The sequence below is a fragment of the Lolium perenne genome, chromosome 5, assembly GCF_019359855.2.
Source record: "Lolium perenne isolate Kyuss_39 chromosome 5, Kyuss_2.0, whole genome shotgun sequence".
Classification (NCBI taxonomy): domain Eukaryota; kingdom Viridiplantae; phylum Streptophyta; class Magnoliopsida; order Poales; family Poaceae; genus Lolium; species Lolium perenne.
Genome location: NC_067248.2, coordinates 94,872,814 through 94,944,902, shown reverse-complemented (window position 1 = coordinate 94,944,902; position 72,089 = coordinate 94,872,814).

Sequence of the window (72,089 nt, the reverse complement as noted above, 5' to 3'; positions counted from 1 at the left end):
CCAATTTGGTGACCGGCGAACAAGAGGCTCTCAATCAAATACGAAGCATCAAGTCGTTTCTCCAAAAGGCATTGGGCAAAAATGGTGATCAAAAGAGTGTCGATGTATCCAAAATGTGGTAGGACAAAAATTTGTGCAAGTAAAATTTTGCTTTGGAAGGTGTCAAAAATGTTGTGTATAGCATTGTCCCACACAAATGGAACAATCAAAAGGCAAGTATCGGCGGCAAAATTTGGGTCAAAATTGTTATGTGCAATGGCAAAGCTATGGAGACTTCTAGCTTGGGAAAGTATGGTTGGCGGAAGCCGAGTATGGGTATCCTCAAGTTTCAAAGAATCCATTGCAATTGCCATAGATGAAATTAGAAATCCAAAGGAGAGCAACTTTTTGTGTAACATGTGGCACAAGGTGCATAATGTGTCTCTCACATGTATGACATGATCCTTGAGATTCTCGGAGTGTATGATGATATCATCAATACATACAACAACCATTGTGCCAACAAGATGTGTCAAGAGATGTTGCATAAGAAACAAAAGAGGTGACGAGGAATTGGACCAAACCGGAAGCTCAACAAACCAAGTCGGAAACACATGAGGGTGAAGGCTTGTGGGAACATACCCTTTGGTGTGATTCCCGCGGGTTAGGTCCTTGATGGGGTAGCTCTCAATCGCGCGTTTTGTGAGCTCATGCTCCGTAGCGGTGGAAGTGGTCGGCCGTGTAGCTACCCATGGAATAAGCAAAACAAAAAGCGTGTGTGCATGGTAGATGAATACATCATCCATCATGATGTTCCATGTCTTGTGCACATCACCATTAGTGTCAAGCAATATAGTATGAAATGCATGGCGATGGTGCATATGGCAAGAAGGTGCATTCATGGCATGTGGTAACTCATGATCATCAAAAATAGAGAAGGCTATGGGGGCCATCTCATGGACAATGAAATAAGCATTCTTGCATACCAAGCATAAGAAAGAGCAATTGTCCACAATCTTGGATGCAAGGATCATGGAATGGTGTAAACATTTGGGACAAAGCATTTGGAAGCTAATGTCATCATTGTTGTCGACAACCCTATGGAAAGAGCAAGTGTTCATCAAGGGTGTCACAACACAAGCATGAGCATAATCATTATCATTGCAAGCAAGCGGAGCAAATATGAAACTCTCATAGCATGGCATGTTCATGTTATCACAATCAATCAATTCCACATGATCAACAAAGTTAGCAAGCAAAGCATCACATGGGAATATGAAGGAAGCATGTGACGTAGCAGATGTATCATCAAGATCATGCATGCACTCATAAGTCATCATGTCCACTAGTGGGATCATGGCATCATCAACACCTATGTTGTTACCTTTGAAGGCCGACTCATGTGATGTAGGTGTTGTGGAAGTAGGAGGATCCATGTGGTCGACATGTCCATGTTGGAGCAAGGATGGTGAGATATCATCGTCTTCATGCACCATGTACATCTTCTCCATGAGCGGGAACTCGTCCTCCGTGGAACCTAGTGCAACATAAGAAGACACAAACGAGGGAGAGGTTAATGTGTTAGCAAATGCGATGTCCTCCATGGACCTATCATCTACCTCTCTCGTCTCACTTTGTGTATCACTCATGTCCTCCAAATGGAAGCACTCAAACTCACATATGGGGTGGAAGTCACTCAACTCACTATCACTCTCGCTCAAGTGGGCTAAGTGGCTCTCATGCTCACATGGGATTGGTACCAACTCATCAATCAAGCATGTAGGAGTAGGTTCGACTTGCTCATCTCCATGCGCCTCCTTGGTTGAAGGGAACATCCCATGCTCAACCATCTCAACTCCATGCGCCTCCGTGGGTGAAGGGAGAATCCCATGCTCACCATGCTCAACTCCATCGCCTCCTAAGTCGTCCTCAAGTGGTTGCATCTTGGAGACTTGTGCATTGAGCTCGTCGAAGTAGAGCTTCTTGGCGCTTGGCGTTGTGCATTGCCATGCCACGTGACCCTTGGCCTTGCACACCTCACATAGGAGATTGGGACATTCCCGTGGAAGGTGGCCTTGTTGCTTGCACTTGTAGCATCGGAGTCCATAGGCATATGACGAGGTAGGGGCCATTGTGGTGGTGGCGCAAGAGGTAGAAGTCGCCTTATGAGGAAGGTCTTCATGTCGATGCTCTCGTCTTCTTGCCTCATCACCATGTCTTGAGTGGTGTCGTCGAAGATCATGTGTGGAAGAATGTCGATGTAGACCATGAGGTGGTGGTTGTCGACGACGATCATGAGATGGTGTGAGTCGATGACGGTCCTGATGCGGGGTGGCTTTCGGACACCTCCACCTCAAGACCGTCAAGTGCAGCCCCGCCTAACGACGACGCTACACCATGGCCACAGAATTCCCCAAGTGGACCGACAACCCGAACCTACGCGATACATGACAAGGTGAACCCAATCCTCTCTACCCTCGATCTCGAGACAATACATTGGATGGTATACTACCTCATGGATATGTGTTATGTGTCATTAGGTACGAGGGTCGACAAGGAAGGGAAGAGGAGCCACTCACTTGGCACAAGGAAGATGAAGAGGGAAGGAGAAGAGAAGAAGAAGAGGAGAAGAAAGAAGAAGAAAGAAGAGAAGAAAGGAAGAAGAAAGGAGAAGAGAAGAGAGGAAGAGAGAGGGAGGCCGGAGCCTCCACCCAAGGGGAGGCCGGAGCCTCTACCCAAGGGGGGCCGGAGCCTCCAGGCCAAAAGGAGGCCGGAGGCCAGCGCCAGGCTTGGCCGCGCGGGAGGAGGAGAGACCGGTAGTACCGGCCCCTCCTAGCCGGTACTACCGGCCAGTGCCCAGCGGCACCACTTTGGCTGCGCGGGAGAAGGCCAGGCCGGTACCTTGGGCGGTACCTCCACCCAGGCACGGGTGGAGCCTCCACCCGAGGTACCGCCCAAGGTACCGCTCGCATGCCCAACCATACTGGATGCCTCGACCATGTTTTGGTGTATTTCCGGTACCATGGCCGGTACCTCCGGTCGAGGTACCGCTCGCCCCAATTTCAGTCCAATCTGAACCGTTGAATGCTATCGTGCGGCTGTAACTTATTTACCTCTTTCCCCAAACTACCCTTGACTTGAATCGGGCTATATGTATCTCCCGTACTGCTCATTTGTTGGGTTAGACAAGATTTAGCTTAGAGTAGACTTTGAGCTTTGTCTCCCTAGGGTATCATCCCTCTGTAATCAAGGCCACCCTTGTTGTTGATTGGATTTGTGAGTGAGATTCTAGTGTGTGCACTCTCTCTCCCTCACCGATCTCCGTCTCCAACACCGGTCTCTCACCTCGGAATTCTACCGCGGTCTCTTCCGTGGGTGATTCTATTGGCGTGGTCCATCGAGCCACGGGGGTAAGTATCGATTGTATCGGGTTGGTGTGCGTGCGTGTGTCCTCGTGTTCTTCGCGTTCGTCGTGTTCATCGTGTTCTTCGTTTCCCCTCTTTTCCCCTTTTGATTTTGGGTCGAATTCGCAAGATTGGGCCACAATCTAGGTCTTAGACCTCATCATATGGTATCAGCAGCCTTTGGTTTCCGCGGATTTGACCCCCCACCCACCCAATTTCGTCCCTAAAAAATTTTCCCCAAAAATCCCCAAAAATAGCCCTAATTTGCCTTTTGATGGATCTGCGATTTTGTTGCGTTTTGAGTGGTTTTGGTCCATGGATTTGGTGTTGAGGTGCTTGATCTACTATTTCCCCCACTTTCTATCCACAAATTCCTTCGATTTTCGAGTTTGGGTCGATTTGGTTTGAAATTGGGGAAGAACAGGAGAGAGAAAGAGTGGCTCACGCGTGCTCCCAGGAAGAGGACATAGTGGCCGGTACCTCCAGTGGAGGCTCCAGGCAGCCACGAGCGGTACCTCTGGGTGGAGCCTCCACCCGTGCACGAGCGGTACCTCCAGTGGAGGCTCCACCCTCCACTACCGCCCTCCTCCTCCACAAGGCCGGCCACCACCACCAATTCCACCCCACCACCGCCGACCACCACCACTCCTCTCCGCAGCCGGCAAGCACCGCCACCCCCCTTCATCACCGGCAAGCACCGCCACCCCCCTAAATCACCGGCAAGAATCGCCACCCTCCCAAACCATCGGGAAACACCGCCGCGGCACCACCACCACCACCGCCGCCACCGCAAGCTCACCGATACCGCCATCGGCATACCACCGGCAAACACCACCGCTGCCCCACCACCACCACCGCCGCCGCTAGCTCACCGATATCACCGCCGGCATACCACCGCCACCGCCGCCAAGCTATTTTGACCCATCTTATCCGCTAACTTGTGTTTGCTTGTTCCGGTTTGAGTGCCTTGTTTGTGAAACTAACCCGCAGCTCCGAAGCAAGCGACGACATCCTCGGCACCCCGAACATGCAAACGTACTCTTGACACCACCGCCATCATCGCAAGTTGTGTGTTCCGACACCGCCTAACATTTTCATCTAGGTATAACTTGCTCCCCACCTTGTAACCCCTCTTCTCTTGCGATCTATCCTATCAAGCATTGCTTATTGAGTGTTGCGAGACATTGCACGTGGCCCCGATTGTGAGGTGTGTGTGTAGTGTGGAGTCAAGCTTCTAAGCAAAACTCGTGTGGCAAGATAGCAAAAGAGAGCTAACACTAACATAGTGCGAGAAAAAGACGCCAAAACACAAAAAGAGTGCAAGTGCACCATAGAGCAAAAGTGTGCGAGTGCCATCATACATACAAATACACAAAGGAGTGTAAGTGCCACCAAATACAAAAAGAGGAAAAAGCTTTTAAGCAAAAGAGAGAAAAGAGAAGAGAGGCCGCGTGTGAATCTTGTTGTCTCATCGTTTGCAACCAAAGCTTTGCCTCTCCTTGTGTTAGTGTGACACCGAGCAACCTTGCTTTCGGGCTTCATACACTTTTCCGCTCATTCCTTGGTCGCACTAACCCCGCTTATCCCGTGTGTGAGTTCCACATCTATTCCGTGTTTATAGTGATCATCGCTTTGACATTTGAGTTTTTGGATCTTACCCACCCTTAACAACAAACTTGATTTCGGATTTCGTCTTTTGGCTTTCCACCACACTCACCTACCACCATATTTGCTAGCTTTTGCGTGTGTCTTTGTGTGAGTGCCCGATACAATTGTTCTAACTCTCGGTTTGTTGGATCACCCCAATCTTGTCATACCACGGTAAGATTGCGAGGTAGTGTTCTTCCACTAACATACACCATATAGATATTGTCGTGCTAACATGGATAGCGAAGATGAAGATACGGAGGAGTACACGGAGCACTTCGAGGAGGATGCCTCTTCAAGCACCGCGGATGTGGAGGAACATGTGGAGCTCTACACCAACTATGGCTCCGCGAGCATCGCCAACATGACCGACATCGAGGAGCTCTACACCGACTATGGCTCCGAGAGCATCGCCAACATGGACGACATCGAGGAGCTCTACACCGACTATGGCTCCGCGAGCATCGCCAACATGGACGACTTGAAGAGCGCTACATCGACAATGGCTCACCAAGCATGGACGACATGGTGGAGCACCGCCACGAGGACGACATCGACCCCACCATGTACACCGCCGATGCTCCCACATACCCCTACTTGGCCAATGGAGCTAGATATGAAGATCGAGGACCTCCACGATGGCATCATCATGTGGATCATCAAGAGCGTCCCCAACATATTCGGCATCAACACACTTCTCCGAGCTCCACAAGGCGCCATCATGAGTGTGCTTATGCACAAGATCATCGACATCAAGGACATCATGTGGAGCATCAAGAGCGTCCCCAACATGATCGCCATCGACACGCTTCTCCAAGCTCCACAAGGCACAACAAGCAACATGCCAAGTCGCATGAGCCATCCTCTACGCATGGCAAGGACCGTCATCGACTCACACCATCTCATGATTGTCGTCAACCACCACCACCTCATGGTCTACATCGACATCCGTCCACACATGATCCTCGACGACACCACTCAAGACATGGTGATGAGGCAAGAAGACGAGAGCCTCGACATGAAGGCGACGAACACCATCATAGGGTGTCTACCACTCCAAGGGTGGAGAGAGCACATCAAGAGGACCTCCCTAGCAAGGCGACTTCTACCTCTTGTGCCACCACCACAATGGCCCCTACCTCGTCATATGCCTACGGACTCCGATGCTACAAGTGCAAGCAACAAGGCCACCTTCCACGGGAATGTCCCAATCTCCTATGTGAGGTGTGCAAGGCAAAGGGTCACGTGGCATGGCAATGCACAACGCCAAGCGCCAAGAAGCTCTACTTCGACGAGCTAAATGCACAAGTCTCCAAGATGCCACCACTTGAGGACGACATAGGAGGCGATGGAGTTGAGCATGGTGAGCATGGGATTCTCCCTTCACCTACGGAGGCGCATGGAGTTGAGATGGTTGAGCATGGGATTTTCCCTTCAACCAAGGAGGCGCATGGAGATGAGAAAGTCGAGCCTACTCCTATATGCTTGTTTGATGAGTTGGTACCAATCCCATGTGAGCATGAGAGCCACTTAGCCCACTTGAGTGCGAGTGATAGTGAGTTGAGTGACTTCCACCCCACATGTGAGTTTGAGTGCTTCCATTTGGAGGACATGAGTGATACACAAAGTGAGTTGAGAGAGGTAGATGATAGGTCCATGGAGGACATCCCATTTACTAACACATTAACCTCTCCCTCGTTTGTGTCTTCTTATGTTGCACTAGGTTCCACGGAGGACGAGTTTCCGCTTATGGAGAAGATGTACATGGTGCATGAAGATGATGATATCTCACCATGCTTGCTCCACGATGGACATGTCGACCACATGGATCCTCCTACTCCCACAACACCTACTTCACATGAGTCGGCCTACAAAGGTAACAATATAGGTGTTGTTGATGCCATGATCCCACTAGTGGACATGATGACTTACGAGTGCATGCATGATCTTGATGATACATTTGCTACGTCACATGCTTCTTTCATGTTCCCATGTGATGCTTTGCTTGCTAACATTGTTGACCATGTGGAATTCATTGATTGTGATAACATGAACATGCCATGCTATGAGAGTTTCATATTTGCTCCGCTTGCTTGCAATGATAATGCTTATGATCATATTTGTGTTGTGACACCCTTGATGAACACTTGCTCTTTCCATAGGGTTGTCGACAACAATGATAACATGTTGAACATGCTTTGCCCAAAATGTTTGCACTATTCCATGTTCCTTGCATCCAAGATTGTGAACAATTGCTCTTTCTTATGCTTGGTATGCAAAAATGCTTATTTCATTGTCCATGAGATGGCCCCCATAGCCTTCTCTATTGTTGATGATCATGAGTTACCACATGCCACGAATGCACCTTCATGCCATTTGCACTATAGCCATGCATTTCATACTATCTTGATTGACACTAATGGTGATGTGCACAAGACATGGAACATCATGATGGATGATGTATTCATCTACCATGCACACACGCTTTTTGCCTTGTTTCTTCCATGTGTAGGTACACGGACGACCACTTCCACCGCTACGGAGCATGAGCTCACGAAACGCGCAATTGAGAGCTACCCCAACAAGGACGAGATACATGATCCAACCCACGGGATTCAAACCAAAGGGTATGTTTCCCAACGCCTTCGCCCTCGTGTGTTCCCGACGATTCTTGTCGAGCTTCCGGTTTGGTCCAATTCCTCGTCACCTCTTTTGCTTCTTATGCAACATATCTTGAAACATCTTGTTGGCACAATGGTTGTTGTATGTATTGATGATATCATCATACACTCCGAGAATCTCAAGGATCATGTAATACATGTGAGAGACACCTTATGCACCTTGTGCCACATGTCACACCAAAAGTTGCTCTTCTTTGGATTTCTCATTTCATCTTTGGCAATTGAAATGGATGCTTTGACACTTGAGGATACCCATACTTGGCTCACGCCAACCATACTTTCCCAAGCTAGAAGTTTCCATCTCTTTGCCATTGCACATAACAATTTTGCCCAAAATTTTGCCGCCGATACTTGCCTTTTGATTGTTCCATTTGTGTGGGACAATGCTACACATCACATTTTTGACACTTTACAAACCAAACTTTTACATGCACAAACTTTTGCCCCAACAAATTTTGGATACATCGACACTCTTTTGGTTCCCATTTTTGCCAAATGCCTCTTGGATAAACGACTTGATGCTTCGTATTTGATTGAGAGCCTCTTGTTCGCCGATCACCAAATTGGCATCCACAAGCTTTCCGTTCGCAAGTTGTTTTTCCCCAAGTTCTTCTTCGACCGCTTCATCGACAAACAAACTCCCAAGTACTTGGTGAGCAAGACGTTTACCATCTCGGACCTCTCGCCACAACATGGAGATGAGGAGGAACAAGAGTCGAGGACGACTCTTCCCCAAGGGGGGGGGGGAAATGATGCGGGGTGGCTTTCGGACACCTCCACCTCAAGACCGTCAAGTGCAGCCCTGCCTAACGACGACGCTACACCATGGCCACGGAATTCCCCAAGTGGACCGACAACCCGAACCTACGCGATACATGACAAGGTGAACCCAATCCTCTCTACCCTCGATCTCGAGACAATACATTGGATGGTACACTACCTCATGGATATGTGTTATGTGTCATTAGGTACGAGGGTCGACAAGGAAGGGAAGAGGAGCCACTCACTTGGCACAAGGGGATGAAGAGGGAAGGAGAAGAGAAGAAGAAGAGGAGAAGAAAGAAGAAGAAAGAAGAGAAGAAAGGAAGAAGAAAGGAGAAGAGAAGAGAGGAAGAGAGAGGGAGGCCGGAGCCTCCACCCAAGGGGAGGCCGGAGCCTCTACCCAAGGGGGGCCGGAGCCTCCAGGCCAAAAGGAGGCCGGAGGCCAGCGCCAGGCTTGGCCGCGCGGGAGGAGGAGGTCTCTCACCTCGGAATTCTACCGCGGTCTCTTCCGTGGGTGATTCTATTGGCGTGGTCCATCGAGCCACGGGGGTAAGTATCGATTGTATCGGGTTGGTGTGCGTGCGTGTGTCCTCGTGTTCTTCGCGTTCGTCGTGTTCATCGTGTTCTTCGTTTCCCCTCTTTTCCCCTTTTGATTTTGGGTCGAATTCGCAAGATTGGGCCACAATCTAGGTCTTAGACCTCATCAGGTCCTTGCCTTGCCTAGGTGATGGCTCATGTTGGGGGCGCTCTTGATGCTCCATATGATGTCCGTGATGTCGATGATCTTGTGCATAGGCACTCTCATGGTGGCGCCTTGTGGAGCTCGGAGAAGTGTGTCGAGGCCGAACATGTTGGGGACGCTCTTGATGATCCGCATGATGATGCCATCGTGGAGGTCCTCTATCTTCATATGTAGCTCCATTGGCCAAGTAGGGGTATGTGGGAGCATCGGCGGTATGCATGGTGGGGTCGATGTCGTCCTCGTGATGGTGCTCCACCATGTCGTCCATGCTTGTTGAGCAAGTGTCGATGTAGAGCTCGTCGATGTCGTCCATGTTGGCGATTCTCTCGGAGCCATAGTCGGTGTAGAGCTCCTCGATGTCGGTCATGTTGGCGATGCTCGCGGAGCCATAGTCGGTGTAGAGCTCCACATGTTCCTCCACATCCGCGGTGCTTGAAGAGGTATCCTCCTCGAAGTGCTCCGTGTACTCCTCCGTATCTTCTTCTTCGCTATACATGTTAGCAAGCCAATATCTATATGGTGTATGTTAGTGGAAGAACACTACCTCGCAATCTTACCGTGGTATGACAAGATTGGGGTGATCCAACAAACCGAGAGTTAGAACAATTGTATCGGGCACTCACACAAAGACACACGCAAAAGCTAGCAAATATGGTGTTAGGTGAGTGTGGTGGAAAGCCAAAAGATGAAATCCGAAATCAAGTTTGTTGTTAAGGGTGGGTAAGATCCAAAAACTCAAATGTCAAAGCGATGATCACTATAAACACGGAAAAGATATGGAACTCACACACGGGATAAGCGGGGTTAGTGCGACCAAGGAATGAGCGGAAAAGTGTATGAAGCCCGAAAGCAAGGGTGGCTCGGTGTCACACTAACACAAGGAGAGGCAAAGCTTTGGTTGCAAACGAGGAGACAACAAGATTCACACGCGGCCTCTCTTCTCTTTTCTCTCTTTTGCTTAAAAGCTTTTTCCTCTTTTGTGTTTGGTGGCACTTACACTCTTTGTGTATTTGTATGTATGATGGCACTCGCACACTTTTGCTCTATGGTGCACTTGCACTCTTTTTGTGTTTTGGCGGCTTTTTCTCGCACTATGTTAGCGTTAGCGCGCTTTTGCTATCATGCCACACGAGTTTTGCTTAGAAGCTTGACTCCACACTACACACACACCTCACAATCGGGGCCACGTGCAATGTCTCGCAACACTAGATAAGCAATGCTCGATAGGATAGATCGCAAAAGAAGAGGGCTACAAGGGTTACTGCAAGTTATACCTGCGATGGTGGAGATGATGGTGGTGGTGGTGGTCGGCGGTGGTGTTAGTCGATGTCGAAGACGTGTGCCCGGTCGGTGGTCCGGTCGGACCGGGTCTGGCGCCGGCTGCTCCGGTCTGGTGTCCGGTTGACCGGCTTCTGGGCCGGCTGGTCCGGTTGGCGGCCGGTTGACCGGGTTCTGCGCCGGACGGTCCGGTCTGGGGGCCGGTTGACCGGTTTCGCAACCGGATTTCTCGATTTGGAGCTTTCTCTCTCCTGTTCTTCCCCAAACCAAAACCAAATCGACGAAATCGAAGGAAAACGATGGAATTGGGGGCTAGAAAGTGGGGGAAATAGTAGATCAAGCACCTCAACACCAAATCCATGGACCAAAACCACTCAAAACGCAACCAAATCGCAGATCCATCCAAAGGCAAATTAGGGCTATTTTTTGGGGATTTTTGGGGAAAATTTTTAGAGACGAAATTGGGTGGGTGGGGGGTCGAATTCGCGGAAACCAAAGGCTGCTGATACCATATGTTAAGGTCTAAGACCCCGTGTGTGGCCCGATCTTGCGAATGACCCAAGAATCAAAGGGGGAAAGAGAGGGAGAGGCGGAAGAACACGAAGAACGCGAAGAACACAACGCACACCAACCCGATACAATCGATACTTACCCTCGTGGCTCGATGGACCACGCCAATAGAATCACCACGGGAGAGACTCGAGGTAGAATCCCGGAGTGAGAGATCGGTGTTGAGGATGGAGGTAGGTGAGGGAGAGAGAGTGGGCTACACTAGAATCTCACTCACATAGATCCAATCATCCAACATGGGGTGCCTTGATACAAAGGGGATGAAACCCTAGGGAGACAAAGCTCAAAGTCATGTTTAAGCCTAAATCTTGTCTAACCAGCTATGGGGGCGAGCTGGGGTCTTATATAGGCATACAAGGCGACCTGGGTCGAAAAGGTACAAGGGGTTGGGTCAAACCCGACGGATCCGGTTTGGGGCCGGTCAGACCGGGCTGTGGACCGGGTGGTCCGGTCACGGGTCCGGTCGACCGGTCGCAAACCGGAAACCTCGCAGATTTCCATCCGGTTGGTCTCCGGTACGATGCCTGGGTGCGCCCGGTCTGTGGCCCGGTCGGACCGGACCCTGCGCCGGCCTGTCCGGTCTGTGGCCCGGTCTGACCGGGTCCTGGACCGGCTGGTCCTCCTCCTCCCGCCTCTTCTTCCTTTCTTCTTCTTCCTTCTTCCTTGCACCATGGGGGTTCCTTCTCTCTTGGTCCTTGTCGACGTCGGTACCTATAGATATCATGATGATAGGCATGAGGTAGCATTCCATTCACATGGGTGTTGAGATCGACCATAGAGAGGAAGGAGTTCACCTTGACATATATGGAGGGGTTTTGTGTTGTTGGTCCACTTGGGGGACTCCTTGGCAATGGTGTAGCGTCGACGATAGGCGGGGATGCACTTGTCGGTCTTGAAGCGGAGGTGTCCAAAAGCCACCCCGCATCAGGGATGCTCGTCGTAGTGCAGGCGTCTTTGTTGTAGTCCATAATAGGTCTCCCATGTAGTGGTGGAGGGACAAAGTCTTGGTCGAAGAAGAACATGGGGAAAAACAACTTGCGAAAGGGAAGCTTGTGTATGCCAATTTGGTGACCGGCGAACAAGAGGCTCTCCATAAAATACGAAGCATCAAGTCGTTTCTCCAAGAGGCATTTGGCAAAAATGATAATCAAAAGAGTATCGATGTATCCAAAATTTGGTGGGGCAAAAGTTTGTGCATATAAAAGTTTGGTTTGTAAAGTGTCAAAAATATGATGTGCCGTATTGTCCCACACAAATGGAACAATCAAAAGGCAAGTATTGGCGGCAAAATTTGGGGCAAAATTGTTATGTGCAATGGCAAAGCTATGGAGACTTCTAGCTTGGGAAAGTATGGTTGGCGTGAGCCGAGTATGGGTATCCTCAAGTGTCAAAGAATCCATTGCAATTGCCAAAGATGAAATGAGAAATCCAAATGAGAGCAACTTTTGGTGTGACATGTGGCACAAGGTGCATAATGTGTCTCTCACATGTATGACATGATCCTTGAGATTCTCGTAGTGTATGATGACATCATCAATACATTCAACAACCATTGTGCCAACAAGATGTTTCAAGATATGTTGCATAAGAAGCAAAAGAGGTGACGAGGAATTGGACCAAACCGGAATCTTGACAAGAAATGTCGGAAACATACGATGGCGAAGGCGTTGGGAAACATACTGATGAGATCTAAGATCCCGGATGTGGCCCGATCTCGCGATTCAACCCAAGAACCAAGGGGAAAAGGTGGGAGGACGTGAGGAACACGAAGAACACGAGGAACACGGTACTCACGCACGCACACCAACCCGATACACTCGATACTTACCCCCGTGACTCGGTAGATCACGCCAATAGAATCTCCAAGGAAGAGGCACGCGGCAGAATTCCCGGAGAGAGATTGGTGTTGGAGAGAAGGGGATTGGTAAGGGAGAGAGAGTGCCTTGCACTAGAATCTCACTTAGCAATTCACAAATCAACAACAAGAGTGCCTTGATTACAGAGGGATGATACCCAAGGGAGACTAAGCTCAAAGGTAGGTTTGAGTTCTAAACAAGTCTAATCTCAGATCTGAGCCAACTAGGCTATTTATAGTCGGGTAGGCGAATGGGTAAGTTACACGCTGAAAAGTAGTGCTGTGCTGAAGTTCGCGGTGGCGGAAGTTCCGGCCGACTTGGGCGGAAGTTCCGGTCAGGGGCGGAAGTTCCGGTCCTGGAAGGCGGAAGTTCCGGCCCGGCCGGAAGTTCCGGCCAAGTTCCGGTCAAGTTCCGAAATTAGCCCATTTCCTTGCAGTAACAACCAGGGGCGTTTTGACGGACTTTCGGAGCTTGGGCGGAACTTGGGCGGAAGTTTCGGGTGGGCGGAAGTTCCGGTCCCTGGGGGCGGAAGTTCCGGCTGGTTCCACTTCTCTGGGCGCTGGACGGCATCTTGGCAGCATCTGGGAGGAATCCGCCTAAGTTCCGGTCCTGGAGGGCGGAAGTTCCGGCCTGTGTGCTGGAGCTCCATCTTCATCATTTCCAGCTCTCTCTCCATTGGCTTGGACTCCATGGCTTGTGTCTTGACCGATGTACCTGATTGAACATAGTGTATTTGCATGAAGTAGCAAGCCATCCAAAGGGGTGTCAAAGGTAGAGGTAGAGAGGAGCGAATTCACCTTATCATGTAGAGCTTTAACTCGAGCCCTTGTCATTGGTCCACTTGGGGGACTTGTCGGTCTTGGTGAGGAGGTGTCCGAAGGCCACCCTGCATCATCTCCCCCCCCCCTTGGGAGAGAGTCGTCCTCGACTCTTGTTCCTCCTCATCTCCATGATAGGGTGAGAGATCCGAGATGTTGAAAGTGTTGCTCACCAAGTATTTTGATGTTGGTATGTCGATGACGTAGGCGTTGTTGTTGATGCGCTTGAGGACCTTGAAAGGTCCATCTCCTCTTGGCTTGAGCTTGGAATTGCGTTCTTGCGGGAACCTTTCTTTCCGTAGGTGGATCCAAACGAGGTCTCCTTCTTCAAACACGCGTTCCTTTTTCTTGGCGTTGAGGCAGTTAGCTTGGCGAAGTACATGCTCTTGTATGGTTGCTCTTGTCTCTTCATGTAGTTTCTTCATGGCGGTGGTGCGCTCATCGAAGTCCATGTTCGTCCTTTGATGAAGAGGTAGTGGGAGGATGTCGAGTGCCGTTGGAGGTTCGAATCCCTAGACGATCATGAAGGGACTTCTTGAGGTTGTGGAGTTCTTGGCTCGATTGTAGGCGAACTCCGCATGGGGTAGGCAATCTTCCCATGACTTCAAATTTGTCTTCACAAGTGTGCGGAGGAGTGTGGAGAGGCTTCGATTGACCACTTCGGTTTGTCCATCGGTTTGAGGGTGCGAGGACGATGAGAACAAGAGCTTCACTCCAAACTTCGCCATGAGTGACTTCCATAGGTAACTCATAAACTTGACATCTCGATCCGACACAATGCTTGCCGGTATTCCATGTAAGCGTACCACTTCCCTGAAAAACAATGAAGCAATGTGTGAAGCATCATCGCTCTTATGACATGGTATGAAATGAGCCATTTTAGAGAACCTATCCACTACCACAAATATTGAGTCATGACCATGTTTTGTGCGTGGTAAGCCAAGTACAAAGTCCATGCTTATGTCCGACCAAGGTGCATATGGAATGGGTAAAGGCATGTAAAGACCATAAGGATTGGAAGTAGACATAGCTTGTAAGCATGTTGTACACCGTCGGCAAAGACGTTCCACGTCGCGGTACATTCTTGGCCAATAGTAGTGGGTTGAGAGCATGGCATATGTCTTCTCTCGTCCAAAGTGACCCATGAGACCACCTTCATGTGACTCTTGCAAAAGCAACTTACGAAGAGAAGACTCGGGAATGCAAATCTTGTTAGCTTTAAACAAGTAGCCGTCATGCAAATAGAAATCATCAAATCCGCGGTCAACGGAACACTTGGCAAAGATTGGACCAAAGAAAGCGTCGGAAGGGTAAAGTTCTTTGATCTCCTCAAGACCCAAAATGTGAAACTCCAAGCGGGTGAGTAGAAGAGTAATCTTGCGGGAAAGTGCATCCGCAACCACATTTTCCTTGCCCTTTTTGTATTTGATTACATAAGGGAAGGACTCGATGAACTCAACCCACTTAGCATGTCTCTTGTTCAAATTGTGTTGACTTTTCAAATACTTCAAGGACTCATGATCCGAATGGATAACAAACTCTTTTGGCCAAAGGTAATGTTGCCAAACTTCAAGAACACGAACCAAAGCATAAAGCTCCTTGTCATATATAGGATAGTTGAGGCGTGCGCCGTCCAACTTCTCGCTATAGTATGCCACGGGTTTTCCATTTTGCATGAGAACACCACCGATTCCAAGGCCACTCGCGTCACATTCTATCTCAAATGTTTTAGTAAAATCGGGAAGAGCGAGTAGTGGTGCCTCGGTGAGTCTCTTTTTCAATTCATCAAAAAAGCTTTTTGTTGTGCTTTGCCCCAAACAAACGGAACATTCTTTTTTGTAAGCTCGTTTAAAGGGCAAGCAATGGTGCTGAAATCTTTCACAAAGCGGCGGTAAAATCCGGCAAGTCCATGGAAGCTTTGAACTTGGCCAACATTTGTGGGAGTGGGCCAATTGTGGATGGCCTCAACTTTGGAAGAATCAACTTCAATCCCGTTGGCGGAAACCACAAAACCAAGAAAAACCAATTTGTTTTGAGCGAAATGGCACTTTGGTAAGTTGGCAAAGAGCTTCTCGTGGCGCAAGATGCATAAGACTTCTCTCACATGTTGAACATGGTCCTCGAGATTTTTGCTATAGATGAGGATATCATCAAAGTAAACAACCACGCTCTTGCCAATGAGAGGTCGCAAAATGTGATTCATAAGACGCATGAAAGTGGAAGGAGCATTGGAAAGACCAAATGGCATGACGAGCCATTCATAGAGACCAAGCTTGGTCTTGAATGCCGTCTTCCATTCATCACCAATTGCCATGCGAATTTGGTGGTAGCCACTACGCAAATCAATCTTAGAGAAAATGGTGGCACCACTCAATTCATCAAGCATGTCATCTAAACGCGGAATGGGATGGTGATAACGGACGGTAATGGCATTGATAGGGCGGCAATCCATACACATCCGTTGCGTCTCATCCGGTTTAGGCACAAGAATGACGGGAACGGCACAAGGGCTAAGGCTTTCTCGGACGTACCCTTTAGCGAGGAGGTCTTGTATTTGGCGTTGGATCTCCTTGGTATCTTCGGGGTTGGTGCGGTAAGCGGCACGGTTTGGTAGTGGAGCTCCGGGTATGAGGTCGATGCGATGCTCGATGCCCCGAAGCGGTGGTAGTCCATGAGGTAGCTCGTCGGGGAAGACGTCTTGGAACTCCTTCAAAAGAGACAACAAAGACGAAGGAATGTTGGTTAAGTCGTTAGTCTCCGACGAGAGGCCCTTGCAAATGAGCACGTAGTGTATGGTGGTGGATGGGTTGTCTTTCACTTCTCTCCACTCGCTTTTGGTGGCTAGGAGGACACTCTTTCTCTCACTCATATGTGGGTGGTGGCGCTCATTCTCTTTTTGGTGGGTAGCTCCCTCTCCTCTCAACTCACTATGGTGGATGTGGTGTTGTGCCCTCGCTAAAGCCTTCGCATTGTCGGCGATGATTTGGCTAGGAGTCATTGGGCGAAGCTCGAATTTCTTGTCCTTGACCTTGAAGGTGTATGCATTGGAGAAACCATCATGTATGGCCTTCTTGTCAAATTGCCATGGGCGGCCAAGTAACATGTGGCACACGGTCATAGGCACCACGTCACACTCGACGGTGTCTTCATAGGGTCCTATCTTGAAGTTGACGGTGACGGTGTGTTGAATCTTGACATTGCCCTTGTCACTCAACCATTGGACATGGTATGGATGAGGATGTTTGCGAAGCGTGAGGTTGAGCTTCTCACATAGCTCGGTGCTAGCCAAGTTGTGGCAACTCCCACCGTCGATGATGACCTTGATTGACTTGCCACCAATGCCGGCACGCGTTTGGAAGATGTTGCATCTTTGGTCTTCCATAGCTTGGGGTTGAGTGGTGAGCACTCGAGTGACCACAAGAGAAGGGCTTGGATCATGTGTGCATAAGAGAGGGTCTTCTCCACTTTCTTCATCATAGTCTTCCTCATTAGCAACGGCGGCTTGCACTAGGGCTTCATATTCACCTTCACTTATAGTCTCTATGTCACCATTCTCCATAGTGATCATGACCTTGGTGTTCTTGCACTCAAAGGATTTGTGGCCTTGGGTGCCACACTTGAAGCAAGTGACATTGGAGGGTCCCGTAGAGGCCTTAGAGGAGGCGGTGGAGGATACCGTTTGCTTCATGCGACTTTGTATGGAAGGTTGCGTGGAAGGTGTAGAGGATGCGGTTGGCTTGACACTTGTTGTAGGAGTTGATGTGGCAAGCTTGGAGGCGAAGTATTGCTTGGACTTCGAGTACTTGATGTCCTCATTCACTTGACGCTCGGCCTTGGAAGCTTGGTGAACCAACTCAACCATGTTGGAGTATTGTTGGAACTCCACAATCCTCTTGATGGGGTAGTTGAGGCCATTGAAGAACCTAGCGATGGTTTGGTTCTCGGACTCTTGGATGTTTGCTCGCATCATAGTCAACTCCATCTCCTTGAAGAATTCCTCAACGGTCTTGGTGCCTTGCTTCAACTTTTGTAGCTTGTTGAAGAGATCGGTCTTGTAGTGTTTAGGGACAAAGCGAGCTTCCATCTCCTCCTTCATGTCTTCCCAAGTGTCAATTGGAGGATCACCCTTTTCTTCCCTAAGAGTGACAACTTGTTCCCACCAAGTGTTGGCATAATCTTCAAACTCGAGGGAGGCCATGGCTACTTTCTTGGCACCGGAGTAGTTGTGTATGCGGAAGATCTTGTCAACCTTGAGTGCCCATGAAAGGTAGGCCTCGGCATCGTCTTCACCCTTGAACTTGGGCATGTTGAACTTGAGCTTTCCATACATATTCTCTTCATCTTCCATGTTCCTTCGGCGAGGACGGATGCCTTCATCTCTTGCGACTTGAGGTGGTAGCGGAGGTCTTCCACGACCAACCATAGCATTGTGATAAGGGGTTGCCCGATCTTCTCAGTAAGCGACGGGTGGTGATGAACACGTGATGGTAGCAGCGGATGAAATCGATGATGATGAGGAGGATAACTTGTATGACGCCGACGAAGTCTCTTGATTGATTCCTGATGCCAATGCAACAGCTCTCAACCCTGCAAGATATTCGCAACTCCACACACTTGCGCACGTAGCCGCCGACCACGAAGCGGTAGATTGCAATCTTCTAATCCCAATGGAACAGCAGATCACACAAACTTTCAGTAGCATAAAACTCCAGATCGCAACGAATTGGAGAGTTGGGGAACAATAGTTTTGCTTAGCAAACAACTATGAACTAGGGTTTATCTTAAACGTGGTCTAAAGCAACTAGGGGGGCGTCCTGGGCACATATATAGGCGTCCGGGACGAGTTCTGGTCGAAAAGATACAAAAATAACCGACCCAGAATAGAACTGGTCGAGACAGACTCGGACTGGTCCGGTCTGGGATCCGGTCGACCGGGCTGTGGACCGGCCGGTCCGGTTGGTGGTCCGGTCAACCGGGGTGTGAACCGGGCTGTCCGGTCAGTGGTCCGGTCAACCGGGCTGTGGACCGGAAAACTGCGAGGTTTCCGGTTTCCGTCCGGTACGAGGGGCTTCCTCCGGTTGGCGTCCGGTTGGCGGCCGGTTGACCGGGCCAGGGACCGGGCTGGCCGGTCTGGAGGCCGGTCTGACCGGGCTCTGGACCGGCCTGGACTTCTTCTTCTCCTCTCGCGCATGCCTCCCGCTCCTCCCTCGCGCGTCCATGAGATATCTTCATGTCCAGCTCCATGTCCAGCTTCACGTCCATCTTGACGTCCGTCTTCATGTCCAGCTGCTCCTCTCCTCGTGCGATGCTCGTCTCTTCTTGATACCTGATGATACATAAGTAATAGGACTTAGGCAGTATAAAGTTCTCATCAATCAAAGTATCGTTTAGAAACAAGTTCACCTGTTGTTTAAGTAGCTTCGCACGAGCTCTTGTAATTGGTCCAATCCGAACTTCATTGGACTTGAGCTTCACAGCAGGTTCATCTTCTTTTGTTAATGACGGAGGTAGTAGTGAGGTAGGGATGTCCTCATCATCTCCCCCCCCTTCAAAAGGCGTCGACCCCGACGCTCCAAGGTCTTCTCCGCCATATGGTGTCAAATCAGCAACATTGAAAGAATTACTGACACCAAACTCATCCTCTGGAAGATCTATTGAGTATGCATTATCATTGATCTTGGCAAGCACTTTGTAAGGACCAGCACCACGAGGCTTCAACTTAGACTTCCGCAGCTTCTTGTTCATCCTTGCAGCATTGCTCTTGCCTTTCTTCTCGATCAACTCTTTAGTCTTCACATGGATCTTACGCACAAAATCTGCCCTCTTGGATGCCTCCATATTAACTCTCTCATGTATGGGCAAAGGCAACAAGTCAAGTGGAGTAATGGGTTTGAAAGCATACACCACCTCAAAAGGACATAACTCCGTGGTAGAGTGTACCGCCCTGTTGTAAGCAAACTCCACATGCGGCAAACACTCTTCCCACTCCTTCAGGTTCTTCTTGATCATGGATCTCAACAGTTGTGACAAGGTTCGATTCACCACTTCAGTTTGACCATCAGTTTGGGGATGACAAGTAGTACTGAACAGTAGCTTTGTCCCCAGCTTTCCCCAAAGTGTCTTCCAGAAGTAGCTCATGAACTTCACATCACGATCAGAAACAATAGTCTTCGGGACTCCATGTAGTCGAACAATCTCCCTGAAAAACAGGTTAGCAATATGCGACACATCGTCGCTTTTGTGGCAGGCAATAAAGTGTGACATTTTAGAAAATCTGTCCACTACCACAAATATAGAATCATGGCCTCTTTTAGTACGCGGCAAACCCAACACAAAATCCATACTAATATCTTCCCAAGGTGTAGTAGGTGCCGGTAAAGGAGTATACAAACCGTGAGGCTTCAGCTTGGACTTGGACTTGTTGCAAGTAATGCACCTCTTCACATACCTGTCCACGTCCCGCCTCATCTTTGGCCAATAAAAGTGATCAGCGAGCATGAGTAGCGTCTTCTCACGCCCAAAGTGACCCATCAAACCTCCAAAGATGAGATTCCTGCAATAAGAGCAAACGCACAGACGATTCTGGAACACATAGTTTGTTAGCTCTAAACAAAAACCCATCGTGTATGTGATATTTTTCCCATGCTTTACCAATAACACATAAGCGGTATGGTTCAGCAAAATCATGATCAGTTGCATACAAATCACATAGCACCTCTAATCCAGGAATTTTTACATCAAGATGAGTTAACAGCATAGTCTTCCTAGATAAAGCATCAGCAACAATATTATCTTTTCCCTTCTTATGCTTAATAATGTACGGAAAAGACTCAATGAATTCAACCCACTTAGCAAGACGCCTATGCAAAGTAGATTGCGCTTTCAGATATTTCAAAGCTTCATGATCAGAATGTATGATAAATTCTTTTGGCCACAAGTAATGTTGCCAAACCTCAAGAACTCTAATTAAAGCATACAATTCTTTATCATATATTGGATAGTTCAACTTAGCACCAGATAATTTCTCAGAAAAATATGCAATTGGGCGACCCTCTTGCATCAACACACCACCAATTCCAATACCACTAGCATCACATTCAATCTCAAATTGCTTATTGAAATCAGGAAGTGCAAGCAACGGTGCAGAAGTTAACAATCGTTTCAGTTCATCAAAAGCATGATCTTTGGCAACGCCCCACTCAAAAACAACACCCTTTTTAGTCAATTCATTCAAAGGTGCAGCAATAGTAGAAAAATTGGGCACAAAACGGCGATAAAACCCAGCTAGACCATGAAAACTTCTAACTTGACTCACATTCATGGGAGTAGGCCAATTTTGAATAGCTTCAATTTTAGACACATCTACTTCTACTCCATGCTTAGAGACAACATAACCCAGAAATATGACCTTATCTTTGCAAAATGTGCACTTCTCAAGATTACCATAGAGTTGATTATCACGCAACACTTGCAAAACATGTCGAATATGTATAATATGATCAGATTCATTGCGGCTGTAGATTAATATGTCATCAAAGTACACAACCACAAATTTGCCAATAAATTCACGCAAAACATGGTTCATCAGTCTCATGAAGGTGCTAGGTGCATTAGTCAAACCAAAAGGCATTACTAACCACTCATATAAACCAAATTTTGTTTTAAAGGCTGTTTTCCACTCATCCCCTTCTTTCATCCTAATTTGATGATAACCACTACGCAAATCAATTTTAGAGAACACAGCAGCACCACTCAATTCATCTAGCATATCCTCTAAACGGGGAATAGGATGACGATATCGAATAGTAATGTTGTTTATAGCTCTACAATCTACGCACATACGCCATGTACCATCTTTCTTAGGAACAAGAATAACAGGAACAGCACAAGGACTAAGGCTTATGCGGATATAACCTTTGTCGAGTAGCGCTTGTACTTGCTTCTGTATCTCCTTCGTCTCTTCGGGATTAGTGCGATATGGCGCCCTATTGGGCAGCGAAGCTCCGGGAATCAAGTCAATTTGATGCTCAATACCTCGCAATGGTGGTAGTCCTGCGGGTACCTCGTCCGGAAACACGTCGCTGAATTCCTGCAAAACATTAGAAACACCAAGAGGAAGAGGGGTCATGTCGTTAGAAACCAAAACCGTACCCCTGTACAAAAGCACAAGAGGCATGGCCGTAGGATCCTCACTAAATTCTCTCATGTCTTCTTTGGTGGCTAATGAGACTAAGGAATGCACTCGCTCACTTTTCGTTATATCACTCACAGTATTACAATTCTCTCGCCTATCTATGGATGCATCCTCCAAATTGACTTCAATCTTCTAACGAGACTCATTGACAATCTGCTGTGGTGACATAGGCTGTAAGTTAATTTTCTTGCCCTTGAACTCCAAGTGATATGTATTGGCGCGGCCATTGTGTTGCACAGAACGATCATAGAGCCATGGCCGGCCTAACAAGAGATGGCACACCGTCATAGGAACCACATCAAAGTCAATGGAATCCTTATACGGTCCAATCTCAAAATCAACACGCACCATGTGGCTCACCTTCATCTCACCATTATTGCTCAACCACTGAATATAATATGGATGCGGGTGCGGTAGATACTTCAGTTTCAGCTTGGCACAAAATTCTTTGCTTGCTAAATTGCGACAACTCCCGCCATCAATAATAACCTTGCAAGCTTTATCAGGACCAACAAGTGCCTTTGTTTGGAACAAATTGCAGCGCTGTGTAGATGCACTAGGCTGCACATTGAGAACACGCTGTGAAACAACTATAGTTTGAGCTTCTGAAGGATAAGCATCAAAACCATCGCTGTCATAATCATCATCTTCCGGAGCATCCGGATCAGCATCGTCTCCAGTTTCATATTCATTGTCCTCATTAATGATCATAACTTTGCGGTTAGGACAATCCTTCTTGAAGTGACCCTTGCCACCACATGTATGACAAAGCATATCACGGTTGCGCGCTGTAGACATACTAGAACCAGTTCCACTTGCTGCAGGGACAGGCCTCTTTGTGTTGGACACATTGGACACCTGCTTGCTAGACGAAGAAGGAACATCCGTAGGACGCGTAGATGGCGCCGTAGAAGGCGGCGGCCTAGGCGTGTAGCGCCCTGCGCCTGTAGCACGGCCCCTCTGTTGCGCTTCTTCAGCCAACTGTGACTCAGCTTCTCTTGCATGATGTAGCAACTCATTCATTGTAGCATATTTGTGATGACGCACAATGCCTTTGATATTAAACTTGAGCCCATTGAGAAAATGCTGCAGTGTCATCTCCAAAGACTCACGGACACGGGCACGCTGCATAAGCATCTCCATCTCCATATAATAAGCATCAACTGTCATAACACCTTGCTTCAATTGGGTCAACTTATCAAACACAGAACGCAAGTAATTGGTAGGAACAAAACGAGCTCTCATCGCCGCCTTCATAGTACGCCAAGTGATAATAGGCAGCTCACCATCTTCTTCTCGATCCTGAACAAGAGCATCCCACCAACGCAATGCGTAGCCATCAAATTCAGAGGAAGCAAGTTTGATCTTCCTATCTTCAGTATAATCAGGATGTAAACGCCATAATCTCTCAATCTTCAGCTCCCATGTAAGATATTCTTCAACATCAGTACCTCCTTCAAATCTGGGAATTGAGAACTTGGGCTTACCCAAACCATCGTCTTGTTGTTGAGGAACACGGCGGGCTCCAATGTCAACAAAACCGCGATTGACTCCACGTGGAAGACCACGACCAACACCACGTCCCATGCCTTGAGCAGCAGCAGCATCCGCATTGTCACCATTGACACTGCCATCTTCATCAAGCGGTTGTTGTGGTTGTTGTTGTACCATAGTACGGATATCCTGGACAGCTTGAGTCAAAGTATTCATAGATGCTTGAAGAGTCGTCATCGATGTTTGAACGGTGTTAATAGCCGTAGTAGCCTCATCGACCTTCAAGTTGACACCCTGAATTTCAGTATCAAATGTCTCCGTATTAACACGAGGTTGACGTGTGAGGTGATCACGCAAAGCCTCATATTCACGCCAAGTAACTGGTGTATCGTCGGGCTTTTTCTGCATCACATCAAACTCAGAAGAAGACATGATTAGTAGGTTAGTGCACTAAACAAAAATCTTTGGTGGTACTCTCACAACTCACTCAAAACTGATAAGAAAGGTGAATCTTACCGCTCCAAAGTGAATTAGTATTGCTTACCACTTGGATTGACGGACTAGTGCACGGATGTAGCGAAGCGAATGTCAAGGGTATAAGAACAATCACACGACTAAGCAGGATATATGTGGGGCTGTAGGTAGGCTACCTATTTGCACCAATAACAAGCTCTAGCGCTGACCGTAGACAACCACAAGATACTCACACAAGGCGATAAACGGGGCAATGCAACTATATGGAGGAAAGGTTGCAATGCACTCGAGAGACGCTAGCAAAGCTCAACGAGACAGGCACAAGATTGCTCAACTACAGGTGCAGTAAAGAAAACTTAAGCCTTCACTTGAATTCAACTAGCACACACTTTTTTTTTTTGTATTTTTCTTTTTGTAACACACGCAGCTATGTAGCTCTTTTTGCTTCTTTTCTATTTTCTCTTTTTTTTTTGATTTTATAACACAACTCCTTGATAACACGGCCAACAAGATATGCAAAGCACCAAAGCCCTAATGAGCAGCCTGTCGAGCGGTAAAACTAGTCTCTTCTGGGGAAGTTCCTAGTCACTTTATATCGATAGGCTGTGTCTATGGTTGGGAACAAGCACACTGTACGCTATGTGGACTCGGAGTAACAAAAACTGACACCACTAGATATAGTAACACAAGATGATAGAGTAAACTCAAACCCTAAAATACTAGATGAAAGATAAAGTTACGCAAAAACAACTACGAAAAGCAACTAAAACTCGAAATTAGTGCAAGCTATGGCTATGGCAAACCCTAACCCTAATATTTTTTTTTTCTGTATAGGAAAACACTCACAACTCAACTATGGGGTGGATTGTGGATGGCTTACCGAGGAAAACTGGAAATCTGATACCAAGATGATAAGGGGTTGCCCGATCTTCTCAGTAAGCGACGGGTGGTGATGAACACGTGATGGTAGCAGCGGATGAAATCGATGATGATGAGGAGGATAACTTGTATGACACCGACGAAGTCTCTTGATTGATTCCTGATGTAAATGCAACAGCTCTCAACCCTGCAAGATATTCGCAACTCCACACACTTGCGCACGTAGCCGCCGACCACGAAGCGGTAGATTGCAATCTTCTAATCCCAATGGAACAGCAGATCACACAAACTTTCAGTAGCATAAAACTCCAGATCGCAACGAATTGGAGAGTTGGGGAACAATAGTTTTGCTTAGCAAACAACTATGAACTAGGGTTTATCTTAAACGTGGTCTAAAGCAACTAGGGGGGCGTCCTGGGCACATATATAGGCGTCCGGGACGAGTTCTGGTCGAAAAGATACAAAAATAACCGACCCAGAATAGAACTGGTCGAGACAGACTCGGACTGGTCCGGTCTGGGATCCGGTCGACCGGGCTGTGGACCGGCCGGTCCGGTTGGTGGTCCGGTCAACCGGGGTGTGAACCGGGCTGTCCGGTCAGTGGTCCGGTCAACCGGGCTGTGGACCGGAAAACTGCGAGGTTTCCGGTTTCCGTCCGGTACGAGGGGCTTCCTCCGGTTGGCGTCCGGTTGGCGGCCGGTTGACCGGGCCAGGGACCGGGCTGGCCGGTCTGGAGGCCGGTCTGACCGGGCTCTGGACCGGCCTGGACTTCTTCTTCTCCTCTCGCGCATGCCTCCCGCTCCTCCCTCGCGCGTCCATGAGATATCTTCATGTCCAGCTCCATGTCCAGCTTCACGTCCATCTTGACGTCCGTCTTCATGTCCAGCTGCTCCTCTCCTCGTGCGATGCTCGTCTCTTCTTGATACCTGATGATACATAAGTAATAGGACTTAGGCAGTATAAAGTTCTCATCAATCAAAGTATCGTTTAGAAACAAGTTCACCTGTTGTTTAAGTAGCTTCGCACGAGCTCTTGTAATTGGTCCAATCCGAACTTCATTGGACTTGAGCTTCACAGCAGGTTCATCTTCTTTTGTTAATGACGGAGGTAGTAGTGAGGTAGGGATGTCCTCATCACATTGGGTTGGCGGTTGAGGTGAACACTAGCTTCACTTGGCTCATGTTGAGGATGTTGTTGCGGGTCTTGGCGAGGTTGTTGGCGTTGCCCAATTATGGCCCTCTCATCTTGATCATGTTGTGGTTGCCCTCGGCCCCTTTGGTCATGGCGAGGATGATTCCGGAGATCACGCCTTGGTGGATCTTGATGACCTTGGTCTTGAGCATCCACATGGGCTTGACGATGAGGTGCCGGGTCCATGTTGTGGAGGACGTTGTCTTGGGGTTGGTCGTCATGCCCATGGTGGGCCTGGCGAGCCGCTTGATGACGATCTTGGTGAAGAGCTTGTTCTTGTTGCGGACGTTCATGAGGACGAGCATGGCGATGGAACTCTCCGCGCCTTGAGTTGGAGCGAGAATCATCATGACGAGCGTGCGGTCGACGAGAGCGATGATGATCTCCATGCCTTGAGTCGGAGCTTGATGAGGAATGGCGATCATGGGAGTAATCACCGTGTGATGAGGTTGATGACGATGAAGAAGTAGAGCGGTGGCGATGTCGACGTCCCAAGTTGGTGATGGCGTGCTCGAGGCTATCCATGCGCCGCTCCATGTTTGCATCATTGGCCGTCACTTGGTCATGCAAGTTGTCCGTAGCTTCACGAAGAAGATTCATATCTTGGTTCACTTGAGTGAAATTGTGAGCCACTTCTTCATACTGTTCATCGATGCGAGTCTCGAACAAGGTAATTTGCTCCTTGAACTCTTGGCGTTGCACCCATAGGTTGTGTTGGGTGGCCAACCTCTTGGTGTTGCGGAGGACTTCTCCATCCCTTGGCTCATCTCCGTTTCTATCCATGATGGATGATGTAGCCCCGCTCGCCAACGACACTACATCAAGGCCAACAAGTCCCCCAAGTGGACCCATGACACGGGCTCGAGCCAAAGCAATACATGACAAGGTGAACTCGCTCCTCACTACCCTCGACCTCGACTCCCCATTGGATGGAATGCTACCTCATGCCGAAACACTTTGTGTGATTAGGTACAAGGCGCACCAAGACCCCGGAGAGGACGAGACGTCATGGTCAAGGGAAGGAGAGGAGCAGAGGAACCTGGAGATGAACATGAAGCCGAAGCCGACGTCGCCCGAAGAGCGCCAAGGAAGAGAAGGACGCTGGCCGGTCCAGAGCCCGGTCAGACCGGACCCACGACCGGACGCCCCGGCCACAGGCCCGGTCAACCGGGCGCAAACCGGGCCAGCTCCCTCGTACCGGACGACGACCGAACCCAGGACCGGACTCTTCGCAGAATCCCGGTTGGCGGCCGGTCGACCGGACCCCTGACCGGATAGCCCGGTCACAGGCCCGGTCAGACCGGACCCCTGACCGGACAGCCCGGTCCCAGGCCCGGTCTGACCGGACGCCCAACCGGATCCGACGGGAATACCCCACCAAACTGCCTTGACTTATCCATTCGCGTACCTGTTCGCCCTTGCTGGCTGTGCTTGCCTATTTAAGTAGCTGGGACCCCTCCTTTACTTTTCAGACTTGTTTAGAACTCAAACCTAACTTTGAGCTTAGTCTCCCTTGGGTATCATCCCTCTGTAATCAAGGCAACCCTTGTGGATGTATGGATTTGGTAGTAAGAGATTCTAGTGCTTGCACTCTCTCTCTCACTCCTTGATTCGTCCTCCCCACCGGTCTCTCCTCTCGGAATTCTACCTCGAGTCTCTTCCGGGCGGATTCTATTGGCACGGTCCATCGAGCCGTGAGGGTAAGCATCGATTGTATCGGGTTGGTGTGCGTGGTTCTTCGTGTGTTCTTCGTGTTCTTAGTGTTCTTCCGCCTCTTCCCCTCTTTCCCCCCTTGATTCCTTGGGTCATTCGCGAGATCGGGCCACAATCGGGGTCTCAGACCACATCATATGGTATCAGCAGCCTTTGGTTTCCGCGGATTTGACCCTCCACCCACTCAATTTCGTTTCTAGAAAATTTTCCAAAAAATAGCCCTAAATTGCCTTTGGACGGATCTGTGATTTGGTTGAGTTTTGAGTGGTTTTGCTCCGTGGATCTGGTGTTGTTGTGCTTGATCTACTATTTCCCCACCTTTGAGCCTCCAATTCCATCGTTTCCCTTCGTTTTGGCCGATTTGGTTTTGGTTTGGGGAAGAACAGGAGAGAGAAAGCTCCAAATCGACGAACCCGGTTTCGAACCCGGTCAACCGGCCCCCAGACCGGACCGTCCGGCGCAGAACCCGGTCAACCGGCCGCAAACCGGAGCAGCCGGTCCAGAAGCCGGTCAACCGGACCCCAGACCGGAGCAGCCGGCGCAGCACCCGGTCCGACCGGACCACCGACCGGACTCCTCGTCTTCGACATCGTCTAACACCACCGCCGACCACCACCACCACCACCATCTCCACCATCGCAGGTATAACTTGCAGTAACCCTTGTAGCCCTCTTCTTTTGCGATCTATCCCACGAGCGAAGCTTCCGAGTGTTGCGAAACATCGCACGAGGTCCCGACCGTGAGGGTGTGCGTTGTGTGAGTAAAGCTCGTAAGTAGAGCTCGTGAGTGGCCAGAAAAAGAGTAAGAGCATAGTGTGCTAGTGAAAAAAAAAAGTGCAAAGTGCAAAGTGCCACCGATACAAAAAGAGTGAAAAGCTTTTAAGCAAGCAAGAGAGATAGAGAAGAGAGACCTCGTGCGAATCTTGGTGTTTCTACTCTATGCAACCTAGCTTCGATCTCTTCTTGCGTTAGTGTGACATTGAGCACCCTCGTTTTGGGTTTTTCCTTTTTCCGCTCGTTCCTTGGTTGCACTAACCCCGCTCATCCCGTGTGTGAGTTCCACATTTTTCCGTGTTTATAGTGATCGCCACTTTGACACTTGGATTTTTGGACCTTACCCACTCTTAACAACATACTCGATTTTGGATTTCGTCTTTTGGCTTTCCACCATCCACACCTAACACCATATTTGCTAGCGTTTGCGTGTGCCTTTGTGTGTGTCCCGATACAATTGGTCTTACTTTCGGCTTGGTTGATTGCCTCAGTACTATCTTGCCACGGTAAGAGTGAGAGGTAGTCTCCTTCCACTAACATCCACAACATAGTTCTTGTCTTGTGATCATGGATAGGCACGGAGACCAAGCAAAAGAGGATGAGGTCCTACAACCCTCCGAGAGGTTGGCCACCCAACACAACCTATGGGTGCAACGCCAAGAGTTCAAGGACCAACTCCACTTGTTCGAGACACGCATCGATGAACAATATGAAGAAGTGGCCCACAACTTCGGCCAAGTGAACCAAGATATGATCCTTCTTCGTGAAGCTACGGACAACTTGCATGACCAAGTGACGGCCAATGATGCAAACATGGAGCGGCGCATGGATAGCCTCGAGCGCGCCATCAACAACTTGGGACGCCGACATCGACATCGCTCTACTTCCTCATCGTCATCGACTACATCACATGATGACTACTCCCATGATCACCATTCGTCCTCAAGCCCCGACTCAAGGCATGGAGATCATCATCGCTCTCGTCGACCGCACGCTCGTCATGATGATTCTCGCTCCAACTCAAGGCGCGGAGAGTTCCATCGCCATGCTCGTCCTCATGAACGTCCGCAACAAGAACAAACTCTTCACCAAGATCGTCATCAAGCGGCTCGCCATGCCCACCATGGGCATGACGACCAACCCCAAGACAACGTCCTCCACAACATGGACCCGGCTCCTCATCGTCAAGCCCATGTGGATGCTCAAGACCAAGGTCATCAAGATCCACCAAGGCGTGACCTCCGGAACCATCCTCGCCATGACCAAAGGGGCCGAGGACAACCTCAACAAGATCAAGATGAGAGAGCCAACATTGGGCAACGCCAACAACCTCGCCAAGACCCGCAACAACATCCCCAACATGAGCCAAGTGAAGCTAGTGTTCACCTCCAACGCCAACCCAATGCTATGGTTGGTCGTGGAAGACCTCCTCTACCACCTCAAGTCGCAAGAGATGAAGGCATCCGTCCTCGCCGAAGGAACATGGAAGATGAAGAGAATATGTATGGAAAGCTCAAGTTCAACATGCCCAAGTTCAAGGGTGAAGACGACGCCGAGGCCTACCTCTCATGGGCACTCAAGGTTGACAAGATCTTCCGCATACACAACTACTCCGGTGCCAAGAAAGTAGCCATGGCCTCCCTCGAGTTTGAAGATTATGCCAACACATGGTGGGAACAAGTTGTCACTCTTAGGGAAGAAAAGGGTGATCCTCCTATTGATACTTGGGAAGACATGAAGGAGGAGATGGAAGCTCGCTTTGTTCCTAAACACTACAAGACCGATCTCTTCAACAAGCTACAAAAGTTGAAGCAAGGCACCAAGACCGTTGAGGAATTCTTCAAGGAGATGGAGTTAACCATGATGCGAGCAAACATCCAAGAGTCCGAGAATCAAACCATCGCTAGGTTCTTCAATGGCCTCAACTACCCCATCAAGAGGATTGTGGAGTTCCAACAATACTCCAACATGGTTGAGTTGGTTCACCAAGCTTCCAAAGCCGAGCGCCAAGTGAATGAGGACATCAAGTACTCGAAGTCCAAGCAATACTTCGCCTCCAAGCTTGCCACATCAACTCCTACAACAAGTGTCAAGCCAACCGCATCCTCTACACCTTCCAAGCAACCTTCCATACAAAGTCGCATGAAGCAAACGGTATCCTCCACCGCCTCCTCTAAGGCCTCTACGGGACCATGTAGGATAACGTTGCATAGAAAACAAAAATTTTCCTATCGCGAACACGCAATCCAAGCCAAGATGCAATCTAGAAGACGGTAGCAACGAGGGGATGATAAAGACTAACCCTTGAAGAGATTCCAAAGCCTATAAGAGTAGGCTCTTATTGCTGCGGTAGACGATCACTTGCCGCTTGCAAAAGCGCGTAGAAGATCTTGATCACGATCGGTTCCGGCGCCACGAACGGGCAGCACCTCCGTACTCGGTCACACGTTCGGTTGTTGATGAAGACGACGTCCACCTCCCCGTTCCAGCGGGCAGCGGAAGTAGTAGCTCCTCTTGAATCCGACAGCACGACGGCGTGGTGTCGGTGGCGGTGTAGAAGTCCGGCGGAGCTTCGCTAAGCTATGCGGGCAATATGAAGTGGAGGAGCAAAGCTAGGGTTTGGGAGGGGGTGGCCGGCCACTCTATGGGGGGCGGCCAGCTTGTGGTCTTGGGGTGGCCGGCCCCCTCCCTTGGCCCTTGTTTATATAGGTGGATCCCAAGTGTTGGTGTCCAAGTCTTCGAATAAGACCCGAAACCAAAACCTTCCATATGGTGGGAAACTTTCCCTCCCACTAGAGGTGGGAATTCCACCTTCCATGGGGGGGTGGCCGGCCCCCTAAGGGGGAGTCCACTTGGGACTCCTCCCCCACTAGGGTTGGCCGGCCATGGAGGTGGAGTCCCATGTGGACTCCACCTTCCTTGGTGGTTTCTTCCGGACTTTTCTAGAACCTTCTAGAACCTTCCATAGAACCTTCCGCATCATTTTATTCACATAAAATGACATCCTATATATGAATCTTATTCTCCGGACCATTCCGGAACTCCTCGTGATGTCCGGGATCCCATCCGGGACTCCGAACAAATATTCCAACTTCATTCCATATTCAAGTACTACCATTTCAACATCCAACTTTAAGTGTGTCACCCTACGGTTCGTGAACTATGCGGACATGGTTGAGTACTCACTCCGACCAATAACCAATAGCGGGATCTGGAGATCCATAATGGCTCCCACATATTCAACGATGACTTTAGTGATCGAATGAACCATTCACATATGATACCAATTCCCTTTGTCACGCGATATTTTACTTGTCCGAGGTTTGATCATCGGTATCACACTATACCTTGTTCAACCTCGTCTCCTGACAAGTACTCTTTACTCGTACCGTGGTATGTGGTCTCTTATGAACTTATTCATATGCTTGCAAGACATTAGACGACATTCCACCGAGAGGGCCCAGAGTATATCTATCCGTCATCGGGATGGACAAATCCCACTATTGATCCATATGCCTCAACTCATACTTTCCGGATACTTAATCCCACCTTTATAACCACCCATTTACGCAGTGGCGTTTGATGTAATCAAAGTACCTTTCCGGTATAAGTGATTTATATGATCTCATGGTCATAAGGACTAGGTAACTATGTATCGAAAGCTTATAGCAAATAACTTAATGACTTGATCTTATGCTACGCTTAATTGGGTGTGTCCATTACATCATTCATACAATGACATAACCTTGTTATTAATAACATCCAATGTTCATGATTATGAAACTAATCATCTATTAATCAACAAGCTAGTTAAGAGGCTTACTAGGGACTCTTTGTTGTTTACATATCACACATGTATCAATGTTTCAGTTAATACAATTATAGCATGGTATATAAACATTTATCATAAACATAAAGATATATAATAACCACTTTTATTATTGCCTCTTGGGCATATCTCCAACAGTCTCCCACTTGCACTAGAGTCAATAATCTAGTTTATATATGTAAAGATATAACACCTTGGCCTTCTGGTGCTTTATCATGTTTTGCTCACGGGAGAGGTTTTAGTCAACGGTTCTGACATACTCAGAAACGTATGTATTTTGCAATTCATATGCGTCTCAGCGCATCACTCATTTTCCAAATGAGTCGGCATATATGCTTAGTCCTCTGGTGGAACCTTAATTCCGCGGTCTGAAATATGTCACTAATATTGTCACACACAATATAGCTTCAAAGTTCTGACTTTGTCGGAACTACACCAAGTTCTCAAAGAACCTCCTGACTTAACATCCTTTGTCATTGTCAAAACAATGACATATTCTGCCTTCTTTTGTAGAATCCATCACAATATTTAGAACTCTTCTAAATCTAGCATAGACAACTTCTAGCTCATTGTGCTACCTTTTAAACAACACTTAGTCTAATTTGAGATTTGAAATTATATTTTATATGTGACAAAACCAATATCGGTGTAACACCTTACAGCGATTTGTTTGTCATTTCTTCATACAAAAAAAAAATATATATCCTTAGTTCTTCTAAAGTACTTAAGGATATTCTTACTGTCGTTCAATGATCATCATATGAATCATTCTGGTATATGCTCATAACACTTTATAGCACATGATATCTGATTGTGTACATGTTATTCGTGATCTATAATCACTCATGTGTTTTTACTCATTGAGTGTCAGATACACTCAAGTCTTGTTAAACCTTCACATGACAAGAACATTTTCTTAATATTTCTATATTGAACTACTTCAATATCCATCATATGTACTTTGACTTAAACTTATTTATGTGTTTCAATCTATCTTCATAGATCTTGACACTAAATTTGTTTCAGTCCATATCCTTTCATTGAAGTTAATTCTCAATGAAACCTTTTAATCAAGTATATAATTATATCATTTATAACCAACTATATGTCACCTACATAAAGTATTATAAATGTGTCTTAGCGCTCCCACTTAATTTCTTGCAAATGCAAGCCTCTTCATCGTCTCTGATGAAATCAAAAACTCTTTGACTATTTCATCTGGTGAAGATTCCAACTCCGCAATACTTACTTCATCCAATTGAAGTTCGTATACCTATCTAGTATTCCACGGACCAGCAAAACTCTTGGTTGTATCTTGTATACACCTTTAATACATACTTCTGATAAGTAATGTATTTTGCCATCCTACTAGAATAATCCACATAGACTATAAGCATTGCTACGGAAGATCTAATCTTATCGTATTCAACTCTTTGAACTTTGTCGTAAACAATTTTTCGATAAGTCAAGCTTTCTTCAAGGATATTTCATCCAAGTCTATCAATTTCATAGATCCATTTACTTTCATAAAGTATTCATCTATCTTGGATTTCATGGCGCATGGCCATTTTAACGGAGTCAGGGCCCATCATAACTTCTTTGTTTGTAGTTGGTTTATCATTGTTCAAAATCAATCCTTTGTTCACAAATCATTTATTTGATCACAAAGTAAACCATACCTACAAGGTTCAATATGTACTTCGATCTCCATGGCTAAAACACTTTGTAGTCATGGGAGTCATGATCGTCGTGGCCGCTTCCGAAACAAATTCCGATGCTGCGCTACTCTGATCATTATGCTCAGGTTCATAAACCTTATCAAATTATATTGTCCTCCCACTCAAATACTTCACTAGAAACAATTTCTTGGAAATAAGAAACATTGACAAACACTTTTGTCTTTGTCTTGTGGAAAGAATTCCCAATCAAATCTCTGGGATAACCAACAAAGACATTCATCCGATTTTGGTTGTAAACTTATTTACTTATGCTATGCATACCAAAATTTAAGAAAAGACTATCAGGGTTTATACCCATGCCATAACTCGTATGGTGTCATCTCAACGGATCATGATGATGCTCTATTCAGTGTAAAAGCGGTAGTCACTAAAGCATAATCCACAAAAATATAATGGCGTTAATATCTTATCTCATCATTGATCCAACAAGGTTTGGATACATCTCTTGGATACTTCATCGTCACTATGATACTCCAAGAAACGTGAGTTGTAGAACAATTTCATAACTCTCTTAGATGTTCGCTAAAACTCGTAATTCAAATATTTCCACCATGATCCAATCATAGATATTTGATTTTTCTATTACGACGATTTCCACTTCATGCTGAAATTTATTTGAATCCATTCAAATGTTTCAAACTTCTTCCTTATTGAATATATCAACATATATATACTCAATTCATTGTTCAAAGTTTTCATGAAGTAGAAGAATCTCCCGCACACAACTATGCTCAGTGAACCACATACATCATCATGTATTTTTCCACTAAGTTAGTTGCCCGTTCAACTCTTGGCCTATGAACGGTATTTTAATCATTCTCTTTAGAAAAGATTTGCAAGCGTCAAATGATTCAAAAATCAAGTGACTCCAAAAATCCATTTACATGGAGTTCCTTCATGCGTTCCTTTCTAACATGACCAAAATGGCGGTTCCACAAATGAGTGGAATTCAAATCACTTGCCTTATGGCATTTTAGCGTCAGTGTTATGTATGTGTGTTTCACCATTAAGATTTATAATAACTTATCCATCGTTCATGGAGTAATGTCATAATTTGAACAACTCATTGTTTTCATTTGACCAGAGCAAAATAACAATTATTAAGTTCTTTATTATAAATTCTAAGGGCTAGATAGAATGCCAACGACGAACATAATAACACTTTATTTTTGTTCCAGACGTGCATTCTTATCATATTCCTTGTCAGTCACTTAGGCCATTGTATTCTTGTATTGCATTGTTTTGTATGACACTTCATACCAATCAATATGGTACAAATACCCAAGAATTTCATTGTGTGACCTAACTAGGAATACAACCATAACATGTATATCATTTATATACACCTGAGCTAGACTTTCTAGTCTTTTCTTTCTTTTTGCCAAAATATCTTTTGCAGTTTCTCTTTTAGCTTTCCTCATTATTCAGAAAAACACTTCAACATCATTGACTTCTAGGTTTGTTGGTCAAATACCAATGACCTTGAGGTTCTGAAGTTGATCATCATATGACAAGTGTTGCAGATTTCACTATTAGTAACTATGTAATATGATGAACAATTTCACTCATAATTTTATCCATCAATTCATGACAACTTTTTGAGACCATGTCTGTACATGCTAGGCTCATAAAGTTTAACCTTAGTATTTGTATGTGCAAATCTGGCTTGCACCCATTGTAAGCACACGTAGAATCTATAACACCCGATCATCACGTGATGCTTCGATACGACGAGTCTTAGCAACGGTGCATACTAAGGATGATAACTTCATGGATATGCGAATATCGTTAGTGCTCCAATAGTTGGAGGATTGTGGCCTTTGGCGTCTTCAACCTTCATACATTCCCATAAAACTTATGAGTTTATGTAGTCTCACCAAATTATATTCTATCATCTTGCAATAAGGTCTTAGATATCACATATATCTCATACCTTGATTATTTCTGAAAACTAAATTTTCAGCTCCTTACTTTTCAAACAGATTTGAACTTCAAGTTTCACGGAGACAAGATAACTTTAGGTACTAATTGAAACCATAGCTCTCTGAACCAAAGTGAGTTTCACTAAAAGTTTGCAATAGGACTTAATCAATTCTTGATTCTTTAACAATACGGTACTAATCCGTAAAGTTTCTTATCAGATTTTAACAGTATTTCTATCTCAATAACAAGACTAGCGCATAGTAGTAAACGGATGCCAATACTACAAAAATTAATTCATAATACTACTCAGACTATGTTTATGATAATTAGTTCATGTTTTAATCTAATTACTAATGAACTCCCACTTAATACAACATCCCTCATAGTTGTTAAGTGGTACACGATCCAAATCCACTACATCAAAACCGATCATCACGTGAGATGCTGTAGCTTCAATGGTGAACATCAACATGTTGATCATATCATCCATATGACTCGTGTTCAACCTTTCGGTTTCCGTTGTCCCGAGGCCATGTCTGTACATGCTAGGCTCGTCAAGCAAACCCAAGTATTCCGCGTGTGCAACATGGCTTACACCCGTTGTATGTCGAGTTTATCACACCCGATCATCACGAGATGCTTCAAAACGTCGAACAATGCAACGGTGCATACGAGGGAAGAACACTTTATTATCTTGATATTAATGTGAGGGATCATCTTATAATGCTACCGTCGCGATCTAAGCAAAATAAGATGCATAAAGGATTAACATCACATGCAATTCATATGTGATATGATATGGCCCTTTAGTCTTTGCGCCTTCGATCTTCATCTCCAAAGCACGGACATGATCTCCATCATCTTCGGGCATGATCTCCATCATCGTCGGCGTAGCGTCAAGGTCCATGGCGCCGTCTTCATGGTTGTTCACCTCATGTAGCAACTATTACAACTACTTTGAAATACTACTCAACATGAAATTTAAAGACAACCATAAGGCTCCTGCCGGTTGCCACAATACAATAATGATCATCTCATACATATTCATCATCACATTATGGCCATATCACATCACCAAACCCTGCAAAAACAAGTTAGACGTTCTCTAATTTGGTTTGCATATTTTACGTGGTTTAGGGTTTTCGAGCAAGATCCAATCTACCTACGAACATGAACCACAACGGTGATACTAGTGTTGTCAATAGAAGAGTAAATTGAATCTTCACTATAGTAGGAGAGACAGACACCCGCAAAGCCACTTATGCAATACAAGTTGCATGTCAAGCGTGGAGCAAATCTCATGAACGCGGTCATGTAAAGTTAGCCCGAGCCGCTTCATCCCACTATGCCACAAAGATGCAAAGTACTCAACTAAAGATAACAAGAGCATCAACGCCCACAAACCATTGTGTTCTACTCGTGCAACCATCTATGCATAGACCTGGCTCTGATACCACTGTAGGATAACGTTGCATAGAAAACAAAAATTTTCCTATCGCGAACACGCAATCCAAGCCAAGATGCAATCTAGAAGACGGTAGCAACGAGGGGATGATAAAGACTAACCCTTGAAGAGATTCCAAAGCCTATAAGAGTAGGCTCTTATTGCTGCGGTAGACGATCACTTGCCGCTTGCAAAAGCGCGTAGAAGATCTTGATCACGATCGGTTCCGGCGCCACGAACGGGCAGCACCTCCGTACTCGGTCACACGTTCGGTTGTTGATGAAGACGACGTCCACCTCCCCGTTCCAGCGGGCAGCGGAAGTAGTAGCTCCTCTTGAATCCGACAGCACGACGGCGTGGTGTCGGTGGCGGTGTAGAAGTCCGGCGGAGCTTCGCTAAGCTATGCGGGCAATATGAAGTGGAGGAGCAAAGCTAGGGTTTGGGAGGGGGTGGCCGGCCACTCTATGGGGGGCGGCCAGCTTGTGGTCTTGGGGTGGCCGGCCCCCTCCCTTGGCCCTTGTTTATATAGGTGGATCCCAAGTGTTGGTGTCCAAGTCTTCGAATAAGACCCGAAACCAAAACCTTCCATATGGTGGGAAACTTTCCCTCCCACTAGAGGTGGGAATTCCACCTTCCATGGGGGGGGGGTGGCCGGCCCCCTAAGGGGGAGTCCACTTGGGACTCCTCCCCCACTAGGGTTGGCCGGCCATGGAGGTGGAGTCCCATGTGGACTCCACCTTCCTTGGTGGTTTCTTCCGGACTTTTCTAGAACCTTCTAGAACCTTCCATAGAACCTTCCGCATCATTTTATTCACATAAAATGACATCCTATATATGAATCTTATTCTCAGGACCATTCCGGAACTCCTCGTGATGTCAGGGATCCCATCCGGGACACAGAACAAATATTCCAACTTCATTCCTTCTTCAAGTACTACCATTTCAACATCCAACTTTAAGTGTGTCACCCTACGGTTCGTGAACTATGCGGACATGGTTGAGTACTCACTCCGACCAATAACCAATAGCGGGATCTGGAGATCCATAATGGCTCCCACATATTCAACGATGACTTTAGTGATCGAATGAACCATTCACATATGATACCAATTCCCTTTGTCACGCGATATTTTACTTGTCCGAGGTTTGATCATCGGTATCACACTATACCTTGTTCAACCTCGTCTCCTGACAAGTACTCTTTACTCGTACCGTGGTATGTGGTCTCTTATGAACTTATTCATATGCTTGCAAGACATTAGACGACATTCCACCGAGAGGGCCCAGAGTATATCTATCCGTCATCGGGATGGACAAATCCCACTATTGATCCATATGCCTCAACTCATACTTTCCGGATACTTAATCCCACCTTTATAACCACCCATTTACGCAGTGGCGTTTGATGTAATCAAAGTACCTTTCCGGTATAAGTGATTTATATGATCTCATGGTCATAAGGACTAGGTAACTATGTATCGAAAGCTTATAGCAAATAACTTAATGACTTGATCTTATGCTACGCTTAATTGGGTGTGTCCATTACATCATTCATACAATGACATAACCTTGTTATTAATAACATCCAATGTTCATGATTATGAAACTAATCATCTATTAATCAACAAGCTAGTTAAGAGGCTTACTAGGGACTCTTTGTTGTTTACATATCACACATGTATCAATGTTTCAGTTAATACAATTATAGCATGGTATATAAACATTTATCATAAACATAAAGATATATAATAACCACTTTTATTATTGCCTCTTGGGCATATCTCCAACAGACCATCCAATGTCACTTGCTTCAAGTGTGGCACCCAAGGCCACAAATCCTTTGAGTGCAAGAACACCAAGGTCATGATCACTATGGAGAATGGTGACATAGAGACTCTAAGTGAAGGTGAATATGAAGCCCTAGTGCAAGCCGCCGTTGCTAATGAGGAAGACTATGATGAAGAAAGTGAAGAAGACCCTCTCTTATGCACACATGATCCAAGCCCTTCTCTTGTGGTCACTCGAGTGCTCACCACTCAACCCCAAGCTATGGAAGGCCAAAGATGCAACATCTTCCAAACGCGTGCCGGCATTGGTGGCAAGTCAATCAAGGTCATCATCGACGGTGGGAGTTGCCACAACTTGGCAAGCACCGAGCTATGTGAGAAGCTCAACCTCACGCTTCGCAAGCATCCTCATCCATACCATGTCCAATGGTTGAGTGACAAGGGCAATGTCAAGATTCAACACACCGTCACCGTCAACTTCAAGATAGGACCCTATGAAGACACCGTGGAGTGTGACGTGGTGCCTATGACCGTGTGCCACATGTTGCTTTGCCGCCCATGGCAATTTGACAAGAAGGCCATACATGATGGTTTCTCCAATGCATACACCTTCAAGGTCAAGGACAAGAAGTTCGAGCTTCGCCCAATGACTCCTAGCCAAATCATCGCCGACAATGCGAAGGCTTTAGCGAGGGCACAACACCACATCCACCATAGTGAGTTGAGCGGAGAGGGAGCTACCCACCAAAAAGAGAGTGAGCGCCACCACCCACATATGAGTGAGAGAAAGAGTGTCCTCCTAGCCACCAAAAGCGAGTGGAGAGAAGTGAAAGACAACCCATCCACCACCATACACTACGTGCTCATTTGCAAGGGCCTCTCGTCGGAGACTAACGACTTAACCAACATTCCTTCGTCTTTGTTGTCTCTTTTGAAGGAGTTCCAAGACGTCTTCCCCGACGAGCTCCCTCATGGACTACCACCGCTTCGGGGCATCGAGCATCGCATCGACCTCATACCCGGCGCTCCCCTACCAAACCGCGCCGCTTACCGCACCAACCCCGAGGATACCAAGGAGATCCAACGCCAAATTCAAGACCTCCTCGCTAAAGGGTATGTCCGAGAAAGCCTTAGCCCTTGTGCCGTTCCCGTCATTCTTGTGCCTAAACCGGATGAGACGCAACGGATGTGTATGGATTGCCGCCCTATCAATGCCATTACCGTCCGTTATCGACATCCCATTCCGCCTTTAGATGACATGCTTGATGAATTGAGTGGTGCCACCATTTTCTCTAAGATTGATTTGCGTAGTGGCTACCACCAAATTCGCATGGCAATTGGTGATGAATGGAAGACGGCATTCAAGACCAAGCTTGGTCTCTATGAATGGCTCGTCATGCCGTTCGGTCTTTCCAATGCTCCTTCCACTTTCATGCGTCTTATGAATCACATTTTGCGACCTCTCATTGGAAAGAGCGTGGTTGTCTACTTTGATGATATTCTCATCTATAGCAAAAATCTCGAGGACCATGTTCAACATGTGAGAGAAGTCTTATGCATCTTGCGCCACGAGAAGCTCTTTGCCAACCTTCCAAAATGCCATTTCGCTCAAAACAAATTGGTTTTTCTTGGTTTTGTGGTTTCCGCCAACGGGATTGAAGTTGATTCTTCCAAAGTTGAGGCCATCCACAATTGGCCCACTCCCACAAATGTTGGTCAAGTTAGAAGCTTCCATGGACTTGCCAGATTTTACCGCCGCTTTGTGAAAGATTTCAGCACCATTGCTTGCCCTTTAAACGAGCTTACAAAAAAGAATGTTCCGTTCGTTTGGGGCAAAGCACAACAAAAAGCTTTTGATGAATTGAAAAAGAGACTCACCGAGGCACCACTACTTGCTCTTCCCGATTTTGCCAAAACATTTGAGATAGAATGTGACGCGAGTGGACTTGGAATCGGTGGTGTTCTCATGCAAAATGGAAAACCCGTGGCATACTATAGCGAGAAGTTGGATGGCGCACGCCTCAACTATCCTATATATGACAAGGAGCTTTATGCCTTGGTTCGTGTTCTTGAAGTTTGGCAACATTATCTTTGGCCAAAAGAGTTTATCATCCACTCGGATCATGAGTCCTTGAAGTATTTGAAAAGTCAACACAATTTAAACAAGAGACATGCTAAGTGGGTTGAGTTCATAGAGTCCTTCCCTTATGTAATCAAATACAAAAAGGGCAAGGAAAATGTGGTTGCGGATGCACTTTCCCGCAAGATTACTCTTCTACTCACCCGCTTGGAGTTTCACATTTTGGGCCTTGAGGAGATCAAAGAACTTTACCCCTCCGATTCTTTCTTTGGACCAATCTTTGAAAAGTGTTCCATTGACCGAGGTTTTGATGATTTCTACTTGCATGATGGCTACTTGTTTAAAGCTAACAAAGTTTGCATACCCGAGTCTTCTCTTCGTAAGTTGCTTTTGCAAGAGTCACATGGAGGTGGCCTCATGGGTCATTTTGGACACGACAAGACTCTTTCGATGCTATCCACACACTACTATTGGCCACGCATGAAGCGAGACGTGGAGCGCCTTTGCAACCGTTGCACAACGTGCTTACAAGCTAAGTCAACATCCAACCCCCATGGTCTTTACATACCTTTACCCATTCCATATGCACCTTGGTCGGATATAAGCATGCACTTTGTGTTAGGCTTACCAAGAACAAAGCATGGGCATGATTCAATCTTTGTGGTAGTGGATAGGTTCTAAAAAATGGCACATTTTATACCATGTCATAAGAGCGATGATGCTTCACACATTGCTTCATTGTTTTTCAGGGAAGTGGTTCGCCTACATGGGATACCGGCAAGCATTGTGTCGGATCGAGACGTCAAGTTCATGAGTTATCTATGGAAGTCGCTTATGGCAAAGTTTGGAGTCAAGCTCTTGTTCTCATCGTCCTCGCACCCTCAAACCGATGGACAAACCGAAGTGGTCAATCGAAGCCTCTCCACACTCCTTCGCACACTTGTGAAGAAAAACTTGAAGTCATGGGAAGATTGCCTCCCCCACGCGGAGTTCGCCTACAATAGAGCCAAGCTCTCCACAACATTACGGAGTCCCTTCATGATCGTCTATGGATTCGAACCTCCAACGGCACTCGACATCCTCCCACTCCCTCTTCATCAAAGGACCAACATGGACTTCGATGAGCGCACCACCGCCATGAAGAAACTACATGAAGAAACAAGAGCAACCATACAAGACCATGTCCTTCGCCAAGCTAACCGCCTCAACGCCAAGAAGAAAGAACGAGTGTTTGAAGAAGGAGACCTCGTTTGGGTTCACCTAAGGAAAGAAAGGTTCCCTCAAGAACGCAACTCCAAGCTCAAGCCAAGAGGAGATGGGCCTTTCAAGGTACTCAAGCGCATCAACAACAACGCCTACGTCATCGACATACCGACATCCAAGTACTTGGTGAGCAACACTTTCAACATCTCGGATCTCTCCCCACATCATGGAGATGAGGAGGAACAAGAGTCGAGGACGACTCTCTCCCAAGGGGGGGGAGATGATGTAGCCCCGCTCGCCAACGACACTACATCAAGGCCAACAAGTCCCCCAAGTGGACCCATGACACGGGCTCGAGCCAAAGCAATACATGACAAGGTGAACTCGCTCCTCACTACCCTCGACCTCGACTCCCCATTGGATGGAATGCTACCTCATGCCGAAACACTTTGTGTGATTAGGTACAAGGCGCACCAAGACCCCGGAGAGGACGAGACGTCATGGTCAAGGGAAGGAGAGGAGCAGAGGAACCTGGAGATGAACATGAAGCCGAAGCCGACGTCGCCCGAAGAGCGCCAAGGAAGAGAAGGACGCTGGCCGGTCCAGAGCCCGGTCAGACCGGACCCACGATCGGACGCCCCGGCCACAGGCCCGGTCAACCGGGCGCAAACCGGGCCAGCTCCCTCGTACCGGACGACGACCGGACCCAGGACCGGACTCTTCGCAGAATCCCGGTTGGCGGCCGGTCGACCGGACCCCTGACCGGATAGCCCGGTCACAGGCCCCGGTCGAGCCAGGACCCACTGACCGGACAGCCCGGTCCCAGGCCCGGTCTGACCGGACGCCCAACCGGATCCGACGGGAATACCCCACCAAACTGCCTTGACTTATCCATTCGCGTACCTGTTCGCCCTTGCTGGCTGTGCTTGCCTATTTAAGTAGCTGGGACCCCTCCTTTACTTTTCAGACTTGTTTAGAACTCAAACCTAACTTTGAGCTTAGTCTCCCTTGGGTATCATCCCTCTGTAATCAAGGCAACCCTTGTGGATGTATGGATTTGGTAGTAAGAGATTCTAGTGCTTGCACTCTCTCTCTCACTCCTTGATTCGTCCTCCCCACCGGTCTCTCCTCTCGGAATTCTACCTCGAGTCTCTTCCGGGCGGATTCTATTGGCACGGTCCATCGAGCCGTGAGGGTAAGCATCGATTGTATCGGGTTGGTGTGCGTGGTTCTTCGTGTGTTCTTCGTGTTCTTAGTGTTCTTCCGCCTCTTCCCCTCTTTCCCCCCTTGATTCCTTGGGTCATTCGCGAGATCGGGCCACAATCGGGGTCTCAGACCACATCAATGGAAAGACAAGAACTATGTTGTGGATGTTAGTGGAAGGAGACTACCTCGCACTCTTACCTTGGTAAGATAGTATTGAGGCAATCAACCAAGACCAAAGTAAGATGATACGGGCATGGAGGCCTATGTGGAGCCCAGATTCAGGACTCCACCAGCTCATTTATCTTAGTTTAGGTAATGGTCATATGTGGGCCAATTAGGGTTTTTAATAAATTGAGTCAGTTTGGTTTGGGCCTGTCCAAACCAAGGTAGAGAGGCCCACTAGGGGCTGGCCGGCCACTCCATCCCTCATATAAGGTGGAGGCACGGCTAGGGTTTAGATAGATCAAGTTTAGACTAAAGATTAGGGTTTTCCCCATTGCGTGTGTTCACGTGTATCATCCCTCCGGGAGTACGGCGCTGCCGTTTATCTATTATTATCCGCTGCGAAGGTTCTTGTGTTCATCAAGGATTGTCTAGCTCTTTTGGTTTGAGGCGGTCGTTCATCGATCCGTTGCTTGCTGGATTCGTTCCCTCTTCTCCAGGCTGCGTTCATCGCGTTGTTGGGAGGATTCTCTACCCCAGGTTCTCGCTGTGAAAGATCGGGCATCAATCAAGGTGGATCGGCTTGGATCCACCGTATCATGTGGTATCAGAGCTCTGGGTTGCTCACGGCGAGGTGTTGTTGATCGATCTCTTTGATCGGTTTGCATCGGAGAAGATTGGTTCTTAGATCAGAGGAGTTTGGTTCTCGGTCGAAGGAGGTTGGTTGGAGGAAGTTTGGCATTGTTTGGTGAAGTTTGGAGGTCATCCATGGCTGTTTCGGAGGTCAAAATCGCGAAAAATCGCGACCAGAATCGGGAAGAAGACGGAAATTCGCGACCAGGAAAAATCCGGTCAACCGGGCCAGTGACCGGGCAGCCTGGCGTAAACTCCGGTCCAACCGGGCCAGTGACCGGGCAGCCTGGTGTAAAATCCGGTCCAACCGGGCCAGTGACCGGGCAGCCTGGCGTAAAATCCGGTCGACCGGGCTGCAGACCGGGAAGTTCGCAAAATTTCATCCGGTTTGGTTCCGGTACGATGCATCCGGTTGGCGGCCGGTCAACCGGGCCACAGACCGGACAGGCCGGTCCACAGGCCGGTCCAACCGGGCCCTGGGCCGGGAAGCCTGCTGCTATGTCTGTTTCTTCGGCGACGAAAACCGGTGTTGCTGCGGTCTTTTCTCCGACGCTTTCGGCTATTGATGCTGTTGATGTTGGTGAGTTTCCGGGCGATGTTCTGGGCATGAAGTGTACTCTTAAGAAGAAGTCTAGTTTTGATTCAAGTTATGTAGAACCTTGGGTTCCTCCAGTATCACCATCCCTGCGGGCTTGGATCCTTGATGAACACAAGAACCTTCGCAGCGGATAATAATAGATAAACGGCAGCGCCGTACTCCCGGAGGGATGATACACGTGAACACACGCAATGGGGAAAACCCTAATCTTTAGTCTAAACTTGATCTATCTAAACCCTAGCCGTGCCTCCACCTTATATGAGGGATGGAGTGGCCGGCCAGCCCCTAGTGGGCCTCTCTACCTTGGTTTGGACAAGCCCAAACCAAACTGACTCAATTTATTAAAAACCCTAATTGGCCCACATATGACCATTACCTAAACTAAGATAAATGAGCTGGTGGAGTCCTGAATCTGGGCTCCACATAGGCCTCCATGCCCGTATCATCGATGATACGGGCATGGAGGCCTATGTGGAGCCCAGATTCAGGACTCCACCAGCTCATTTATCTTAGTTTAGGTAATGGTCATATGTGGGCCAATTAGGGTTTTTAATAAATTGAGTCAGTTTGGATACGGGCATGGAGGCCTATGTGGAGCCCAGATTCAGGACTCCACCAGCTCATTTATCTTAGTTTAGGTAATGGTCATATGTGGGCCAATTAGGGTTTTTAATAAATTGAGTCAGTTTGGTTTGGGCCTGTCCAAACCAAGGTAGAGAGGCCCACTAGGGGCTGGCCGGCCACTCCATCCCTCATATAAGGTGGAGGCACGGCTAGGGTTTAGATAGATCAAGTTTAGACTAAAGATTAGGGTTTTCCCCATTGCGTGTGTTCAATGACTATCTGGATTGCTTGAAGGGAGAGCAGCGTCCACCGTCCAGTCTTCGTTGGTATCTACACCGTCTTGCGACAGTTCAGGAGTATGAAGATTGGGAAAGGAACATGGAATTGGGTTTTGCTCGATGTCGCACATACAAGAGGAAGTTCAACAGTTCTTATGCATTTTACCTTGCTATACGGCGTGTGGACGAGGCATTAGAACGTTGTTGGGAAGATGCGGTGGACAGAGGAGAGTTTGCTGAAACTTGGGAAGATTACAAAACTTTTCTTCGTAGTGGTTTCGTGGTACCATACATGGAGGAGAGTGTACAGCCATCCCGAGTTGTACATGCAATAGAGAAAGTGGACAAGTGCATAGTTCCTATTAAGGAGATTGTTCCACTACCAACAGTCACTAAGGTCGAGGTGAAATCTTCAGAGGAGAGGAAACACAGCTACGATACCAAGAGCGCTGCTGTGACTGTTGAGGAGGATGTACCATTGAGCGGGCTGAATATGCAACTCAAGAAGGTACAGGGTGATGCTTGCAAGACAGTTGACAAGGTTCAGCGGTGGAGTTTGTTTCAGACTCAGTGCATTGTAAAGGGCAAAGCTTGCAAGTTGATGATTGATGGTGGTAGCTGTACTAATGGCATTAGCAAGGCGATGGTGGCAGCATTGGGGTTGTCGACATGGCGTCTTCCTGAACCTAAACATGTTGAGTGGTTGAATAGCTGTGGTATCTTTGAAGATTACTCACAAGGTGCGTGTGCCATTTACGGTTGATGATTATGTTGATGAGATCGATTGCGATGTGTTGCCATTGGAGGTGTGTGGATTGCTACTTGGGCGTCCTTGGCGGTATGATCGCAATGTGACACATCTTTGGGCGAGCAAATACATATTCTTTTATGCATGGTGGCAAACAGCGGACTTTGAAGCCTATGGGTGATGATCATATCAAGTCCGATGTGGAGTTAGTGGTGCGTAAAGAGAAGTTGCACAAGCCTAAAGTGCAGCAAGAGGTGCATGATGTTCCGAGCATTGATGTTGGTGATGTTTCAGCCAAGCCTGTAGATGACAAGCCAGTTCTTGTTGGTGACAAGCCGGATGAAGCTACACTTGTTGTTGATGTGGATATTACAGCATGTGCTACAGTTCCAGTTTGTGTTGATGTCAGTACACAGACTGATGATGGGTGCGCTGATGGTGTTTCAGTGCATATGGCGCAGATGCGCGTGGGAGGAGTGGGAGGCGACGAGGTTAGAGAAGCCATTGCTGATGGTGTTTCAGCCCGGTGCCGGGGGCCGGCCGACCGGCTCTAGGACCGGACGGGCCGGTCAACCGTCCGGTCAGCCGGCGTCTAGACCGGTATGTGGCGGAGCGCGTCAGTGGAGACAGTGGGCAGCGGCACTACCATGCTAGGAGTACTGTCCAGTTTTCCGTGACACCGCGGATGCATCGAGGCAAGGATGGACGTGTGAGACATCTATGTGGCCCAGGAATTACACATTTTGTGCAGGGTCATGTGCAGCGACACAAGGGTCCATCAAAACCTCGCAAGAAGAAGGAATTGGCGCCGAAGTCCAAGCCCATATGGAGAAGAAAGGAGGCGCCAAGTGCTGTATCAAGTCAAGCAGGCCGCGAGGGAGGATGTGGTGTGGAAGGCAAGCAAGACTTGAAGACGGCGAGGACGTGTCATGTTCATATCACGTCACCTTTTCCAGAAGACCCTCACGCGTTGGGGACAACGCTTCTTGAAGGGGGGGAGGATGATACGGGCATGGAGGCCTATGTGGAGCCCAGATTCAGGACTCCACCAGCTCATTTATCTTAGTTTAGGTAATGGTCATATGTGGGCCAATTAGGGTTTTTAATAAATTGAGTCAGTTTGGTTTGGGCCTGTCCAAACCAAGGTAGAGAGGCCCACTAGGGGCTGGCCGGCCACTCCATCCCTCATATAAGGTGGAGGCACGGCTAGGGTTTAGATAGATCAAGTTTAGACTAAAGATTAGGGTTTTCCCCATTGCGTGTGTTCACGTGTATCATCCCTCCGGGAGTACGGCGCTGCCGTTTATCTATTATTATCCGCTGCGAAGGTTCTTGTGTTCATCAAGGATTGTCTAGCTCTTTTGGTTTGAGGCGGTCGTTCATCGATCCGTTGCTTGCTGGATTCGTTCCCTCTTCTCCAGGCTGCGTTCATCGCGTTGTTGGGAGGATTCTCTACCCCAGGTTCTCGCTGTGAAAGATCGGGCATCAATCAAGGTGGATCGGCTTGGATCCACCGTATCATAAGACCAAGTGTATCGGGACACACACAAAGGCACACGCAAAAGCTAGCAAATATGGTGTTAGGTGTGGATGGTGGAAAGCCAAAAGACGAAATCCAAAATTGAGTATGTTGTTAAGAGTGGGTAAGATGCAAAAGTCACAAGTCAAAAGCGGTGATCACAAAAGGCATACACAATGTGGAACACACACGTGGGACAAAATGGGGTTAGCGCGACGGAAAATGAGCACGAACAAAAGGTCCTAACGAAGACTACTAGCTCGGTGTCACGCTAACGCAAGAGAGACCGTGGCCCGGTTGCAAAATTGAGAAGCAACAAGATTTGCGCAAGACGCCTCTCTTCTCTTTTCTCTCTTTTGCTTATAAGCTTTGGACTCTTTTGTGTATAGGTGTCACTCACACTCTTTTTTTTTTGTATGCTTAGAAGCTTTCTTTTTCTCACTATCTATGTAAGTATGTCACTCTTCTTTTGCCTATCTTTTCACACGAGCTTGCTTCGTAGCTTTGCTCAACGCACGCACACCCTCACGGTCGGGACGCTTGCGCAATGCTTCGCAACACTAGAAAGCCACTCTCGATAGGAAAGGTACGCAAAGGAAGCTAGGGCTACAAGTTAGGTGCAAGTTATACCACTTGATGACGGTGGCCGACGAGCTTGAACTTGCTATGGTGGAAGGTGTCAAATGAACCGCTTGGATCCTCGGGGTGCCGTCGTCGTAGTTGATGTTGCGGAAGCTTTATGGTAGCTGAAATGGCACACACTACGAAGTCCAAACACAAGGGGTTAGTGCCAAAGCAGCGAAGTTAGCTGTGAAAATTTCGGCCAGGCGGAAGTTCCGGTCCTGAGGGGCGGAACTTCCGGTCCGGGGGCGGAACTTCCGGTCCTGCCGGCCGGAACTTCCGGTCGCAATCAGATCTGCGGGCTGTTCTTCGATTTGGGCGGAAATCCGGGCCGAAAATCTTCGAATTCGCGGAAAATTTGGCACTAGAAGTTGTGGGAAGGTGGGGGAATTGCAGATCAACACCAAAGACAAGTTTCTATTGGATCAAAACCACTCAAAACTCAACCAAATCACAGATCGGTCCAAAGGCAATTTGGGTTATTTTTTGGAAAATTTTCTAGAAATGAAATCGGGTGGGTGGAGGGTCAAATTCGCGGAAACCAAAGGCTGCTGATACCATATGATGAGATCTAAGATCCCGGATGTGGCCCGATCTCGCGATTCAACCCAAGAACCAAGGGGAAAAGGTGGGAGGACGTGAGGAACACGAAGAACACGAGGAACACGGTACTCACGCACGCACACCAACCCGATACACCCGATACTTACCCCCGTGACTCGGTAGATCACGCCAATAGAATCTCCAAGGAAGAGGCACGCGGCAGAATTCCCGGAGAGAGATTGGTGTTGGAGAGAAGGGGATTGGTAAGGGAGAGAGAGTGCCTTGCACTAGAATCTAACTTAGCAATTCACAAATCAACAACAAGAGTGCCTTGATTACAGAGGGATGATACCCAAGGGAAACTAAGCTCAAAGGTAGGTTTGAGTTCTAAACAAGTCTAATCTCAGATCTGAGCCAACTAGGCTATTTATAGTCGGGTAGGCGAATGGGTAAGTTACACGCTGAAAAGTAGTGCTGTGCTGAAGTTCGCGGTGGCGGAAGTTCCAGCCGACTTGGGCGGAAGTTCCGGTCCTGGAAGGCGGAAGTTCCGGCCAAGTTCCGGTCAAGTTCCGAAATTAGCCCATTTCCTTGCAGTAACATCCAGGGGCGTTTTGACGGACTTTCGGAGCTTGGGCGGAACTTGGGCGGAAGTTCCGGGTGGGCGGAAGTTCCGGTCCCTGGGGGCGGAAGTTCCGGCTGGTTCCACTTCTCTGGGCGCTGGACGGCATCTTGGCGACATGCGGGAGGAATCTGGCCGGAAGTTCCGGTCCTGGAGGGCGGAAGTTCCGGCCTGTGCGCTGGAGCTCCATCTTCATCATTTCCAGCTCTCTCTCCATTGGCTTGGACTCCATGGCTTGTGTCTTGACCGATGTACCTGATTGAACATAGTGTATTTGCATGAAGTAGCAAGCCATCCAAAGGGGTGTCAAAGGTAGAGGTAGAGAGGAGCGAATTCACCTTATCATGTAGAGCTTTAACTCGAGCCCTTGTCATTGGTCCACTTGGGGGACTTGTCGGTCTTGGTGAGGAGGTGTCCGAAGGCCACCCCGCATCACATACCCTTTGGTGTGAGTCCCATGGGTTGGATCATGTATCTCGTCCTTCTTGGGGTAGCTCTCAATTGCGCGTTTCGTGAGCTCATGCTCCGTAGCGGTGGAAGTGGTCGTCCGTGTATCTACACATGGAAGAAACAAGACAAAAAGCGTGTGTGCATGGTAGATGAATACATCATCCATCATGATGTTCCATGTCTTGTGCACATCACCATTAGTGTCAAGCAAGATAGTATGAAATGTATGGTGATAGTGCATATGGCATGAAGGTGCATTCGTGGCATGTGGTAACGCATGATCATCAAAAAGTGAAAAGGCTATGGGGGCCTTCTCATGAACAATAAAATAAGCATTCTTGCATTCCAAGCATAAGAAAGAGCAATTGTTCACAATATTGGATGCAAGGATCATGGAATGGTATAAACATTTTGGGCAAAGCATGTGAAAGCTAATGTCATCATGGTTGTCGACAACCCTATGGAAAGAGCAAGTGTTCATCAAGGGTGTCATAACACAAGCATGAGCATAATAATTATCATTGCAAGCAAGCGGAGCAAATATGAAACTCTCATAGCATGGCATGTTCATGGTATCACAATCAATCAATTCCACATGGTCAACAATGTTAGCAAGCAAAGCATCACATGGGAATATGAAAGAATCAAGTGACATAGCAAATGTATCATCAAGATCATGCATGCACTCATAAGTCATCATGTCCACTAGTGGGATCATGGCATCATCAACACCTATGTTGTTACCTTTGTAGGCCGACTCATGTGAAGTAGGTGTTGTGGAAGTAGGAGGATCCATGTGGTCGACATGTCCATCGTGGAGCAAGCATGGTGAGATATCATCATCTTCATGCACCATGTACATCTTCTCCATGAGCGGGAACTCGTCCTCCGTGGAACCTAGTGCAACATAAGAAGACACAAACGAGGGAGAGGTTAATGTGTTAGCAAATGCGATGTCCTCCATGGACCTATCATCTACCTCTCTCAACTCACTTTGTGTATCACTCATGTCCTCCAAATGGAAGCACTCAAACTCACATATGGGGTGGAAGTCACTCAACTCACTATCACTCTCGCTCAAGTGGGCTAAGTGGCTCTCATGCTCACATGGGATTGGTACCAACTCATCAATCAAGCATATAGGAGTAGGCTCGACTTGCTCATCTCCATGCGCCTCCTTGGTTGAAGGGAACTTCCCATGCTCAACCATCTCAACTCCATGCGCCTCCGTAGGTGAAGGGAGAATCCCATGCTCACCATGCTCAACTCCATCGCCTCCTAAGTCGTCCTCAAGTGGTGGCATCTTGGAGACTTGTGCATTGAGCTCGTCGAAGTAGAGCTTCTTGGCGCTTGGCGTTGTGCATTGCCATGCCATGTGACCCTTGGTCTTGCACACCTCACATAGGAGATTGGGACATTCCCGTGGAAGGTGGCCTTGTTGCTTGCACTTGTAGCATCGGAGTCCATAGGCATATGACGAGGTAGGGGCCATTGTGGTGGTGGCACAAGAGATAGAAGTCGCCTTATGAGGAAGGTCTTCATGTCGAGGCTCTCGTCTTCGTGCCTCATCACCATGTCTTGAGTGGTGTCGTCGAAAATCATGTGTGGGCGGATGTCGATGTAGACCATGAGATGGTGGTGGACGACGACGATCATGAGATGGTGTGAGTTGATGACGGTCCTTGCCATGTCTAGATGATGGCTCATGCGACTTGGCATGTTGCTTGCGGCGCCTAGAGGAGCTTGGAGAAGCGTGTCGATGTCGATCATGTTGGGGACGCTCTTGATGCTCCATATGATGTCCTTGATCTTGTGCATAAGCACTCTCATGGTGGTGCCTTGTCGAGCTCGGAGAAGTGTGTAGATGTCGAACATGTTGGGGACGCTCTTGATGATCCACATGATGATGCTATCGTGGAGGTCCTCTATCTTCATATGTAGCTCCATTGGCCAAGTAGGGGTATGTGGGCGCCTCGGCGTTGTTCAAGGTGGAGTCGAGGTGAGGCTCCGCCATGGTGTCGATGTCGTAGTCGTGGCGGTGCTCCACCATGACGTCCATGCTTGATGAGCCATTGTCGATGTAGAGCTCGTCGATGTCGTCCTCAAGGTGGTGCTCCACCATGTCGTCCATGCTTGTTGAGCAAGTGTCGATGTAGAGCTCGTCGATGTCGTCCATGTCCGCGATGCTTGCGGAGCCATAGTTGGTGTCGAGCTCCACATGCTCTTCCACATCCGCGGTGCTTGCGGAGGTATCCTCTTCGAAGTAGTCCATGTAGTCCTCCGTATCCTCTTCTTCACTATCCATGTTAGCACGAAAAAGCTATATGGTGGATGTTAGTGGAAGAAACTACCGTCAAGTCTCACCTTGAAGTGATAGAATTGGGTCAACTAACTAAACCAAGAGATAAATCAATTTGTGTTGGGTACACACACAAAGACACACGCAAAAGCTAGCAAATATGGTGGTAGGTGAGGATGGTGGAAAGCCAAAAGTCAAAATCCGAAATCAAGTTTGTTGTTAAGAGTGGGTAAGCTCCAAAAATCAAATGTCCAAATGGTGATCACGGAAACACGAATGATGTGGAACTCACACACGAGATAAATGGGGTTAGTGCGACCAAGGAATGAGCGGAAAAGTGTATGAAGCCCGAAAGCAAGGTTGCTCGGTGTCACACTAACACAAGGAGAGGCAAAGCTTTGGTTGCAACATGAGAGACAACAAGATTCACACGCGGCCTCTCTTCTCTTTTCTCTCTTTTGCTTAAAAGCTTTTTCCTCTTTTTGTATTTGGTGGCACTTACACTCTTTGTGTCTTTGTATGTATGATGGCATTCGCACACTCTTGCTCTATGGTGCACTTGCACTCTTTTTGTGTTTTGGCGGCTTTTTTCTCGCACTATGTTGGCGTTAGCTCGCTTGTGCTATCTTGCCACACGAGTTTTGTTTAGAAGCTTGACTCCACACTACACACACACCTCACAAACGGGGCCACGTGCAATGTCTCGCAACACTTGATAAGCAATGCTCGATAGGATAGGTCGCAAAAGGAAGAGGGGCTACAAGGTTAGGGGACAAGTTATACCTATATGAAAATGTTAGGCGGTGTCGGAACACGCAACTTGTGATGATGGCGACGATGGTGTCGGAGTTGCGCCGGAACCCGGGGTGCCGAAGGTGTCGCCGCGATGTTGATGTAGACGCGGAAGCTTGATGGAGAAACCTTGCACTCCAAAACGGAAACCGGGCAGAATAAGTCAATGTCCGAAAATTTGGGTCACGACGAGCGAACGAAGGTGTCAAAATTTTGGAGTCGGAAAATTTCGGAAAAGGTGTCAAAATTAGAGTCAAAATGAGAGGAGATAGCTGTCAAAGTTTGGGGTCAAACGGGCGCCGGAAAGTTGTCAAAATTTGGGGCAAAAAGTTGGGCCAAAATTGAGCGAAAGTTGGATCAACACGCTACAGCAGTGTTCAGGGCCGGCACTGCCGGGGTGCATCCGGCGGCACTGCCGGGGTGAGCAGTACGGCACTGCCGGTGATATCTTGGCGGTACTGCCGGGCTGAAGCCTTGGCGTTGACTTGCGCGTGGTGGTTTGGGGAAAAATGGGCGGATGCGAGCTAGTTCTGTGGTTGGCGGCCTGGGCGCTGCTGCTTGCAGATGGAGGCGGCGTGGTGTGTGCTGGGTGTAGTGGCCGCGCGCGAGGCGAAATGGTGGTGGGCGGTCGGCCGGCTCGGGAGTTGGGCGGCTCTGGTGGCGATGCTGCTCACTGCTGGGGCGTGGGGCGCGCAGCGCGGGGCGAATCGAGGCGGGCGTCAGTGCTCATTTGCTAGCTGCGCGGATTGGAGCGGCGACGGGAGCTGGTGGTGGGCGGCGTGCTTGGCCGGGGATGCGCGCAAGGCGAGTTGCGGTTTGGGTGAGCAAGGCTTGGCGCGCGAGCGAGCGAGGGCAGGTTGGCCTGCGTGCTGAGCGCCTGATGCGGGTGAGCAGGTGAGGTGGAGGATGAAGGGTGGCGGCAGTGCCGGCCAAACCCAACCGGCAGTGCCGGCCGAGCGGCAGTGCCGCTGTGCCCTGCCCGGCAGTGCCGGCGCACGACGAACGCGATGAACAGCACGACGCAGGCAGCGGAAATTTGGACGGAAAAACGTCGATTCACGGAGATATAGAAGGAATTTGGCAGTGAAATTTGGAGGGGATGTAGATCTACCATAGGAACATCAAATCCATGGATCAAAACCACTCAAAACGCAACAAAATCCAGATCTGACCAAAGGCAATTTAGGGCTATTTTTTGGGGATTTTTTTGGAGAAAACTTTTGGGGCGAATTTGGGTGGATGGGGGTCAAATCCGTGCTAACCAAGAGCTTCTGATACCATTTGATAAGGCTCTGATACCATTTGATAAGGCCTGAGGGCTAGGTTGTGCCCAGATCCCACGAATTTGACCAATTGAGTGGATGAATGAGATGGGAAAGAGGAAGAACACACACAAGATCCAGATACAAACACACACAACCCAACACAAATCAATTTACTCCCTTGGTAGATTAGACCAAGCCAATAGAACCACTTCTTAGAGAGACCCTTGGGTAGAATCTAAGAAATGGGAGATTGGTGAGGAGATCCAACTAGAACTTGGATGAGAGAGGTATGAGCCTTGAATCATCCATGAAGAGTAGAAATCCACAAGAGAACCTTGATACAAAGGGGATGAAACCCTAGGGAGACAAAGCTCAAAGTAGTTTAAGCCTAAATCTTGTCTAAACCCTAATTGAGGTGGGGGATGAAGTATATATAGGCCCAGATCCGTCCAGGGGTAAAAGGGGCATTACAATAAAGTAGTTATGAGCATAGATGATAAATAGACGGCTGAGATGAAGTTGACTTCGATGGGGCTGGCAGTGCCGGCGTGCTCGGGGCGGCAGTGCCGGTGGGGCCGGCAGTGCCGGTCTTGCTTGGGCGGCAGTGCCGGCCATGGCGGTAGTGCCGGCCTGTTGGGGGCGGCAGTGCCGGCCTGTGCTGTGGCCGGCGGCTGGAGCACTTCGTCTCCCTCTCTTTGGTCTTCCCTTCTTCTTCCTTGAACCATGTTGGTCTCCCTCTCCTTGGTTCCTTGACGCTCCCTTCGGGTCCTTGACGAGATTGGTACCTAATGATACATAGGCATAGGTATGAGGTAGTAATCCGTCCAAGGATGTGTCGAGTTCAAGTGTAGAAAGGAGTGAATTCACCTTATCATGTATGGATTGCACTTGGGCTCGAGTCCTTGGCTCACTTGGGGGAGACGTTGGCCATGATGTAGTGTCGTCCGTGAGCGGGGCTGCATCATGTTGCTTCTATCTTGTGCAACCAAGCTACGGTCTCTCTTGTGTTGGCGTGACACCGAGCATATAGTCTTCGTTAGGACCATCTTTACCGCTTGCTCACTTCCTTGGTCGCGCTAACCCCATTGTTCTCCTTGTGTGTGTTTCCGTGTTTCCTTGACATAGATCACCTGATGCAGCCCGACCTTCGGTCTACACCGCATCATATACTTCATCGCCAAGAGAGGATGCCATGGAGACCCGAGGACGCAAGGCCGATGTCACGAAAGCATGGAAGAGAAGGAAAAAGAGGAGCTGGACGCTCCAGGCCGGAACTTCCGCCCCTGATGGCCGGAACTTCCGCCCCACCGGAACTTCCGCCCCACCGGAACTTCCGCCCCCAAGGACCGGAACTTCCGCCCAGATGCCGCCAAGATGCCTTCCAGCGCCCAGAGAAATGGATCAGGCCGGAACTTCCGCCCCGAGGGACCGGAACTTCCGCCCACTCGGAACTTCCGCCCAAGTTCCTCCCAAGCTCCGAAAGTCCACCAAAATGCCCCTGGATGTTACTGCAAGGAAACAGGCCATATTCGGAACTAGGCCGGAACTTGGCCGGAACTTCCGGCCCGGCCGGAACTTCCGCCCCCCAGGACCGGAACTTCCGCCCGGGGACCGGAACATCCGCCCCTCAGGACCGGAACTTCCGCCACCGCGAACTTCAGCACAACAGCACTTTTCAGCGTGTAACTTATCCCTTCGCCCCTACCTATAAATAGGCTAGTTGGCTCAGATCTGGGATTAGACTTGATTTGAAAGAAAACCTGAGCTTAGCTCACCCTTGTGGGAACCCTACCTAGATCTATGATCTTGTATCCCCACCCGGGCTCCTTATCAACTCGTGAAGATCTCTTTGGCGACTTCTACCGATTGTTTGATCTTTTGCTTGCACTTCTACCTTATTTGGTCTTTTGCTTGCACTTCTATCAAGCCTTCCGGTCTTTTCGCCCTTCTAGTTCTCCCGAGCTTTGATTTGTCGATCTCTTTGCGGGACTTCTACCGGAAGGTCTTTTCCTGCAATCTCTATCGAGTTGGTGTTTCGAGCCAACGAGGGAAAACTCGAATTGTGTGCGTGTGTGTGTTGTATCCCCGCGTTTCCCCCACTTGTTCATCGCGTTCATCCACCTACCCCCACGTATCCCTTCAAATCCGTGAAGATCGGGCACATCCCCGGGCTTAGCCCACATCATATGGTATCAAGAGCTCCTTGGTTGCCACGGATTTGACCCCCACACCCACTAATTCCACCAATTTCGCACAAAAAAAATTTCCAAAAATTTTTCCCAAAAAATAGCCCCAAATTGGCCTTGGTTGGATCTCGCGATTTGTTGAGTTTTTGGTGGTTTTGGTCCAATAGAAACTTGTCTTTGGTGTTGATCTGCAATACCCCCACCTTCCCACCGCTCTTAGTGCCAAATTTTCCACGAATTCGAAGATTTTCGGCCCGGATTTCCGCCCAAATCGAAGAACAGCCCGCAGATCTGATTGCGACCGGAAGTTCCGCCCCGCTGGACCGGAAGTTCCGCCCTGGACCGGAAGTTCCGCCCGGAAGGACCGGAAGTTCCGCCCGGGGACCGGAAGTTCCGCCCCTCAGGACCGGAAGTTCCGCCTGGCCGAAATTTTGACAGCATTCTTCGTTTTTCGTTTTGGCACTAACCCCTTGTGTTTGGACTTCGTTGTGTGTGCCATTTCAGCTACCACAAAGCTTCCGCAACATCAACAACGACGACGGCACCCCGAGGATCCAAGCGGTTCATTTGACACCTTCCACCATAGCAAGTTCAACATCGTCGGCCACCGTCATCAAGTGGTATAACTTGCCCCCTAACTTGTAGCCTTAGCTTCCTTTGCGTACCTTTCCTATCGAGAGTGGCTTTCTAGTGTTGCGAAGCATTGCGCAAGCGTCCCGACCATGAGGGTGTGCGTGTATTGAGCAAAGCTACGAAGCAAGCTCGTGTGAAAAGATAGGCAAAAGAAGTGTGACATACTTACATAGATAGTGAGAAAAAGAAAGCTTCTAAGCATACAAAAAAAAGGAAAAAGAAAAAGAAAAAGAGTGTGAGTGTCACCTATACACAAAAGAGTCCAAAGCTTATAAGCAAAAGAGAGAAAAGAGAAGAGAGGCGTCTTGCGCAAATCTTGTTGCTTCTCAATTTTGCAACCAAGCCACGGTCTCTCTTGCGTTAGCGTGACACCGAGCTAGTAGTCTTCGTTAGGACCATTTTGTTCGTGCTCATTTTCCGTCGCGCTAACCCCATTTTGTCCCACGTGTGTGTTCCACCTTGTGTATGCCTTTTGTGATCACCGCCTTTGACTTGTGACTTTTGGATCTTACCCACTTTTGACAATAGACTCTTCGTTTGGTTCTTCCATTTGGCTTTCCACACCCATACCTAACACCATATAGAGTTTTTGTTTTGTGTGTGTGCATACATATCGGTTATTCTCTAACTTGAACCATTTTCTCGATTTTGGTTTGCGAGTTTTGACCTTTTGGTAGTTCTCCTTCCACCATATATACACCAATCCTAGAGACTAACATGTATAGTGAGGATGAGCCTACGGAGGACGACATGGAGTACTATGAGGGTGATAGCTCCGCAAGCACCGAAGATAGGGAGGACCATGTGGAGCTCGACACCGACAATGGCTCCGCATGCATTGGCGACGTGACCGACATCGAGCATCTCTACACCGACCATGACTCGCCAAGCATGGACAACATGGTGGACCACCACTCCGAGCTCGACTACGACTACGACGACATGGTGGAGCACCACCTCGACCACGACTACGACTACGACGACATGGTGGAGCACTATCTCGACTACGACTACGACACCATGATGGAGCATCGCACCGAGCACTACCTCGAGCACGACATCGACACCATGGTGGAGCCTAGCTTCGACCCCACCTTGAACAAGACCGGTTCCTACAAGTTCCCCATATTGGCCAATGGAACTACATATGAAGATAGAGGACCTTCAAGACAGCGCAACCATGAGAGTGCTTATGCACATGATCATCTACGTCGAGCTCATCCTAGGACACACGAAGAGCGCCCCCACCATGATCACCATCGACACTCTCCTCCGAGCTCAAGAAGGCGCCACAAGCAAAGTGCCAAGCCACATGAACCATCATCTAGGCATGCCGAGGATCGTCATCAACACACGTCGCCCCATGATCGTCGTCGACCATCACCACCTCATGTTCGCCATCGACCAACACCTCCCAAGGATCTTCGCCGACACAAGTCACCTCATGTTCGCCATCGACCAACACCTCCCAAGGATCTTCGACGACACCCCCCAAGACATGGTGATGATGCAAGAAGACGAGAGCCTCGACATGAAGCGGCCAAGGCTACAAAGAACAACAACACCAACCATATGGTGTCCACAAAGCCTAGCGCCACCACCAAAATGGCATCTCCAAGACCGCCTACACATGAGAAGATCTCCAATGGTGCGAGACAAGACGCTACATCAACAAGGAAGATGGTGCCAAGTGCAAATAGAGAGGAACCACATCTCATGGTGCCTTCCCCTCCTACCGCCACCACCACAATGGCACCTACAAGAAGCTCAAGCCCCAAGATGAAGACCATGGAGTCTACACTTCAAGATGAAGGACGATCTACCCATCTTTATGCCAACATGACAATGATTTGTCCACCAAGACCACGTAGCTCCCAATGCTTTCGTTGCACACAAGACGGTCATCATCTTTGGGAATGCCCCAATCTCCATTGTGATGTGTGCACATCCAACAAGCACATGACATGGGAGTGCAACACACCTCAAGCCCACAAGCTCTACTTCGCCCAATTGGATGCCCAATTCGCCAACAAGACACTTCAAGATACCATCATCTTCAAAGAATGGTGCAAGGAAATGGACAAGATGACGACTATGAAGCCCATACTTCAAGATGGAGCACGAGAAGGCCAAGACAAGAGTGATGTTGATTCGAGCCTAGCTCTCAACAACACCATAGCGCCATCAAAGGGTGTCAACATGGGAGGCGATGGAGTTGAGAATGGTGAGCATGGGATGATCCCTTCACCAATGGAGGTGAATGGAGTTGAGCATGGTGAGCATGGGATTCTCCCTTCACCTATGGAGGCGCATAGAGTTGAGATGGTTGAGCATGGGAAGTTCCCTTCAACCACGGAGGCGTGTGGAGATGACAAAATCGAGCCTACTCCTATATGCTTGAATGATGAGTTGGTACCAACCCCATGTGCGCATGAGAGCCACTTAGCCCACTTGAGCGAGAGTGATAGTGAGTTGAGTGACTTCCACCCCATATGTGAGTTTGAGCGCTTCCATTTGGAGGACATGAGTGATACACCAAGTGAGTTGAGAGAGGTAGTTGATAGGTCTATGGAGGCCATTTCACATTCTAACAACTTAACCTCTACCTCTAGTGTGTTTTCTCATGTTGCAATAGGTTCCATGGAGGACGAGTTCCCGATCATGGAGAAGATGTACATGGTGCATGAAGATGATGATATCACACCATGCTTACAAGAAGTCAAAGATGTCGACCACATGGATCCTACCACTTCCACAACACCTACCTCAAATGAGTCGGACTACAAAGGTAACAATATAGGTGTTGATGATGCCATGATCCCACTAGTGGACATGATGACTTATGAATGCATGCATGATCTTGATGATACAATTGCTATGTCATATGCTTCTTTCATTTTCCCATGTGATGCTTTGCTTGATAACATTGTTGATCATGTGGAATTACTTGCTTGTGACAAGATGGTCATGCCATGCTATGAGAGTTTCACTTTCTCTTCTATTGCTTGCAATATGTCGAACAATTGCTCTTTCCCATGTGTTGCTTGCAATGATGATGATACTTGTGTTGTGACAACCTTACCGAACAATTGCTCTTTCCCTTGGTTTGTCGACAACAATGATAACATGTTAAACATGCTTTGCCCAAAATGTTTGCACTATTCCATGTTCCTTGCATCCAAGATTGTGAATAATGACTCTTTCTTATGCTTGGTATGCAAGAATGCTTATTTCATTGTCCATGAGATGGCCCCCATAGCCTTCTCAATTCGTGATGATCCTAAGTTACCACATGCCATGAATGCACCTTCTTGCCATATGCACCATCACCATGCATTTCATACTATCTTGCTTGACACTAATGGTGATGTGCACAAGACATGGAACATCATGATGGATGATGTATTCATCTACCATGCACACACGCTTTTTGTTTTCTCCATTGTGTGTAGAGGTACCCGAACGACAACATCAACCGCCACGGAGCATGAGTTGACGACACGTGCCATCGAGAGATACCCCACCAAGGACAACCTCCATCACCAAACCCGCGGGATTCAAACCAAAGGGTATGTTTCCCAACGCCTTCGCCATCGTGTGTTTCCAAATTTTCTTGTTGAGCTTCCGGTTTGGTCCAATTCCTCGTCACCTCTTTGGCTTCTTATGCAACATATCTTGAAAGATGTTGTTGGCACAATGGTTGTTGTATGTATTGATGATATCATCATACACTATGAGAATCTCAAGGATCATGTCATACATGTGAGAGACACATTATGCACCTTGTGCCACATGTCACACCAAAAGTTGCTCTCCTTTGGATTTCTCATTTCATCTTTGGCAATTGCAATGGATTCTTTGACACTTGAGGATACCCATAATAGGCTCACGCCAACCATACTTGCCCAAGCTAGAAGTCTCCATAGCTTTGCCATTGCACATAACAATTTTGCCCCAAATTTTGCCGCCGATACTTGCCTTTTGATTGTTCCATTGGTGTGGGACAATGCTATACACAACATTTTTGACACCTTCCAAAGCAAACTTTTACTTGCACAAATTTTTGTCCTATCACATTTTGGATACATCGAAACTCTTTTGATCACCATTTTTGCAAAATGCCCCTTGGAGAAACGACTTGATGCTTCGTATTTGATTGAGAGCATAATACAAGTTAGTTCAAGATCGAACCCGGCTCTAATACCTTTCCCATGCTTTGCATTGAACATACCGAACAATTTCTCTTTCTTATGGTTCTTTGGCAAGCATGATGATGTGATTCTTACCGTTGGTGTTGCCTCAAACAAGTTGACCAATTCATATTTCATTTGGTTTGTTGGCACACACGGTTGTGTAAATGTTGTTTTGATGAACATGTTGGAAGATATGTTGTGTGGTGCACCAAATAGGAGGACCAATTTCTCTTTCCAATGGTTTGTGTGCACACATATTGATGACATTTTGGACACTCTTTCGTATGTGTTTTTGCCAAATTCTCCACTTGTTGCTTCAAGGATGTTGAACAATTTCTCTTTCCGATGCCTTGAGAGCAACAATGAAAATGACTTTCTACATGAGATGGACACCACGGTTGTCTCACAATTGGGAGTTTTTGTGTTTCCACATTTGGAAGATGTTCATAAGGAGTTCTTCCACATTGACCTTGCACATGCCTTATTCTTGATATATTTGTGTTGTGCTAACGGTGTTGTGAACATGAATGGACATGTCGTTGATGATATGCTCCTCTATCACGCACACATATACTTTGCTTGGTCTTTGTTGTGTGAAGGTACAAGTGACTTGTGGATGAGCGTCACCGAATGGGTTCAAACCCACACTTCGACTACACAAGATCTCTCCATGAGAGCACACCGACATTATACTAAGGTGACCTCCTTATACTTGGGACATATTGCTAAATCCGTTGAACATTGGCTACGCTTTGAGTGTTGCTTGGCTTTTCTTGTGCTATTCATAGGGCTCTTGACAAGTGAAGGGACATTCAAGCGTTGGTGTCATCTACCTCCTTTACACATTCATGAAGAGTTATCGTCGAGGACGACTCTTTTTCAAGTGGGGGGAGATGATGCAGCCCGACCTTCGGTCTACACCGCATCATATACTTCATCGCCAAGAGAGGATGCCATGGAGACCCGAGGACGCAAGGCCGATGTCACGAAAGCATGGAAGAGAAGGAAAAAGAGGAGCTGGACGCTCCAGGCCGGAACTTCCGCCCCTGATGGCCGGAACTTCCGCCCCACCGGAACTTCCGCCCCCAAGGACCGGAACTTCCGCCCAGATGCCGCCAAGATGCCTTCCAGCGCCCAGAGAAATGGATCAGGCCGGAACTTCCGCCCCGAGGGACCGGAACTTCCGCCCACTCGGAACTTCTGCCCAAGTTCCGCCCAAGCTCCGAAAGTCCACCAAAATGCCCCTGGATGTTACTGCAAGGAAACAGGCCATATTCGGAACTAGGCCGGAACTTGGCCGGAACTTCCGGCCCGGCCGGAACTTCCGCCCCCAGGACCGGAACTTCCGCCCGGGGACCGGAACTTCCGCCCCTCAGGACCGGAACTTCCGCCACCGCGAACTTCAGCACAACAGCACTTTTCAGCGTGTAACTTATCCCTTCGCCCCTACCTATAAATAGGCTAGTTGGCTCAGATCTGGGATTAGACTTGATTTGAAAGAAAACCTGAGCTTAGCTCACCCTTGTGGGAACCCTACCTAGATCTATGATCTTGTATCCCCACCCGGGCTCCTTATCAACTCGTGAAGATCTCTTTGGCGACTTCTACCGATTGTTTGATCTTTTGCTTGCACTTCTACCTTATTTGGTCTTTTGCTTGCACTTCTATCAAGCCTTCCGGTCTTTTCGCCCTTCTAGATCTCCCGAGCTTTGATTTGTCGATCTCTTTGCGGGACTTCTACCGGAAGGTCTTTTCCTGCAATCTCTATCGAGTTGGTGTTTCGAGCCAACGAGGGAAAACTCGAATTGTGTGCGTGTGTGTGTTGTATCCCCGCGTTTCCCCCACGTGTTCATCGCGTTCATCCACCTACCCCCACGTATCCCTTCAAATCTGTGAAGATCGGGCACATCCCCGGGCTTAGCCCACATCATCACCACTCTTGACATTTGACTTTGGATCTTACCCACATTTGACAATAGACTTTTCCGTTGATCTTTTTCGTTTTCTATCCACCCCTTACCCACCACATATAGAGTTCTTAGCCTTTTGCGTGTGCTTTGAGTGTGTGTGTGAGTAACCCCGATACATTTTGGCTTTGCTCTTGACTTGAACCATTTTTCCGATACTTTCTTGATTAGTGAGATACTTGTGTAGTTTTCCTTCCACCATACATATACACCTATCCTAGTGAGATATACATGATGACCCCACAAGAACAAGCCGAGATGAGAGCATACTTCGCCGAGCTAGATGCTCGAGAAGCCCAAATGACACCCAAAGAAAAAGCCGAGTGCAACGCATACTTCAAACACCTTGAGAGCAAGAGTGATACACCCCATGAGTCGAGTGAGGATGTTTCGATTTCTAACAACTTAACCTCTACTCCTCTTGTGTTGTCTTCCTCTTTGCTAGGTTGCTCGGACATCGACGACGCCATTACCATGGAGATGAGGGACTCCACTATATGTGAGATGAGCGACTCCACTATATGTGAGATGAGTGACTCCACTATATGTGAGCTTGATGAGTGCCTCCACTTCGAGAGCATGAGTGATACACCAAGTGAGATGAGAGTGGTAGTTGATAGGTCATGTGAGGCCATTTTCAATTCTAACATCTTACCCTCTACCTCTAGTGTGTTTCCTTGTGTCTCATTAGGTTCCATGGATGACGAGACGCCGATCATGGAAAAGATGTACATGGTGCATGAAGATGATGATATCACACCATGCTTGTTGCTTGAAGATGAACATGGAGGCCGCATGAAGCCTACCACTTCCACAACACCTACCTCATATGAGCGGGACTACAAAGGTATGCATATGGGTGTTGATGATGCCATGATCCCACTAGTGGACATGATGATTTGTGAGTGCTTGCATGAGTTGGATGATCCTATTGCTATGTCATATGCTTCTTTCACTTTCCCTTGTGATACTTGTGATGCCACCATTCTTGATCATGTGGAAGTAGTTGCTTGTGACACATTGACCATGCCATGCTATGAGTGTTTCGATTTCTATCCTATTGCTTGCAATATGTCGAACAATTTCTCTTTCCCATGTGTTGCTTGCAATGATGATGATAATGCTTGTGTTGTGACAACCTTGCCGAACAATTTCTCTTTCCCTAGGTTTGTCGATAACAATGATCAAATGTTGAACATGTTTTGTGCTACATGCTTGCAATATTCTCCCATTAATGCAACCAAAATGATGAACAATTTCTCTTTCCAATGCTTGGCTTGCAATAGTGTTAATATGCTTGTAAATGAGATTGCCCCCATAGCTCTCTCAAATTTTGGAGACTTTGCATATATCCATGTTGATCACGTTCCGAAGTTTTCCTCGCATATTCACCATGTGTACTATAATATCTTGCTTACCGCTAATGGTGATGTGCAAAAGAAATGGCGCATCATGATGGATGATGTGTTCATATACCATGCACACACGTTGTTCTTGTTGTCTAACATGTGTGTAGGTACCCAAACTCCAATGTCAACCTCGATTGAGCACGAGTTGACAAAAAGAGCTCTTGAGAGCATGATACAAGTGAGTTCCAATGAGTGGTTTTGCCCGCACACTTCCACTACACAAGATCTCTCAATGAGAGCACACCGACACTTTGATAAGGTGACCTCCTTCTACTTGCGCCCTCTTCCTAAATACATTGAACATTGGCTACGCTTTGAGTGTTCTCTTGCTTCTCTTGTGCTATTGATAGGGTACATGAATTTCAAGTGGAGATTCAAGCGTTGGTGTCATCTACCTCCTCTACACATTCATGAAGATTTATCGTCGAGGACGACTCTTTTTCAAGTGGGGGGAGATGATACGGGGCGACCTTCGGTCTTCACCGCATCATGTGCTTCATCGCCAAGACGGCACGCAAAGGTGAATCTTCTCCTTTACGCGTGCCTCGAATCGCCTATTTGGGACGATATACTACTTCATACTCCGTCACATCTCGATGATAGGAACTCGACGACAAGTACGGAGGGAAGGGAGGATGCCATGGAGACCCGAGGACATAAGGCCGATATCATGGAGGCATGGAAGAGAAGACGGAAGAAGGAGATGCGTCTAGGAAGGCCGGCACTTCTGCCACGGAATGGCCAGCACTGCCACCCTGCTCGACGCCGGAGGAAGACGGCACTGTCGCCATGCCTACGCCGACACCGCCGTCCCCACTACGAAGCTCATAATATAAACCATCCCACTATGCTCTTTGTATGCCTAAACTACCCCTCCTTAGTGGCTCCCTATATATAGGCTCCCACCTCCCCCTTCATGAGAGAAGACATAACTTGAGTGAGAACTTGGCTTATGCCTCCACCATCCCTTTGGGATTAGGGAAACCCCCTCCTCTCTTAGACACAAATCTATGAGTTGTATCAAGGCACTCCTTATATGATTTATCTTTCGCACTTGTGATTCTACCGCGGTCTCTCACTCGTGTGACTCCATAGATCGTATATCGGTCTTTCTCTCGGGGATTCTACCTCGTGTCTCTCCTTGAGGGATTCTATCGGGATAGTGGTTCGGGCTATCGGGAGTAAACCGAATTGTATCGGGTTGTGTTGCGTGCGTTCGCGTGTGTTCATCGTGTTCTTCGCCGTGTTCTTCGTGTTCTTCCTCTCCCCCGCCTTTCCCTCGGTCAATTCGTGAGATCGGGCAACACACGTGGCCTTAGGCCTCATCAAAGGGTGTGTCAAAGGCATAGGTAGAGAGGAGCAAATTCACCTCTTGGCGTAGTGCTTGGGCTCGAGCTCGTGTCATTGGACCACGAGGAGGGCTTGTTGGCCTTGATGTAGTGTCGTTGGCGAGCGGGGCTACATCATCTCCTCAAGACCCAAAATGTGAAACTCTAAGCGGGTGAGTAGAAGAGTAATCTTGCGGGAAAGTGCATCCGCAACCACATTTTCCTTGCCCTTTTTGTATTTGATTACATAAGGGAAGGACTCTATGAACTCAACCCACTTAGCATGTCTCTTGTTCAAATTGTGTTGACTTTTCAAATACTTCAAGGACTCATGATCCGAGTGGATAACAAACTCTTTTGGCCAAAGGTAATGTTGCCAAACTTCAAGAACACAAACTAAAGCATAAAGCTCCTTGTCATATATAGGATAGTTGAGGCGTGCGCCATCCAACTTCTCGCTATAGTATGCCACGGGTTTTCCATTTTGCATGAGAACACCACCGATTCCAAGGCCACTCGCGTCGCATTCTATCTCAAATGTTTTAGCAAAATCGGGAAGAGCAAGTAGTGGTGCCTCGGTGAGTCTCTTTTTCAATTCATCAAAAGCTTTTTGTTGTGCTTTGCCCCAAACAAACGGAACATTCTTTTTTGTAAGCTCGTTTAAAGGGCAAGCAATGGTGCTGAAATCTTTCACAAAGCGGCGGTAAAATCCGGCAAGTCCATGGAAGCTTCGAACTTGACCAACATTTGTGGGAGTGGGCCAATTGTGGATGGCTTCAACCTTGGAAGAATCAACTTCAATCCCGTTGGCGGAAACCACAAAACCAAGAAAAACCAATTTGTTTTGAGCGAAATGGCATTTTGGAAGGTTGGCAAAGAGCTTCTCGTGGCGTAATATGCACAAGACTTCTCTCACATGTTGAACATGGTCCTCGAGATTTTTGCTATAGATGAGAATGTCATCAAAGTAAACAACCACGCTCTTGCCAATGAGAGGTCGCAAAATGTGATTCATAAGACGCATGAAAGTCGAAGGAGCATTTGAAAGACCAAATGGCATGACAAGCCATTGATGCAGCCCCAACCAAGGTCGACACTACATCAAGACCGACAAGCCCTCCTCGTGGTCCAATGACACGAGCTCGAGCCCAAGCACTACGCCAAGAGGTGAATTCGCTCCTCTCTACCTATGACTTTGACACCCCCTTGGATGGCTTGCTACTTCATGCAAATACCCTATGTTCAATCAGGTACATCGACCAAGACACAAGCCATGGAGACCAAGACGTTGGAGAGAGAGCTGGAAACGATGAAGATGGAGCTACAGCGCCCAGGCCGGAACTTCCGCCCCCCAGGACCGGAACTTCCGGCCAGATTCCTCCAAGATGCCCCCAAGATGCCCTCCAGCGCGCAGGAAAAAGCATTGGACCGGAACTTCCGCCCCGAGGGACCGGAACTTCCGCCCGGTCGGAACTTCCGCCCAAGTTCCGCCCAAGTTCCGAAAGTCCGTCAAAACGCCCCTGGATGTTACTGCAAGGAAACAGGCTAATTTCGGAACTTGGCCGGAACTTGGCCGGAACTTCCGGCCTGGCCGGAACTTCCGGCCCCCAGGACCGGAACTTCCGCCCCTGACCGGAACTTCCGCCCAAGATGACCGGAACTTCCGCCACCGCGAACTTCAGCACAGCACTACTTTTCAGCGTGTAACTTAACTCTTCGCCCCCTACCTATAAATAGCCTAGTTGGCTCAGATCTGAGATTAGACTTGATTTGAAAGAAAACCTGAGCTTAGCTCACCCTTGTGGGAACCCTATCTAGATCTATGATCTTGTATCCCCACCCGGGCTCCTTATCAACTCGTGAAGATCTCTTTGGCGACTTCTACCGATTGTTTGATCTTTTGCTTGCACTTCTACCTATTTGGTCTTTTGCTTGCACTTCTATCAAGCCTTCCGGTCTTTTCGCCCTTCTAGATCTCCCGAGCTTTGATTTGTCGATCTCTTTGCGGGACTTCTACCGGAAGGTCTTTTCCTGCAATCTCTATCGAGTTGGTGTTTCGAGCCAACGAGGGAAAACTCGAATTGTGTGCGTGTGTGTGTTGTATCCCCGCGTTTCCCCCACGTGTTCATCGCGTTCATCCACCTACCCCCACGTATCCCTTCAAATCCGTGAAGATCGGGCACATCCCTGGGCTTAGCCCTTATCATATGGTATCAAGAGCTCCTTGGTTGCCACGGATTTGACCCCCACACCCACCAATTCCACCAATTTCGCCCAAAAAAATTTCCAAAAAATTTCCCAAAAAATAGCCCCAAATTGGCCTTGGTTGGATCTCGCGATTTGTTGAGTTTTTGGTGGTTTTGGTCCAATAGAAACTTGTCTTTGGTGTTGATCTGCAATTCCCCCACCTTCCCACCGCTCTTAGTGCCAATTTTTCCACGAATTCGAAGATTTTCGGCCCGGATTTCCGCTCAAATCGAAGAACAGCCCGCAGATCTGATTGCGACCGGAAGTTCCGCCCCGGAGGACCGGAAGTTCCGCCCGGGACCGGAAGTTCCGCCCCTCAGGACCGGAATGTCACACCCCAACTTTTGCAACCTTGTATAAGTGTCCAGAGTGCAAAAATTAGGGGGAACAAAAACTTTTTTTTTTCTAAAGACTAACTAAGATGAATTGCTTGTTATGTTTATAGATGAATTGCCTTGATCTTCTTGTTGATATGAAATGCTTGTTTTTCTTGTAGATGAATTAGCCCTCGTCTGTTGGTTGAGTTAAATAGTCTTGAGTTACTCCACCACATAAACCTCCTAGGTGAAAACCAACTAGCAACGCATTAACTAAAACCTTCCCATCTATGGAACCCTGAATGCACCTATCTTGGGATCATCTCGGTAATACACTTTAGCTCACCCTATCTTCCATTCTAGTTTGGATATCATCCACTCCTTAATATATCCTTCTCCCTTATCCCAGTTACAAAACCCTAGGACCTCACAAATTTGGCTAAGTCCTAAAACTGTTATCGGGTCCCATTCTGGAACCCCTGGATTAAGCTACCTCTTGCCATCTAAGCCAATGCACCTGGTCCTAAATCTACCTTGCCATGAGCACTTCCCAACCATGTCCTTGCCTTGAACCAAATCCCTCTTATACTCTTTTATCCTTGTCGGTTTTGAGGCCAAGTCAAAAATCTGTTTTTGGCAGGCTTAAAATGTTCAAACTTTGGCAGTTGATATCTAAGAACCCACAACTGTTATTGGTGACCTCAATGCATGGATCTCATCTATGCAGCACCCCTTACAACTTCCACGTCTTGCATGTACCTTAACGCCTTTGCACCCTTTTTTTTCACTTGATCTTACACCCTTCTCCTTTGCTTCAAAGACTAGATCACTTCTCCTTCTTTTACCTCTCGTTTTTATCCATGTTCAATCCCACAAAACCAAGAGGGAAGATTATAGCTACATTATGTAGCCACCCTCTACCCTTGAGATCACTTCTCCCAAAATATTTTATTTGCCAAAAATCCTCTTTACGGTTCTTCCCTAATTTTCACCATAAAGCCACTTCTAGTTTTATCAAAGCTTTTCAATTTACTTTCTCGAAGAAAATGGGAGATGTGTGTGGTATTCTATATCACCTTATTTCCACCCAAAAATAATCCCTATTTATTTAATCTCTTGTTTCTATTTAAGAAAAGCTACCTTGTTTAATAAAGTGAGTAGAGTTTTTTTTTTTTTTTTTTTGAAGACCTATTTTTTTGTCTAGCTCCTCTTTATATTTCAACTCCTTTTTAAATTAAATTCCTTCCCAATTGTCCCTAGACAATTGAGATACCTTGCAAATAAATCTCTAATTAAGATGGCACCTCCTATGCATCCATCACACCCCTTTTATCTACCTCCTACCATCACTAGTTTTTGAGAGCACAACTATGTGAATGAATTTTGTTCATCAAGCGTTTTCATCTCTTTTTCAATCTCTTCCTTTAAATTTTTTTTTTCTAACCATATCAACGATTTATTTGGGACATGGCCATCAACTTCAACTCTACCTATCCACCCCTCTTGACCCGTTCTAGCAATATGCATGTCATCTAGGAAATGCAAAAAGTGGCCGGCCATGCCTATGCTTTATTTCTTTTGACCACATCCCTCCATCCATATCTATCTTTGATTAGCTAAATCTTCACCCATGCATCCGTGATCCCTCCTGCTGTCCTCCCTCCCTCTGGTAAACCTGCAGCACCACGTTGGAAAGAGAGGGAGAGGGAAGACCCCGAGGCAATTATGCCATGATTGAGCATGCTTATGGCAAGATCTTGAGGAGATCCTTGCTTGCAGCCTATCACTCCTCCCTCCACTCTATGGCAGCGAGCAGCCAGCCCTCACACTACCCCAAGACATCAAGAAAACCTACCTAGCTAGCCCTAGCCTCTCCCTCTCTTCTAGCCATCCTTGGGTGATCACCCATTCGTGGTCAACAAGGAAGCCAGAACCCCAGCCCTCGAGGCTGCGCCATGATGGTGCTCTGTCATCCCTCTACCCGACTTGCATGCTCCCGAGGCCCGCCCTACCTTGCAGAAGCCACGCCATGCTCGCCATTGGACGTGGTCACCTCCGTTTTGGATGCCATCGCGTTCCCGAATTTCGGGAGCATCAGCAGCAGTGCACAGCTACACGCCGCAAAGGCACTGTGTCTTGACATGGATGCAATGATCACTTCCCTCCTGCGTGCCCTCTCCTTCCTTTTCGACGTATCGAACACCTTCTTGCGCTCGTAGACACAGCCTCGTCCTGACCTACTTCGCAAGTTTCGTTCCTCGTTTTCAGCTGCACTTTACCCGCCTCTTTATGCCGTTCACGATGATGCCGCCCCTCTCCCCAATCGCCTCCAAGCACTCCCCTCTCTCGGTCTTGTGCTCTCCGTCCACCGTGAGCCAGCGCGCGGCTATAAAAGCCACCCGAGCCTCCCCCTTTCCCTCACAGTGCTCCTCTCTACCCCACTCCCTCACTCATCCCACGCCAGGGTAACTGAGGTGCCCCCTGGCTGCTGCTCGCCGGAGAGGAACGCGTCGGGCGTGGCTACCACGAGGGTGGCGAGCAAAGACAAGCTCGCCCCCGACGTCCTCGTTCCTTCCTTCTCGCTTCCTCGTACTCAGCATCGTCCGACCTCCCTAATGCGCCCTTTCCCTCTGCCTAGGTCCGCCGGAAGCGGCCGCCGCCGTCACCAGCCCGAGGGAGACGCCGAAGAGGACGCCGCCTGGACCCAGCGTCGGAGGAGCTGCAGCACGTTCGGGAGAAGCTGCTGCACCACCTCGACGCGCCGCCACTCCGCCCAGAACCCGCCGACCCGCCCTGCCGCCGCCGCCTGCTGCTCGCCGCCGGTAAGTCCCCAGCCCGCCCCTGCTTCGTTTTTCCGTCCGCTCGCGAGCGTGCGCAGTCGCGAGGACGAGAGCGCCGCCCCGTGCGCGTGCATGGCCCTGGGCCACGTCCGCCATGCAGCTGGGCCCCGCCCGGGCCCCTCTCTCCCCATTCCTTTCTGTTTATTTTTCCCCCATTCCCCCTGGAAATCCACCTGGGCCGGCCCACTTCTCACCCCCGCGCGGCCCAGCTT